Raw genomic sequence first — 72,089 nt, 5'->3', positions numbered from 1 at the left:
TATGTTGGCCATGAAACGTGTTTCCATGATCATTGTCCTGCGTTTTAGGTAAATGAAACCATTTCTAAAAACATACTGGTCCTAGAAAGGGAGAAAGTAAGACATTTCAAATGTTTTGATGCCCAAATGTCATATGGGTGTGATTCACAACTTTATGTTCTGTGAGAGAGTTACTTAATTTGTTGGCTTGATGGAGACTTTACAGAGTCTTCCTCACGTTAACACTACATTACAAGAAGTACTTATTCTGTAGTCATTTTTTTTTTTCATTAATTCTGTTTTTCTTTTCGCCCAATGTTAGACCTATCTGACCACACAATGTCTCAACTGTATAGCTGCCAATAATGGTGGATGTTATGCTATTACAGTACTGTTACACAGAATGTATGTTAATCCATGCAGCATTCATATTTGAATATGTTATTTTTGATAAATAAAATTCATACATTCATAATAATCAGTATTGTATTTTTGTAGTAATTTGCACCTAAAACCTAAAACTTTTTTCATTTGATGAGTAACACTATAAAAGAGTTAATATCAAAATTAACTCTAGTTATGAGTTACATTTTACTCTATATGGTAGTAGAAATTTTACTCCATGAGTCCATTGGTCCATTGAACTGTGGTAAGCCATCAACGGCCGCTACTAGAAAGTCAAAGTATTACATGAAATTGCTTGTTTGGCCAAAAATGGGTAAATGATGCAATTTTGTAAAAAATATATTAAAAACTACAATTTTCATGTGTCAAATTTAAAATGAAAGCATTTTTACCTAAATTGCATGATATAGTACTGTCAGTAACAAGGAATCAAAAATGTGGTTATAATGGGTTTCAATTGCACCCGCAAACCGTGACATAATTAATGGTTAAACTCTATTATTAATTGAATCCATAGCTGTAATCTGTGCCTGATGGGATATATTATTTCTTACTGATGGTTCATAGTATATGTGAGTATATATGATTACACAAAATGGATGATTTATCTATGATTACATGTCTAGTGTATACAGGTACATATGCCATAAATCCACAACAAGTTAGTGATCATAAAATTACTGATTTTGTGATTCAAATGTCTGATTTTAGTGAACACACTGGACTTGATCTCCCAAACAGAACAAACGACATGTTTCACATTAAAGTTAGAAGAAGGAAAATCTACAGTCTGACTTCAGTCACTCATCACGACATCTGATCCTGTTGATGATCCTGAGTATTACACTGACTGATCAAAACTACAAGAACTACAACCACTGCAGTGGAAGCAAGAAAAACGTGCACTTTGATTTACTCTAAAATATTTTACTTTTTAAAGTTTAAAGGTTAAAGTTGGGGCTACAGAAATGTCTGTTAGACCAGTGACCCCCTCTGTTCTCTGTCCAACCAGAATCTAACACAAAGAGTCATATCTGATGTGCCATGTGTTTTTTAATGTATTTTTTTTTTGTCTAAATTGGTAAATACACTGTAGTCAGCAGGATTACTAAAACCATTGATATTTTGAGCTGCGTTGATCTTGTGCTTCACCTGATTTGTGGTGATGGGGTGGGAGGAGTGTACACCAAGGATGACCGCACCCTGAAGATTGCCTTGAATAATGGAGATGTAGTTTATAATAGTAATAGAAGATAATGTGTATAAAGAACAGAAACCCTTTATTCTCAAACACGCACAAGGACAGAGTCATCGAAATGTTTTACAGATCATCAGAGTCAGTTTCACAGCTGAGTCCTCAAAAATTTCTGATTCCAAAGATCAGAAAAAGCAAACTATAAATCACAGCAGTTATTTTAGACGGTCTGGACACAAATGAGTGTAAAAGCGGGAACCCTGACCCTTAATGGGCTCTTGTGTATGAGTGCATTTTCTAAAATCAGTGATGGTGTCTGTTTAATTGAAGACAGGACTCATCGCAGCATCTAACAGCATCATCGAGGACTGGGCTGCTCTCATCATCCTGGAGCTGACTAACAGTAACAGAGTCATCAGCGAACTTTACAGCACTCCTGCTTTAAAACCTGCTGTCATACATATTTGTGTAATCACTGAAATAAAAGTGAAGGAAAAATATTAAAGTTTATCACAAACAGCAGATGGAAATTGTTGGGAATAAATAATCTGCAGTGCGTCAATAATGCTATGGTTTTTATTAATAAGTGTTAAAAGTTATATAGTGTAGCATTAAGTGGATACAACCCTGAAAAATAAAGGCATGAGACCATGTGTCCTTGGAGAGTAGAAAGCTGCAGACTCTCGCTCACACTTGCCTGGGAAAATGTAGATAAGAGGGGACCATCTCTAGTGGAAAGTTACTGAGACACTGTTGTTTAGAGTAGAATGAGAGAGCTTCTGTAATAACACTGTTAGGGGCACACCACCATTTTGACATCCACAGCAGCGAGTCGTGCAGGACGCGTCTCCCTTCTAGAAGTAATAAAGTGTTAAATGGTCAACTGAGCAGTGTTTTGTCTTCCATCATTTGCTTCTGAGGAATCAAAAGAACTCAGTGAAGTGTTCATATTTACAAAATCTACAACGTAACATCACAAAGACAAAGGAACTGATCATGTACTTTAGGAAGCATGCTCCTCCGCCTACCCCCGTCACCATCAGAGGGGCTGACATGGAGACCTGGGGGTACACTTGGACTGTAAACTGGACTGGACCAAGAACACCAATGCTGTCTTTAAAAAAGGGCAGAGTCAGCTTTTCCTACTGAGGCGACTCAGGTCCTTTAATGTTTGTAGGAAAATGCTGACCATGTTCTATGATGCTGTGGTGGAGAGCATCGTGTTCTTTGCAGCTGTGTGCTGGGGCAGCAGGGTGAAGACAGCCGATGCCAACAGGCTGAACAAACTGATTAACAAGGCTGGGTCTGTCCTGGGTGTCAGACTGGAGAACCTGGAGGGGGAGTTTTAGAGGAAAATGCTAAAAAAGCTTCTTTGTGTCATAGACAACCCCTCCCACCCCTTGCACACCTCCATGATGGACCGTCAGCGCACACGCAGCAAAAGACTCATCGCCCCAAAATGAGAACTGACCGTCACAGCAAATCCTTTGTGCCGGTGGCAATTAGACTGTACAACTCTTCCTCACTCTGTAGGTGATTCTCCTGAGGATTAATAACAAAGTTATTCTGTTTCCATTCAGAACGTGCAATATCACCCAACAGTTTTTCATTTAATGTTTGTTTCATCTCCCCATCATATGCTGCTACTCTCTTTATCCATTTGCACAATACTATGTCACTTTTAGAATCACCTGCACTGATAGCTAAGCTATTTACTTTTCAGGATATAGTTATATTGCTACTTGTTAGAGTTTTTTGATATTATATTTTGCACTTCCTACTGTATATTATTGTATGCTAGTATTCTATTTTACATATTGTATATCTTATTCCTCTGTCTCTCTTGCTGCGTTCAGCATGTGTATGACAAAAGAATTTCCCTCGGGATAAATAAAGTTCTTCTTATCTCATCTTAAATGTTTTAATGTAATGTTGCAGCTTTGAATGCTGATCAGAGAAAACAGTTTCTTCTGAGTTTATATATTGAAGTGTTTGATTCATTTGAAATGATGATTATACTCTCGTCCTCCCTTTGATGCACCCTGTGGAGTCACAGTATCAATACTGTTTATTAGATTATACTTGGTGTTGCTCTCATAGATCCTCTGACTCTCTGATTAACACACACACACACACAAAAACGCACAAGTACACAAAAACGCACACGTACACAAAAACGTGCGCGCGCGCGCACACACACACACACACACAAGTCAAGGTAGAAGTCAAAACTTCTATCATATAAATAAAGATTTAATTGCAATATGTTCACTTATATTAGTATAAACAGTAACATAGGGAAAAGTAGAAAAGTGCACATTGTAACTATGAGCATCCACAGTTAAAATCTCAGGACTTTGCTTTTAAAACTCAGAGTAATGAGCAGAGGTGACAGAGGTGAAGAGTCATCAACACATGAGGTCAAAGGTCACTCAGTACAGCTAGAAGAAGGAAAATCTACAGTCTGACCTCATGTGTCACTAAACATCGAACGAAATTAGCAGTCTTTGAATAGACAGATTCAGGCTTAGCAAACTCTGGGTCAGTAACTCTCAGCTCAGAAGGAGCGATTACAGAAGCAGGTGTATTTTCACAGGCCATCACAGAATAAACTGGCTGGTGGGCTGCACAGTCCAGGGGTGTAACAATACCAACAACAGTGTTAACAGGGACAGACACAAAAGCATGGTGAGCTGGTTTACATATAAATGGCTGTGAAACACAAAATTCAACCTGATTCATTATTTCTAAGGCACTAAGTCCAAGCACTTTAGCCAGTTTAACTATGGCAGGTGTCACTCTGTTACCATTTACGTTTACCAGCTGAGGCGCAGAAAAGATCACAGAGGGGAAACTGGTTTACTATGTCCAGGGCTGGCTGGGCAACACCGGACATGTCAAAAGACAAAACAGGTTGGAACACAAACCAGTCACTAGAAGGAGCATCGGCTACAGAACACAAAGTCCTAGACTGTTTGTGCTCCTCAGCACGCACTGTTTTATTTACAACTGTTGATGGTGTGTGGCTGGGCTCAGGCTGGGAAACCTCAGAATCAACAGGCTGAGGGGTAAAACAGTCCAGCGGGGATACAATGCCAGTAACAGCGTGTGAGTCTGGGGTGGAATAACAGTCCTTTGTTCAGCTCAACAGCTGAAAAATCCATATTGGCCAACTCAGAGAAAACACTGCGAGCATTACCAGAGTCTGACAGCTCAGGAACACAAAGATCACTAGCGAGGACAACCGGTGAATAACTTGACACCGAGGTGTCACTCTGAATAATGTCTTTATATCCACGGAAGACCAAACAGTGTTACTCACAGTGGTCGATCTGTCATGAAGTCCAGGATCAGAAAGCTTGAGCTGAGCGTGTGAAACACAGTCACTCTCTCCCACGGCTGCAGTCTGCTCAGCTGTACTGGAGCGACGGCGGCGTGAACGCCGTTTTCGGCCAATCTGACAATGTGTGATGTTTTGACAAACACCGGTTCAGGAAGCGCTCCTCTCCTGTTCAGGTGGAGCAGTTTAGTGGACCCGGTTTGTATAAACTGCAGTTTCCTGTTCTTTGAATTTAAATTGGTGTTCTGCTAAATGCAGTTTGTCACTCTGAAGATATTGTAGCTGCTGCTGAGGGACACCCTGCTGTTTTGTTCTCAGTTTGTTTTCCTGTTTTGTGCTTCTCGTTTGTTCTCGGTTGTGTTGCTGTAGTTCTTTTTGCAGCTGTGTGCATCAGTTTGTGTCCTCTGCATTCACTGTGGTTTTGTGCAGTTCTGTAACTTGAGCAGTGAACATGTTTGATGTCTTAAACGGAGCCTTAATAATTTAAAGTGAGTGTGTGTGTACCTGTTTGAGGTGGGGTTAATTTTGTATTGCTTTTCTTTGATGAAGCATTGTTTAATTTTGTGTGTCTTGAAAAGTTGTGAGGTTAATGTGTTGTTGTTCCACGATTTTGCTCATGTAAAGTTTGAGGTGTTTGTGGCTTGGCTGCAGGGGAGGAGTGGAGCAGCGGGGTCAGGGTTGTGGTGTCAGGCAATGCTGCTTTTGTCAGCCGGCAAACATCATCTAATCATTCTTCCCTGATTCAGTAGCAGCCCAGACTGATCCTGGACCGGATTCCCTTCACGATTCAGTGCACGTTCAAAAGTGCCTGAGTTGATCTATTTTTTTTATTTATTTATGTGTTTCATGGATCCGCCTTCCCTCTGTGTTGACCATTCTCACCTGTTGGTAAGCCTCAGTCCTGAACTCCTCTTCCCTGTATGGTTGAATGTGAAGTTTTTTGTTTTTGTTTTTAAAGTTGCTTTCTCTGTCTGGATAATAAATCTTGGAAGCACATCTCCTCCCTCTTTTTAGTGTAAAGAACCAGTGCGCCTTACTGTATTAAATATGCATTAAAGCCACTAAAGTGTCTTATAATCCCTGTTAACACATGCCTGCTGACACATGATACACAGTAATATGTGTTTGAATACAACCTGAAACCTGTTAATGTTCTGATTTAACAGCAGATTTCTCCACATGCAGGACAGGACTTTATGTTCATCCACTGTGCAGAGATAACAGATACTCTGCTGATCAGTACGACAGAAAACCTTCATCACCTCATCATGACGAGAGCAGATGTTCTCCTGGAGCTTCTTGGAGGGGGCCACCAGCTTGTGTTTCTTTAATGGAGCTGCATCATAGTGAGGTTGGAGGTGTTTCTCACAGTAAGAGGCTGGACAAGATAAACAGGACTTGATGGCTTTCAGCTTCCTCCCAGTGCAGCCATCACAGGCCACATCTTCAGGTCCAGCATAGCAGTGATCAGCTGGAGCAGCTTGGAGTCCAGTCTTCTTCAGCTGCTCCACTAAAGCTGCTAACATGATGTTTTTCTCCAGGACAGGCCTCGGTGTGAAAGTCTTCCTGCACTGAGGGCAGCTGTGGATTCCCTTCCTGTCCTCTTCATCCCAGAAACCTTGAATACAGTTCATACAGTAGCTGTGTCCACAGGCTGTAGTCACCGGATCCTTCAGTAGATCCAAACAGATGGAACAAGAGAAGGTTTCTCGGTCCAGCTGAACTCCTTTCTGTGCCATTTCTCCTCTCAGTGTCAGTGACTGTGTGAGTTCCTCTTCCTTATAACTGAAACCAGTCTGAGCTCTGATCTCAACAACATGTGTTTCTGCAGATAATGGAGCCTGTCAGCTCTTACACGTCACCAGATGTTGGTTACACCCATCTTCAAAGTGCAGATCTGAAGGGGAGGGAACGAGGAAACAGGTGGACAGAGAGGAGGTGCTGTGTTTAAGAGCAGGAAGAAGAGGGAGGGTTATCAGGCTGTGCTTCACTCCAGGAAGAGGAGCAGTTTGAGAGCGATACTGTGTGTTTAACCCTTTTTATTTACTGCTAACATCAACTTTTAAGCTTGGTAACACTTTCTTCTATATAAATAAACTTCAGTTTAGAAATGTCAGAGTTCTCACTGAAGTTAACAAACAGTCCTTCAGTTTTAGTCAATGCAGGAGGATAATGATCCTAAACATACAGATAAGGCAGCCACTGACATGATGCTTATGTTGCATTTAAGTTTATGTTCATTTCAATTGTTTCTCTCCCTCAAACACCATCAAAGGTGAGAGAGTGCAGCAGGTGCAGTAGTTGCTATATGAGACAGTAAACAAATCAAAGTGTTTTCAAACACATTCAGCTTCACAAAAATGTGATAAATGTTTGACAAGAAAAAAAAGAAACTCTGATCCTTCTTTAAAAGTATTTTTCTGTTACTATGGTCGAGTTGATCACACAAAATCATCTTGAGCAGGGACGTGGCTAAATACAGGTATGTGAGAACCAGTCAATATTAAGGTCTCCAGTAACTGACTGCAGCTTTGTGACCTGGAGATACTGGATATTAGAACTTGGTGGTCTGTATCAGCAGCCCACTAGTACAGGTTTCACAGGAGGAAGCTGGACCTGTAACCACAGAACTTCCAGTTGGATCAACAGTCACAGCAAGAATCAGCATCTGCACATTTATCATCAAGAGCAGCAGGGGGCGCTGTTACACACAGAGGCAGATTCTCTCCCAAATGTGTCCAGAACAAGAGCTGAGCAGCTTTTTCTGTGAGTCAAAGTATTTCTAACAGATTACAGCAGATCACAGAGCCTGTGTCAGCTCAGCTATCAGAATCAAACAGTGAAGCTGACCTGTGTAAGTCAGCAGGTCAGACAGTATGTTAATGAGGGGAAATCTACAAAGCAGTGATGAACTTTTCATAAACCACATTTAATACAAATCTATGATACGTCCATAAGTCTGCACAGTCTGAAACCTCCTCACATTTCAGCCCTCATTTCTCATCATACTGTAGTCTACAGTTATTTATGGTTCAATGAGTTTTGCTTGGAGTTTCCAGCTTCTGAGAGCATTATTTACATCACTGAAGTATTTATGATTCCCCTGGTATAAAAAAGTTTCACAGTAAAATCTAATTTTTCTAACATTCACACTGAAACATGTTTACTATACTGCATGATAAACACAGCTGAACACGACGTCCCCAGAAACATGTTTTATTATCAGAAACAGACAAAAAGAATCAGCTTTCCTGACCTACAGTTTGATGCTTCAAAAGCACAAAGTAAGAAATCTGTCCTCTCTGCATCCTCCCCACCACCCTCAGGGTGACCTTCATTTTCTTTGCTCTCTTTACCTTCATCATCCTCTTCATCGTCTTCTTGCTCACTGTCTGCTGCACACACACACACACACACACACACACACACACACACACACACACCTCTACATGAATGAAGGAAACAGCACAGATATGAGCCTCTTAACCTGCAAACAGTCTCGTGCTGTTTTTAACATCAGAGGTCAAACCAGGTCACCAAGGAGCGCCATGACAACTGTAACTAAAACCAGAATAGGTCAAAGGTCAGAGTTGTTAAAGTAGTTTAATATATGAAATACTCAACAGTGTGTCAGAGAGAAGGGAGCAGCTGTCAGTCTGAGTCACACACTGAGCAGTTTGGCAGCATTCATGGTTTTATTGACACAGTTATGATCAGTTTGAACTGTTGCAGCATTTTCACTCCTGCTCTGCATGTTGTGCAGTTACTGATGTGTTAAACTGTGTGTGTGCAGGCTGTGGCTCTGTTTCACTTCCACAGTTCAACTACAGAGGGCGCTAAAAAATGGTCCAGGTCATGTTAGTCTTAAATGCTTGAAAAGAAGTTCAGTTTCCTTCTTTTTAAGAAATCCAGGCTGAACTTCACGACAACAATTAAAGCGTCTACCAATGAGAGTTCAGGATACTGTGATTGATCTACGACAGGGTGGTAAATACATCAGAGGGTGACCTCAACTGTTTTTATGTCTAGTTAACAGAAAGAGTAGGATTATAAGCCATGTTTGTTCAGCAGCAGCTTTATATTAAAGGTTAAAGCTTTAGTATTTTAGCTTTTATATAAATCGCTGTTTCACCCCCTGCTATGTGCCTATTGTGAAGAGGGAAGCTGTGACCACTAGAAGTGTAGTAGTAGGTGGTCGGAGGAGGCTTTAGTGGAACTACAGGGTTGTTTTGAGGTGACAGACTGGGAGACACTCTGTGAGCCTCACGGTGAGGACACCAGTGGGCTTACTGAGTGTGTCACTCACTACATAACCTTCTGCACCAGCTCCATTGTCCCAGCACGGACATTATTTGTTACCCAACTAACAAGCCGTGGGTGACTAAGGGCATCAAAGCTCTCCTCAATAACAAGAAGAGGGCGTTCAGAGCGGGCGATAGAGGAGGCTAGAATGGTTCAGGTGTTACTGAAGGGCAAGATCAGCATGAGAGAGTTGTGGCATGAAGACAACCACTGGATTCAAGCCATCCAACAACAGAGGAGCTGGGGGCAGTGAGGACAGAGTGAGATACTTGAATGTGCTTTTCAACAGATTCGACACTGCAGTGAATGCCCCCCCCCCCCCCCCCCCCCTACTGACTTACCTGTAGCCAGCCTGCAATCCACAACCATGTCACTCTCTCTCCCTCCTTCACCACATTGCACCATTGCCGCCTCTCCTCCAACATTCACTTCCACTCGTGACCAGATTCAAAGACAAAGGAGAAGACTCCAGTCAAGCACGTCTGCTGGACCAGACCAGATGAGTCCTGTGTCCTCAAGGCCTGTCCCATCCAGCTTTGTGGAGTCTTTTATAAATCGTTCATGTTGAGTTTGCCATCTTCAGAAGTTTTATGATGAATCTGCAGTGGTTGGATGTATCAGTGTGTCATGGTCTGGGTGAGTGCAGGTTTTTCCATAGAGTCGGTGGTTCCACCTCTGGGCGGAGTCATTGCATTACAGCCTGCAGTCCACACCTGTTGACAATTAAGCTGCCAATACTTAAGACCAGCGTCACCAGATCTTCAACTAACCTCTGTTAGTGTAGGCCAACACAGCTCTTGTGATCTTGTTCACAGTGATATTATCTGCTCACCTTGTGTTTCTCTGCCTGTAGTCATCCACCTGATCCCGATGCTCAAACTCTGACAATACTCACCTTCATTTGGACGCCAGTTTTCTCTGCAGCTCTTCCTCCACAGCTCCTGCTCACTTCTCCTCCCTGCTACAGTTACAGGATACCACAGATCATCATCGGCTGGAACCATCACCGCCTCACTCGGACCACTTACCCCTCTCATGCCAGGCCTCCACCTACAATAAGTAACACAGTTCATGTCCATATTTGGTCTTTCCTGACCTGCATCAAAACACCTTCTGAACTTTACCTCCTCTCGTTACAGTGACTCAAAAGACTCCTGGTTTCGTTCCCCCAGCCTGACTTCCCTTTTCCCCATGTCACAGAATTCATATGTATATAGTTTCCTAGTACTTCATGTTTGTTGTACAGTTCACGTTTGCTACATTATTCCTTAGAATCTCACGTACATCATGGTTCACAGTTCATAGTCACATCATAGCTGTAATTCTCTGTTTGTAAATAACGTCTTGTTATCATGTTTACCAGTCACTTTGTTTGTTTCTGCAATTGAGTCTGTTTGTCTGGTTTGGCCTCTGCTGTGACACAGTGATGGTGATGAGGCTGAATATTGGGCTGTTCTGTCACATGGTGCAAGCAGAATCATCTGCAGCTCAACGTAACAAAGACCAAAGTGATGATGGGTGAGAGGCAGAAGGATTTGGGGAAAAATACATTACTTGTGTCTAACTCAGAGGAGCAAGGAACATAAAGGGAATTCCTTTTCTTAAGTGTCAGGTCATTTCTATCACCTCAACAAACATCAGCAAACACACAAACTGTTTGTCTGCAGTTTGTCGCAGTGTCCCACAGCTAAAGGTCCAGCTGCAAGGTGCCATCTCCACACACCTACTATTACTTATTTCTAATTTCAAAGTTGCACATTAGAGCTCTGAAACTTTAAACTGCACATGTTTAAATGTTACTGGTTACTCCCTGTATTCAGCTCTGACGCTCACCCACAGACTAAAAAGGAGACGAGGAAATGACTTTAGTTTGTCGACAGATCAGAGTGGAAACAGTTTTATTGGTTGAACAGAAGTCCTTGGTGATAAATAGCCTGTAAATGCTGCTCCTGCTTCTCCTGCATAAAGTTCCAGCATTGCTACATTTCAAACACCCACTCTCTGCTCCCATCTTCCCACACATATACTGGGAAACTGTGGGAACCATCTGTACATTTTCATACTTGATCCCTGATATAAACTGGGGGTGACACACAACAAATAAACACAACAAATAAATGGATCTGGCTGTATGGGTACTTAATGATCAAGCTGGCAGTAATGTTGTGGTGTTTAGTAGACAGGAGGATGGGAAGTGTGAGGGGAAATGACACACAGGACATGGTTTGAGGTAGATTCATACCCAGGCCCTGCAGTGAGGACTATAACCTTCAGTACATTGGTCATCTGCTCAGCCAGGTTAATTATAACAACACTGTAAATTCAGTCTGACAGTGAGTCAAACCCACTCCCTCCTCCAACTGTGACGTCCTAGACAGAGACTTTATGCAAGCTTCTTTGAAGTTGGCAGACAGTGAAGGTGAAGGTGAGCATAACTGAGTTCTAGCGACTCGTTCTTACTTTAATAACTGGTAAATTTCACTGAAGTTCAAAACAACTCTCAAACCTCCAGGAAGGAGACAACAGAAGTATTTATTTTTACCTTCAGTGTAATTTCTTCCATTGCCTAAGCTGGTGAAAGGTTGTTGTTGTTGTTGTTGTTGTTGCTTTCAATTTGTAAGATTCCTGCATGAAATGATTTGATCAAATTTTTTTAATTTTATATTTTTAATTTTATTTTTACATTTTATGTTGATTTCTAAACAAATTAATTATTATGCCTCTTTATTCCTAAGAAAACAGTCAGCTTTGAGATGTTGTTTATTTTTGTGTTTTAGATAGCAGAGTGCAGAAAGGAGACAGGAGGGTGATAAGAGTGTGAGGGGATATGACACAGGAAATGGTCTGAGGCAGAATCAGACCCAGGCCCTGCAGTGACGACTCTAGTTTTATCCATCTGTTAAGCTGCTGAGATGTTGTTGTTGTTGTTGCTTATAAATTTAGTTTGTAAGATTTCTGCATGGGATGATTTGATCAGATATTTTTAGTTTTATATCAACTCTACGATTTATTTTGAGTATTTAATATTAAATAATTTCAGAATGCAACATCAACAAGTGATGGTGATTCATAAATAAATAAATAAATATTCCTCTTTATTCCTTAAGCCAAACACGATATTCAGATGAGAATAAAATGCCAGAAACGTTTTATAACCTGGAGAAAAAAAAAAATCAATATGCTTCATGTGTTGCTGTCAGAGGTTGAACCAGCTGTCGTCAAGTTTTCAAAGTCAAATTTGGTCTGAAACTCTTTTCATTCACACCTACGGCATCAGGGAAACTTCACAGTACTGATCTACATCATTGTGTGATGGATGCATCTAAAAAAGTTGAAGGAAGTGATAAAAAGGAAACAACTCATTCAGTAACTTGAGTTTTCTGATGATCTGACAGAGTGAAGAGTCAGACGCTGTTCTTCTGAAGTTTCACAACTTTTCTGCATCAGGATTAAAGTCAGAATGAAAATCCTCCATTTTCTCTTCTTCTGCTTCTTGTCAGGTGAGGACTGATGATCGTAATGTTGCTCTTTAACTATAATATTAACTCAAAACATACTCAACTTTATAAAACACCTTATTAAATACATATATTTACTAGAGCTGGATGTCTCGAGACCGGTCTTGGTCTCAAGACAACTTTTACGTGGTCTTGGTCTCGCTGTCTTAGATCAACATAGTGGTCGGGAGATTTGGAGTCAACAGTGTCCATGACACACAACATAACGTTCGATAATGTGTCATGCGCAAAAGCATCAGCTCTAAGAGCCGTGCTTAGAGAGTGCTTTGTGTAGTGAATCAGAAGAGTCGACTCCCATTGAGCGAGAGCCGGCTCCTCGCTTAATTTCCTTTCACTGCTCAGCTCTCACAGAGTGGCTCAGCTGTGCTCCAATCCATCTATATTGTGGCCAATCACATGCGAGGATATAGGATAATATCATTATGTGAAAAACAGAGAGGGTGATGGATGCGACAGTCGAGAGGAGCGTGCGTCTGTCCTCTCAGTAAGTGAGTGAGACAGTAGACAGCAGTGAGGAGGGCTGTGCGAAAGCAAAAACCCGTAAACGAAGCAGCATCTGGCTGCAGTTTAAAGACTTTTTTGTCTCAGTCTGTCTTGGTCTCGATACACTCGATTTTAGTCTTGGTTTAGGCGATCTTGACTACAAGTCTAATATTTATATACACTAAATAATGTTGTGATTATCCATATTGTTTTAACTTTATTGTTTTAAATTTTAAATTATTATTTTTCATCTGACAGGTCCAGCTGGGCTCGTCAAGGCAAAACATAATATTTGGTCTGCAGCTGAAGGACTAAATGCTACACTTAACTGCAACTTACCTTTGTCTGGAACCACAAAGTTCTTCTGTAAGGAAAAATGTGAGCGAGATGAAGATATCCTCATTAAAACAGATGGAAGCACAGCTCAGAGTGGGAGATACAGTATTACATATAAAAATGGAGCTTCAGGAAGAGGAATTGTGTTTTTGACCTTCACGTACATGATCAAATCTGACTCGGGAATGTACAGGTGTGGTTTGGGAAGATCTTCTACTCCAGATTCATACTCAGACTTCGAGATGAGAGTTTCAAAGGGTGAGTTTTTACTAAAGGTCACTGAAATTGAAAATGTGGAGACCCCAAGGTCTAATTTAGTAATGTGGACAAGGGCGTAGATTTGGTTTTGGCATTGGTGGGGACGGATGATTCAACCGCCGAACCCGGTTTCTTTTTTCCCCCTTTTTGTCTTTGCTTCTTGATAAAAAGGAGAATATACTTGCCTACATATGCTATTCTACTTGCTTTTAAACCATTTAAAATTACAATTCATAGTTTTATATGCAGTGTTGGGACTAATGCGTTATTAAGTAACGCGTTACAGTAACTACATTATTATTGTGGTAACGAGCATGGTAACTAGTTATTATGCCAAAACCAGGAACGTGTTACTCGTTACTGGGATTTAGATAGGCTCGTTATTCGTTACTTTGTGTGGTGGCTATCGCGGAGCTTCCACAGATTCAGTAACACTAGCAAGTGGTGGAGGCCAGCAGGTGGATGAGGGTAAGGGGAGGCAAGAGGAGAGACCCGAAGCGGTCGCCCGTCCGAGTGTCAGGTGAACTGAACTTCAGGTAAGAAGTTATGACCTGCAGTCTATCTGAGTCAGATATAAACCAAGTTTAGGTGGAGTTTATTTTCGTTATGCTGACTTTTTCGTACTGCATGCTAGCTAGCATGACGGAGTTTCTATACAGCTGGGTGGGTGCTATGCTACTGATGTTGAACTTTATTTTGTTCATGCACAGCTGCCTCTTCTTCTCTCATTCTCTCCTCTCCTGTTTCTACTTCAATCATAAAGCTGATCGGCTTTTCTCTCTTGTTTATTTATCGCCCACTTTGCGCCAGAAAGAGGAAACCAGCGCTAAACAACAGCAGCACATTTAAGCTTGATCAGCTGTTGTTAGAATTAATTTAATATTAATTTCTAGTATCAGCTGATGTTTGCTGGAGCCACAGCTGTGAAAGCTGCTGCTCATGATATCGGTTTGGTTATCTGGTGAGAGGGAAACATGAAGATGAAACCAGGAGATGTCCTTACTGAATCATCAGAGCTGAACAGGTGATGTAGAAACAGGTTTACCTTTTAGGTGACATGAATGAGTTGAAGGGAAGTTATGAACTGTTTCTGAGAGACAAATAACACCAGGATCCTTTTCTAAGTAGCTGACAGCTGGTAACTGTGCAGGGGCGGATCTAGCAAAGTTATGCCAGGGGGCCAGGTAGGGCATTAACAGGGAAAGGGGGGCACAATGAAATACTTTTCTTTCTTATTCTCATTTAAAATGTCTAGCTTTAAAAAAAATAATTATCTGAGTCTTACAACAAACAATTGATAGATTGATACATATATACCATCAGAACAGTGTACCTCAGCGGTCCCCAACCCCCGGGCCTCGGACCGGTACCGGTCCATGAGTCGTTTGGTACCGGGCCGCGAGAGTTGAGGCTCGGGTGTGAAATGTATTGTTTTCAGGGTTTTTATCGGTTTTCAGCGCTATTTTGTTATCGTTTTTATCGTTAACTCGGTTTTCCTGGGTCTTTTCACGTGTGTTATGAATAAATCTTCTTTTTTTCGGTACCGGTACTAGTTTTATTTTGTTGTATTTATCCGCGACACCTTAAAGGCCGGTCCGTGAAAATATTGTCGGGCATAAACCGGTCCGTGGCGCAAAAAAGGTTGGGGACCGCTGGTGTACATCACTGTCACAACAGTGTTTATTTTCATTCAAAGGCTTTATGATTTTTCCTATAATGGTGTGCTGGTCTCTAGTCAAATTCCCCGGGATGATTTTTCTTGTCCCAGTCCAGCTCTGTATGCAGCTCATCTGCAGTCTGGTGTTACCTACATCTTCCTATTCAGAAGGCAGAATTTCCGAGTTCTGAGTACAATCAAAGCACCACGACTGCAGTTTTTGTGTTGGATGTAAAAAGCAGGCTAGAATCATGCGGCGGTCAACGACGGTCCAGGCGTGGGATTTCTCTCGTGGAAATATGCACATTATTTTTTCCTTTCTATTGGTAGGTGGCACAGTGCACTTGTGGCAAGTAAGCAAGCTAGAAGACTGGAACTCTCGCTGGGTATCCAGTTACGGAAGCAACACATTAACAAGAGAAGTTACTTTCCCTAGTAACTAGTTACTCTGAAAGTAACGAGTAACTTGAAGTAACTGAGTTACTTTTGGTGGAAGTAACTAGTAATGTAACTAAGTTACTAATATAAAGTAACTTATCCAACACTGTTTATATGTGAATTATATAATGCTAAATTAATATTAAACAAATGACTGAAGTATTTTAGACTTTAGTTTACTTCAGCCATATTCCATATAAATCAGGTATCATAAAAAAATAAAAATAGCTTCAAATACAGTCATGACAATTAAAGAATATGACTTTAAGGACTTAACAGCATTACTTCAGTTGTAGTACACCAACATCTCTGATACATTAGCACTAAGGGAACACTGAATGACCTGCTGGTTTTTGTCCATAAAACTACTCATCTAAGATTACCACAAAGTAAAAGATCTCTCAGCAAAATGATGCAACATTTTAGGCACTATTGCCCCGATCAAATCAGTGAGCTGGGATGTTTTATTCTAAACATGAACTACTGTTACAGCAACAGACATGGACTACTGGTGCCCCACACAACAACTCAATGTCCACTATGTGAAGGAGCCAAACACATGCCTTCTCCTCTCGTTAACTGAGATAAACTGCTGGCATATTGGTTTTACATCTGTACTGTCCAGTCTGTCCTGGTGGACATGGCATACAGCAGCATTGTTTAATCTCATTTGAGTCATTGTTGACCTGAGCCATGTTTTTAGTCTTGTGAGAGCACTGAAGCTTCTTTCAGCCTCAGTACATGCGTTTTATCCTCAGATTAAAATGATTATTCTGTGCTTGATGTGCCTCACCTTTGACCCTGGCTCTTCCCCTCTGACTGCACTAGGACATATTGCTACCTAATAAAATAACACATTGATTTGTGCCATATAAAAAGTGAGACATGTCAATTCAGATTCTTTGTCAAATATACACTAATGAATCAATTTACATCAGCAGCCTAACAATTGTCATTATAATAAATACTAGTTAATCTATAGCACCAAATCATCAGTCAGTCACCTGTGACCTCGTCTCTTCACCTCTGTCCGAGCTACAACATGGCAGAGCTGCCTCTGTCACCTGATAAATAACAGTGAGACATTCCAAATACATGCAGTCACACATGTGCTTCAAATACAGTAATGAACCATCAAGTCATCATCACATTTCACCTGTGATCTTGTATCACCGTTACTCACTGAGCTTTATGTTGGTTCTTCTGTCACCTGACAAATAGGACATACATGACAATAAGAATAAAATGTGGAGCTGCTTCAGTGTTTCTGTCACTTTGTGCAGATCTTGACTCATCACTAATGTTTGTAGGGTGAGTGCATTTTTAAAACAATTTGTGCAAACTGCACTACAAGGTGGAATATTTGCAAAATCATGACTACCTCATGATATTTTGTCTCAAAAACTAACCCTATGAATATGTCAGTGCCATTAGGATGAAATTATTGTGTCACAAACATTTTAACGTTAGACAAATAATTTTAACAGCCTCTGTAAACTAATATCCTGGCTTGCTCGAGGCTGCCGTTTTCTCGGATAGTTTCAATCAAAATTAGAAATGCTACTCTGAGACTGAGATAACTAATAGTGCTGCCTGTTGTGCAGTTAGTTTCCAAAACACGTTATTCACGGTTACATACAATTTTAGACTGATGTGGGCCAAAGCCTAGCATAGCCTGTAACGTTATTATGACGGACACATTTTATGAGTTAATTTGGCTTTAAGTGACTTACAGGTTTCTTTGAAAAATACTTTCTTATATCCAGGTTCTTCCTTTTTGCTGCCGTCCTCCTCTCCTCCTTGCAGGTCCTCGCAGCGCAGGCTTGGTGCTGCTAAAACTAAACAGAGCTCCCTGAAAGGCACAGCCAATCACATTGGCCTATTTGTCACATGAGGTAGGACTCCAGTAGAGAACGTAATTTAACTCTTTCTGCACCGCTGGGCGAATGACACGTTGACAGATCGATTTTTTTCCCTTTCTGTCGGGTTTGATTTTCTTTACTCGAAGAGATCAAATTATTGGTGGGGACATGTCCCTTCCGTCCATGCCAAATCTACGCCCTTGAATGTGGACCACTTATAGATCAACCTGTTTAATCAATACATACAAGCACATTTTACCTGTTATTCCATGTCCATGTTATATGGCATGTGACAACTGTACTAAGATAATGTTTCAGCACCTCAGTGTAAAGCCTACAACAATATTCAATGATTTATTGATTCAAATTTAGACTCTGCTAAAACTGAGTTTTACACCACCTCCAACTATCAAAGTCTAAAGCAAAATCTTGCTTTTATTCAGATTTTCTTTTCTCTATAACTGATTTTGAGCATCAGTATCATGGTTTATATCATGATTTAAATAGATAAAATCTACTAATTTAATTCCTACGATGGAGAGTAACAGAAGAAATGTTTGACCTAAAAAGGTGATGATCTTCCAAGAGTCTCATCATGCTAAAAAGGCTCATCTTCTAGCTCTGAGTTCTGAGAAATGCCTCAAAAAATAAGACAAATGAAAAAAAAACAACAAAAAAAAAACATTTGTGCTCACACCAGTGAACTTCAAGGGTCTCTAACGCCGCCCTTCAAGTTCATAGGATGAAGGTAACATTTTGCATGGCTTCATTAAATATGGTGCAACAAAAAAGTTTTGATTTTCAGAGGATCAGGTAAGAATGTGTTTTTCAGATTTTTCTGATTTATTATGAAATGATAACTGTGCTTATTTGATCCATAAAATATAAAAATAATGTAACAGTGTAAAAAATGACCCGACATACTAGTATGTTTTATGCTTGTGGGGTGCTCATTGAAGTGCCACACACATGTGGCTGTACGTTTCGGCACATAGTTCACCAACATTTCAGTAAGTCATAAGCACACAAACTCCCTCTCTCAGGTCTCCGCTTTCACTATATATATATGGTTAATCCTTGTGTCAAAAATGACCCGTAGGTGAATGGCAAACAAGTATATGGGAATCCCGAGGACAACACAAGGTTAAATCACCGCCACCAGTCCCTCCCCCTTGAGCTCACTGCCACACTCCTCCCCTGCAGCTGAGCCAGAGACCACACCTCCCCCACAAACTGGTTCAGTTCAGACTAATTAATGTTCTTCTATTTCACAGATCTGGATAAAAACGTTGGTTTTTATCGCACACAAACTGAGGGAGAAAAGATCACATTGGTATGTTCCAATACTGTGTACGGACAGAGGAAGTTCTTTTGTAAAAATAAGTGTAAGAATGAAGAGGAGATCCTCATTGACACAACTAATAACAAATCTGCGAGTGGCAGATACAGCATTGAATACAGACCAAGATCCATGTATGGACTGTATGCAACCATCACACAGCTGACCAAGTCAGACACAGGACGATACAGGTGTGGTTATGGAAACCCTCTGTCTCCAGATTTATACAGCAGTGTAAATGTTCTCGTCATTGATGGTAAGTATCTTTTCAGAATAGTAAAAACTTTTTTCATATTTCATGTACCTTAAAATACTACTAATAATAGATAATAACAACTCAGAAAGTAAGATACAAAATTAGAACAACAACAAATAAAAACATGAAACTTTTGGTGATTTGAGGTGAGATTGTTGTTACTGCCAGAGATCAGCTGATGTTTGAGACATCATTAAATATTTCTAACATCAAAAACAGGACAAATAATGTCCATACTTTTCTGGATGTCCGATCTCAGAGTATTAATTTCCTGTTGTGCTGATAAATTTATTCCTGTTTATTCACAAATATAAACCATATTTGTTATGATGCTTTTAAAAATATACAGATATTTAAATATAGTAAGTTTCACAGTCATAATGTGCACTGATGATTTTTAATCAGAGCACATATTATATATGAAACATCATTTTTTATATTATTAAAAGTTTTTTAACAATTTGAAATCTAAGGTTATGTGTGTTTAAGAAGTGTGTGCTCTACTTTGAATCATTTTTTAAAGTTGTGATTGTGGAGCTAAAATTGAGGGGAAAACATCATCATCATCATCATCTTTCACTAAAGCTGAGTGTTTCTACTCATACAGGTGAAAACATATGTAGTGTGCAGGATATGAGATTCCCCAGTCTAATGTGTAAAAGAGTATTAGCTTATCCATCAGCTGATCTGATGAGACTGAACGTGACTTTGTGGTTTATCTGAAAAAGTAATAATGATGTAAAGAACAGGAAAGCAGGCAGCTGAGTGATTACAGATCTTCCCTATTGAACTTACACATAAGCTTCATGTTAACGCTGCATTTAGTGAATGTGAGAGTGAATGAATAATGGCATTGTAAAGCGCTTTGGGTGCCTTGAAAAGCGCTATATGAAATCCAATCCATTATTATTATATTTTTGTGTTTGTTGTTCACAGATTCAAACCCACCTGCTTCCACACCACAAACAGCAACACAGAGTGAAAGTGTCACTGCAGGAGTCTCTACACATGGTCCTGACTCCTCCTGGCTTCTGGTTGTGCGTGCGTCCTTGGATGGTGTTTTGCTGATGGCTGTTTTCCTCATGCTCTTCTACATTAGTAAGACAAGGAGGAAGTTTGGACTGAACACCAGAGAAAATGACACAAACATGGAGGTGAGTTTGTGTCACTTGTTTTCTGTCTGTTGTTGCAGGTTTCAGTGAGTGTTTTGATTCATGCTGTCAGTTTGACTTTCTCAGTGAAATGTAGTGAAAAGAGGTGATGCTACCTGTTATTAAAGTTTCCTTAATACAGTTTTTCTCGATTGCTTAAACACTATAACTAATCTTTTGAACTCAAATTTCAAAACCATAATGCTATTTTTCATAAAGCACACCCATTTCTCTGAACTATAAACACTATTCTCCTGCTTTAACACATGAGTCAGATTTGGTGAACCGTTACTGCAAAACTCTACATACAAATCCCTACATTTTTTCAGTGCTTACACCATGTGGCCATTTAGAAAGCACTAGCATTCAATGAGATTAACTTAAGTCAGCACAGCTTGAGCTCAATTAGCACACAATTAACCAAGTGGAAACACTAGGAGTCAAAGTTTATCACACACCAATCAGAAACTTTGATGGATAGACAAAACAGCCAAAGTCAGCTCTTTCAGGTTTGAAACAATGAAACGCTTCTCCTTGCTTTTCTTGATGGTCTAAAACAACATATGTTCCAGCTACTAAAGGGAACCAGCACAGCCAGAGCAGCCTCACTATGTTGTTGTTTGGGATAACCTCAGCTTCCATCGCGCTGCTCTGGTTCATGACTGGTTTACCAATAACCCAAGGTTTTATAGCATCTTTCTGCCTGCATACTCTCCTTTTCTAAACTTGATAGAGGAGTTATTTTCCGCATGGCGGCGGAAAGTGAACGACAGAGAACCTTAAGTCCATGTTCACCTCCTCCAGGCCGTGGAAGAAGCCTGCCTAGACATATCAGTAATGTGGATGAGATTCTCTGGCCTGACCCAGAACACAAACAGGATGCTGAGGTGGACTAATGTTTTTGGTGTGTGTGTTGAACTGTATGGTACATCAATAAAAATGTGCCACTGTATGTACATTGGTTGCGTCTTTTGTGTTCATCATGTGGAAAGGTTTTTGAGAGGAAAAACCACAAGCAACATAACTTGCCAGTTTTGGAAATATTGTTTTTAATTTATTACACCAATGTGTAAGACTATGTTGTAGTGTGTGTGTTTTTGAGGCCTTGTGTGTGATGTCTGTGGGCAAAGTTTGGTTTTTCAGCAAGAGTGAATGGTTTTGAGTGTAGAGCTTCATTTTGACCTGAAAATACGATGTTTGGGACATTGGGTGAGACGTTATGGATTTGTGTTTACTGTTTTGAGAATACAAGCAATCGAGAAAAACTGTAATATCATCTTCACCAGCAGAGGGAAGTGAAGACAAAGTGAACAATATTTAGACCAGTCAGAAATATTTTCTATAATTATGTAGATATAAAACCATACAACATATTTTGTGGTCCTTTGAGGTTATTCCACAGCATCATAATTTCATGATGTCATATCTAAAAGTGTGAAAGCACCTTTAGTCCTGTTTCCTGACACTGCAGCACATGTAAGCTGCTCTGAAGCAAATCTGTTGAACTTCTTATGATATTTATAATGTTACATGTTTTTGTTTGTTTGTTTCTCTGGAATAAACTTTGTGCTTCTTATTTTTAAAGTTCAATTTGCATTAAACTGTGATGCTGCATGAGGTTATTGAAAATCTGTTTGCACCTAAGGTTTTAAGTGTTTGTTTGTTTTCTTCATTTTCAGTTCTCTGTAACACATGAGAACTGGGATCCAACCTCCAAACACAAAGAGTCCAAAAGCAGCAGGACCAAACCCACTCTGCATTATTAAAGACCAAAATCTAACAAGTAAAAATGAATTTTGATATTTTTGGACCTATATCTGAGATTTCATGATCACCTCCATATAATTTGCTTCACTATGCTTCATTTTGTTCCTGTTATTCAAATGCATACATGTACATTGATGTACTTCATTGCAGAGGTTGGAAGTAACAAAGTACAAATACTATACTGCACAATTTTCAGGTATCTGTACTTTATTTGTTTTTCTTTTGTACTTTTTAATTTACTCCCTACATATTTAAACAATTATCTGTACTTTCTACTTCTTACATTTTCAAAACAGGCTTTTTACTTTTGCTTTAACACATTTCAGGAGAGTTATTATTTTGTCTCTTCAAATGCAACATTTCTATAATCTCAACAAACATCAGCAAATACACAAACTGGTGAAGCTGCTGTGTTTCACAGGGAGAGAAAAGAAAGAGCTAACTTCACTCAGAGAAGGAAAAAGATAACAAAGAGGACAGGAGAGGATTTAAAGGGAAGGACTGCTAAGTGGAATTTGATAACCTGGAAATGTAAAGCTCATGTTTTGAAGTTACACATTGGTTGAGTACAGCTTACGTTTTGTGTGAAACTTGGTGCAAAACAAACTGAGCCAGACTGTGTTATTTGAAGGTTGCATGTTAGTGCAGGATAAACAGGTTAGTTTGCTGTGCTGTAAATGATTAAAGTAAAGAACAGTGTGGAACTGTTGCAGTGGCTGTGGTTTCATGCTCAGAGGTTCACATCAAGTGTGGCAGTCTTAGCTGATGATGCTGAAATCCATTGACTGAATTCCACCTTCATACCATCTAGAATTTTTTTCCTGAATGTATGTATATATATCTGTATATATATATATATATATATAGATAGGTATATAGATAGATAGATAGATAGATAGACATACATATATATAGGAGGGTGCAGCCACCCTTCGGAGGAAGCTCATTTCCGCCGCTTGTATCCGCGATCTCGTTCTTTCGGTCACGACCTACAGCTCGTGAACGTAGGTGAGGATAAGGACGTAGGTCGACCGGCCAATCCGTTGAGAGCTCAGCTTTTATGCTCAGCTCTCTCTTCAACATGAGGGACCGGTACAGCACCAATTGCTGATCGGAGCTGGCTTGGCCCTGGCTTATCGGAGAATTAAGAAAGCGGAACCGGCTGTTCAAAACTCACAGCTCTCCAACGGGGGATTGAGAGACCAGTATCAGCGTTGGAGTGTTAGAGAACAACTTGAAACTCTCATGAGCTGTTCGCATAAAAGAAAAACCACCATCTTAACTCCGCTATCCTTTTGGCGCCAGCTGTGGGCTCAAGGCTGGAGCCGAACAAAAACTCCCGGATAACGACTGTGTTTAGACTGTTGCTTCCAGTGGCGGTCCTAGCCTGTTTGGCGCCCCGGGTGAACAGTCCTACTGCCCCCCCCCCCCCCCCCCCCCCCCCCCCCCCCCCCCCCACACACACACACACACACACATAGGGTTTATTTCTGGGATTTCGCACAACCCAGGATTCAGATCATGAATACATAATGGGCTTGGATTTACAACATTATGAATGAAATGTGCTCTATTTGGCAGCAGCCGCCCCCCCTCCCCTTTCGACAGGTTGTGTGAGACTTTAAATCATCAAACTGTAAATTATAGATTTTAAATTGTTATTGATCCCTTTACCCCAGTCCTAAAGTGTATATTTATTTTCTTACTCTTCTTATATTTATTGTTTGTTTACTTGCACTGCTGTAACTGGAGCCTCGTCGTCTCGTCTCTCTATATACTGGACTGTATGTAGCGGAGATGACAATAAAGTTTACTTTGACTTCAGCAGCAAGCAGGCGCACCGAGGGCTCTTGCGCTCACTTTTCGCGTATAGAATTTTGAAAAAACATCGGTGCAAATTATAAGTCTGTATTATAATGTCTGGTGTTTTCGTGTTTGTTGTTTTTTTGGGGGGGGTTTGCGAGTTGGTTATTAGATGCTGCTACAGCCAGCCAGAGAATCCCCTGCCGCCCCGCCCTCTCCTCCCTGTGCTGCAAGCAGCAGGCGCACCTCGCAAACGGAGGGCGCCCTTACTCTCCGCAAATGGGCGATAGAAAACTGATCGGTGCCTATGACATTCCCAGTATGCGCTGGCATGATGTCGGGGCAGCATGAGTAGTAATTTTTTATTTATTTTTTTGCCGATGCCCGTGATGCCGCCCCCCACCACGATGCCGCCCCGGGCAACCGCCCGTGTTGCCCGTATCAAAAACCGCTACTGGTTTCTTCCCATTCCATACAAGGCCACCTGGCTTGGCTGGAAGACTGTTTACTTAGCCTGGCAGGGCGAAGGACACTGTCTCAGCTGAACTCTGGACACGCACACACATACATATACACTGATATGCACACACTCATCCCCCTCCCTTTCCAAACGCCTTCGATGCTTGTTTCCTGCTGGGGAACACGGCGGGTCTGAGCCTGCGCTGGAATGGTAGCGTTGGGCAGCGCGGCTGCTGTGTTCGCTTCGCATTACTCCTCACCCCCTACCCAACCCTGTGGCTTGTCACGTTTTCCATAATGTTGTGCTGAGAACATTTATGTGCTTTTTTGTGCAGAGGAGTGTTTTTTTTTTCCTGTTCTCATGCTGTCCTCCCATGGGAGCCCAGCATGGGAAGAGGTCTCTGTTTTTTCCTCTTGTACTTTCCCATTGTAGTGTACATTTCAGTGTTCTTTTTTCTGTAACGCTACCGATCTCCGACTTGTATCCCCATGTAATGTCTGTGTTGTGTGTGTAAGGTCGGGGGGGGTGGTCCCATTTCACTGCAGGGCAACCTGCATGTGGCGAATAAAGCCTTCATTGATTGATTGATTGATCCGTCTGTCGATCTCCGGCTCCCTTCTCCCGTCGCTCACGAACAACACCCCAAGATACTTAAACTCCTCCACTTGGGGCAGGAGCTCGTCCCCGACATGGAGTGGGCAGGAAAACAAGAAACAATAAAACAAACAGGAGAAATACAATCGATAGTTGCAGCAGGAGCCTGATTAAGGGATGTCTAAATGCTTTGTTGAATAAGGGGAAACATCTTGCAGTGTGGTCAGAGTCAAATACCAGCCATCTGTGATAAATGTTTTCCTTTTTGTCCCTGTCAAGTTTATGCGTCTTAGTCTCTGTCTCAGTGTCTGTCTCTTTGTGCATTTAAACGCTTATTTGGGAGTGAATGTGCTTTTACTGCGGCAAAAATGAATGTTTGACAGTACTAACATACGGACCTCCTGTGAAGTTGTCACCAGTGGTGGTCCTAGCCTGTTTGGTGCCCTGGGCAAACACTCCCTCTGCCCCCCCCCCTCCCCCCTCCCTGACAACGCACACACACACACACACACACAAAACATATTAAGGATTGTACATTAACATAAAACTGTTGTCGGAACCATACTGAATTTCACCAGAGAAACATACACACACACATATGAAGAGAGAGTATGCATAGTATGCAAACGGCTACCGGACAGCCATCATAATTCGTCATACAATGAGAACAGGACAAATCAACAACTGACACTGACTAATTAACATTAAAATCTGTAACATAATGTATTGTTTGGAGTTTAGTCTGTTACTGTTACTATTTTTACCATTTCTTCTTGGAGCAACTGTAACCCACATAATTTCCTTAGGGATTAATAAAGTATTCTGATTCTGATTGTTTCAGGATGACCTGTCATTATCCAATGACACATCTGCTTACCTATATATTTTGCTCGTTTCTCCTCCTCCTCTTTTCTCTTTTTTCTAAACTGAGGACCTGATGGCTTTGAACTTTTCTTGTCCATCTTGGTTTTAATTTTGCACTTCAGTATGAACACCCATCCCCCAACCCGAGAATCATAACCTAATAGACCTACACCTTATTTCACAGATTCGCTTTGTCTAGGGTTTATTTCTGGGATTTCGCACAACCCAGGATTCAGATCATGAATACATATTGGGCTTGGATTTACAACATTATGAATGAAATGTGCTCTATTTGGAAGCAGCAGGGGCTCCTCCCCTTTCGACGGGTTATGTGTGAGACTTTAAATCATCAAACTGTAAATTTTAAATTGTTATTGATCCCTTTACCCCAGTCCTAAAGTGTATATTTATTTTCTTACTCTTCTTATATTTATTATTTGTTTACTTGCACTGCTGTAACTGGAGCCTCGTCGTCTCGTCTCTCTATATACTGGACTGTATGTAGCGGAGATGACAATAAAGTTTACTTTGACTTCAGCAGCGCGCAGGCGCACCGAGGGCTCTCGCGCTCACTTTTTGTGTATAGAATTTCGAAAAAACATCGGTGCAAATTATAAGTCTGTATCATGATGTCTGGTGTTTTCGTGTTTGTTGGTTTGTTTTTATTTTGTTTTATTTTGCGAGTTGGTTATTAGATGCTGCTCCAGCCAGAACAGAGACTCCCCCAGCGCCCCGCCCTCTCCTCCCTGTGCTGCAAGCAGCAGGCGCACCTCGCAAACGGAGGGCACCCTTACTCCCAGCAAATGGGCGATAGAAAACCGATCGGTGCCTACGACATTCCCAAAATGCGCATGATGTCGGGGCAGCATGAGTACGAGCTGCCCCGGGCAACCACCCGTGTCGCCCGTATCAAAAACCGCTACTGGTTGTCACCATACTAGTGATGAGCAAAACGAGACTTAGTGAAACATTTGAAGTATTTGTGCTTGTATTGATGATTCCAAACAATCTGAAACCATCTCCACAGTGGCACCTGCTGGACAATTTGGCTATTGTCACATCTTGATCATATTCTGTGAAATGGTGACACAGACAAGTCCTGCACAACTTCAAACAAAACCACTTATTATACCAGACCATCAATAACTGTGATCATCACATGTTTTGGAGAAATCCTCAAACAAACAAGACGCTTTCTATTGGGTAGTGAAAGTGAGTGCGAAGAGGAAAGTGCAGAAGGGAGGGGGGGAGCATGCGGCAAAGGGCCGCAAATGACTTTTCCCATTGATGTTATTTAATTATTTCCTGTTAATGGTCTTTTTATAACTAAATATGTTGTTAAAGTATTTTTTTTAGAAGTTGGGTAATTAGTGGTACGATAGAGTACTAAGGTCGCATTAATGAAAGGAAAAAAATGAGAGTCCATTTTGAGATTAAACTTGAAATAGTATTTTGAGAAAAGTCGAAATGTGGAGATTACAGTTGTTGTTTCAAGCCAGACAAATGCCACAGCAGCTACACCCTCACAAAATGCCTCAGAGAAACAAATCAATCAGCTGTCTTATCGTGTCTTGTGATACAGCATGCATCCTCTTCATTGCACAAGGGTGTAAACATCAATATCCTTGCTTCTGTCCATTGCCAGACATTTCATTTTATACAAATCCAGCCAACAAGTTTGTGTTTTTTTTTTTTTTTCCCTTCTGACCTGATGCAGCTGTTGTCACAGAGGGTGGACGGGGAGAAAAAGTCAGACCTGGTATTTTTGGCACTGTTTCTGATCCTTCTGTTGAAGGTGCAGCTGCTACAATGCCGAGTAGACTGACACATTTTACTGATACTTTTTCTTGACTCTTTCTTCCCCACTTTCTTTTCAGCTTTTCAGCTCCACCTCTTTTCGCTTTTTCATATCTCTGTTTCATCACCACTTGTTCCTTATTAAACTCTGATGTTGCTTTAAGACATTTAAAGAAATAATGCCAAACAAAAGTGAAACTGAGTGTGAAAAAGCTTCAGTGCAGTCACTTTTGTGCTGTACATGCTGCATCCTGTAGTGCCCACATTTTTGAAAGATGTCGTTTTCAAAGTTTGCGTGATGGTGGATAAAAACAAAGCTGGAGCTGATTTCATTTTGGTGGAAATTGGGGCAAAATTGGAACAAATGTTGTCGTCAGTGCTGGAGAAGTGAAGGCACAAAAGATGTCCCAGGTATGCAGGAAAATATTAAATTCTTATTCCTGTTGTCGCCTCTTGTTTCAGCTGGTAGCTGTTTATTCTCTTCAAACATTCGCTGCATCCTTGTTGTCCATGACTCTGTCCTGCAGCTGATGGAAACACCACTCTGTGGTTTCAGGTTTAAATGTTGTGAGCGATCAGGTAGCCAGTACAACAAAGTCCAGTGTTCCCACTTTTACTTTGTTCAGATTTCCCTGCTCTGACTTGGCCTCAGGATGTCTAGGGGAAAGAATCATATTCCCAAAGGAACAGTTTCATAGGACTGAGTTGATTATATGTCTCAGTACTTTGATGCTCTGTTGGTAAGATTAATTAGCGCTAATTACATCCAGCTATATTAGGACTTAAGTTAAATGACTTGTCTATTGTTTTTACTATTAGCAAACTTTGTGATGTGATATGATGCGAATCTTTGACCGACAGTGACCCCTTGTGGACATTTTGAGATATTGCTTGTGCCAAGTAGATGATGATATTATATGAAGTATTATAGATTTGCCTGTTTCTGTTTTCAGAAGACCATACTCTTAGTCACGCGTATACTATAAAGCAATAAGTTCACTTATGGCTGCACCGAATTTAGATTAACCCTGGCAGACACTTAAACAGTTGTTCTGTGGGACTTTATTAAAGTCAATTAAGCCAGTTCCTGGACTGCTGCCATTATTGTCATGTTTGTGTTTTCTGCACAGACAAAAAGTCAAATGTTTGCAGCCACAGCAGCAAAATTGTTTCTGATCACCTGATAAACACAAAATAGATTTCATGTTTTAATCAGATTATTTTTATTGATTATGACGTGAAAATGGAAATTTGCAAAGATCTGATGACGACCTTGATGAGCTGCAGTTTCGTTTGTACCAGTGTCAGACTCTCATTCAGTTATTAAGTTTCAGAAGGTACCTTTGGATCAACTCAAACTATTAAAGGTTTTGTGGATCTAGAAGCTGAATTTGTGTTTAACTAAAGTTTGAACCTCAAATTCTCAGAAATGAAACTGAGGACATGAAGCTGTGAAGGTGAACCTTTTGATTCATTGACTTATTTCAACGAATCTTCATTAATCACACGCAGTGATGGACCGCTCAGTGAGCTCAGCAACATTATCTCATCATTGAACTTGTTACGGTTTGGAGGAGGACTCAAGCGCAGGACTCCGGTTCTGATGCTCACAAGAAGGGTTTATTTACAATGCACCAGGTGTATATACAAGAATGTGCGAGGGGGGGGGGGGGGGGGTGCTATATACAGCTGAGTGAGGGGAGAGGGGGTCTCCAGGGAAGTCCAGGGGAAAGCACGCGTTCTTCAGAATATCCACTCACACGATCACAGGCTCACACTCCGACACTGCCACACGGGAATCACACGGGGGGAAAATCCAGGGAGCTCTGTAGACAGGGAGACAGGGTTAAGTACGACGCACACAGGGAAACACTCTTAACTAACTTGCTGTAGCTTGGCTTCACTAACGCGTGGTAGACAACGATCCAGCGACGAACAGCAGTCACCTCCTGGCTTAAGTGCTGATCACCTTAACGAGACCCAGGTGTCTCATCTCCCAAGGGCGTGGGCCGAGGGCATGAACCCACAGTGAGTTCCGCCCCGGCGAGAGAGAAGAGGAGAGAGAGAGAGAAAGAGAGAGAGTGCTGATCAGCGTGCAGCTGATCCGCCTGGCTGTGACAGTACTTGATCAGAGATGTTAATACGATCAGGTGCAGCTGTCAGGATATTTGGATTCTGAATCATTGTCAGTTCTTGCTCACATTTCCTCCCTTTTAAATCAGCAGTCAGTGTCTTCAGCAGTGATGGACTCATTATTATGCACACTGATGTTCACAATGAAAAAAGGAACCACCAAAACACATCATCAGGTGTTCTTGTGAATAATTAACCGTTACTATCATGGTCCTGGGTCTGTGACCCAGTGTTCTGATTTGTTTGTTCTTTATTTGCAGGGTTATTGCTGTTTGTGTTTTGGTTTTGTATTCCTAGAGCTTTGGTTTTGGTTCAATATGTTCCCTCTGTTTTCAAGTCAGTCATGTCCCTCTGTGAAGCCTGTGTCCTTGAGTCTGTGTACTTCCTGTTTTACTTTGGTACTCTTCAATCTGTGTGCATCAGGTTCTGTTTTGCTCTCCTCCTTCTCATCTTTGCAATTAGTGTCAGCTGTGTCTCCCAGGTGTTTGCTCTTTGCCCTTTTTCCCTTTTGTATTTAGACTTTTAGACTTCCTTCACCTCTCTTCACTCATATTAAGGGTGCAAATGTCTTCCCAGAAAAACCAAAAACCAAATCAAAACTAAAGAACTTAAATGTCCCACCGACTGCTTCTGGTTTTCTGTGTTTGTGCTTCTGCATTTAATGAAGCAGAAAAGTGTTTTCTTGTAGTAAACACACAGTGGATTTGTTAAATGCACCTCAACATGACTTCAGAGTGAATACTGTGAGGACTCCTGAATCTCTCAAGCAGATTTTCCTGTTAATCAAACAGGAACACTTTCAGTCTGCACTTTAATAAAGATTAATGTCTACATGGTGGTTAACTTTGCATAATGTCTGTTTTCTTGTTCTCTGGACTCGTTCTCTACAGCAGGTTTGATGTGACTCAGAGGATCAAAGAAACATAAACACTGAATCAGTTTGATCAGCAGGAGTTATGCGTTTGATCTTTTTCTGCGAGTGGAAGCTTTAAATGTTTGAAGAGGTGATGTTAGATGAAACGATTCATTCTGATAAATGGCTTGAAATGGTGCCAGATCATGACCATCTATGGACCTGGAGTTAAGTGGCACAGTGGTTCAGAGGTAAGTACTGTATCCTGGTTCTATACTGTGTTGCGAAATCAGTTTTACCCCAGTTCTTTTATTCGTCGAGGGATCCAGAAATGGCACCGGAACTCAGTAGTTATTTTTATAAAATCTTTATTCATCTTTATTCATCTTCATTTAAGCATGCACTTCTAGAAGGGAAGACGAGGCCGGTGTCCCTCTGTAACAATCTTCACCCCTTTGTTAGTCACAGCCAGCTTTATAGGAGCGACCCCATCATAAATCCCCCATGGTGTGCTCTAAACTCTGTCTCTGTGTGTATGCACAAGCACATGAGTGCCTGTGTGTGCATACCTGGTATGTGCGTGCACGTGAGTGAGTGTGCATATAGGTGTGGGAGTATATTAGTTAAAACACTGTGGGTGTGTGTCTCTTCCTAGGGGCCATAAATACCATCTCCCCTCCAGACCACAGTTATCCAGTTACAAATCTACTTCTAAGCTCATGACACAATCAGGCCTTTATTTATATCCAGGGCAGTGTCAGTGTCTCTACCATAATTCTAGATTCTATCTTAACACATTTCTAAACTCTAAAGCAAACTAAACATTCCTACATGTCTAAACTCTAAAATAAGCTAAACATTTCTACATCTGTTAGTGTAATTGATTTTAATGAATGTGAGAAACCCAGATGTGTTTGTGTCTCTGCAGTAGAGAGACGAGGAAGGATCGGCCTCTACTGTGGACTGACAGCAGCTCTGCTTGTAAAATTGTTTGCTGCAAACAGGAAAATCAAATCAAATAATAATAAAAATATTATTACACATTTATTACGAATATTAATTATTATTACACTGTGATATTTTGATATTTATTGTTATCTCAGACCTTGAAAGTTACAGGTGTTTTAGGCTGAGCCTGTGGAGCAGGATTAGAGCTCTCGCTGGTTTTGGGTTAGTGACAGTTCAACAGGTGCCTGTGAAGTCGTTAAAATGAGATCTACTTTAATAATCTGCTTAAATTGGAACCCAAAGTGGGAACTCTTCCTGGGTTTAATGTTAAACTTAAATGTTTTCACTCAAAACCACAAAAACTAAAAAACTGCGCTTTTCCGAGATCATTTGGAGAAATTAAAAAAAAAGCCAAAAAACAAAAACAAATATTTTCTGTGTTCTGTCTCATTCCCCATGACCAGCCATACATATAAAATAAGAAGCTGAGGTGTAAACAGGAACCAAAGAAGTTTGTGCTAAGTTCAAGCATTTTAGCCAGTTTAACTATGGCAGGTGGCACTCTGCTACCATTTACGTTTACCAGCTGAGGCACAGAAAAGATCACAGAGGGGAAACTGTCGGACCAACACAGGAAGTCTCAGATGCAGAAGTTTTACTGTGTCCAGGGCTGGCTGGGCAACACCGGACATGTGAAAAGACAAAACAGGTTTGAACACAAACCAGTCACTAGAAGGAGCATCGGCTACAGAACACACAGTCTTAGACTGTTTGTGCTCCTCAGCACGCACTGTTTTATTTACAACTGTTGATGGTGTGTGGCTGGGCTCAGGCTGGGAAACCTCAGAATTAAGAGGCTGGGGAGTAAAACAGTCCAGCGGGGATACAATGCCAGTAATAGCGTGTAGGTGAGTCTGGGGTGGAATAACAGTCCTTTGTTCAGCTCAACAGCTGGAAAATCCATATTGGCTAACTAAGAGAAAACACTGCGAGCATTACCAGAGTCTGACGGCTCAGGAACACAAAGATCACTAATGAGGACAACCGGTGAATAACTTGACACCGAGGTGTCACTCTGAATAATGTCTGTAGAGTTCAAACACACAGTAGCAGAGTTATCTGATTTAGGAGATACAGAGTCCACGGAAGACCAAACAGTGTTACTCACAGTGGTAGATCTGTCATGAAGTTCAGGATCAGAAAGCTCGAGCTGAGCGTGTGAAACACAGTCACTCTCTCCCACGGTTGCAGTCTGCTCAGCCGTACTGGAGCGACGGCGGCGTGAACGCCGTTTTCGGCCAATCTGACAATGTGTGATGTTTTGACAAACACCAGTTCAGGAAGCGCTCCTCTCCTGTTCAGGTGGAGCAGTTTAGTGGACCCGGTTTGTATAAACTGCATTCTCCAGTTCTTTGAATTTAAATTGGTGTTCTGCTAAATGCAGTTTGTCACTCTGAAGATATTGTAGCTGCTGCTGAGGGATACCCTGCCCCAGCCAACATTTATATGTGGGGCCGATATGGTTTGGAAATGGGCTGAAAATGGGCCCCATATAGGATTGTCCGCGGGTTCCATAATGGCCCCATTTTATAAGCCCATCTCGGTGTTATAGTGGTAAAGTCTGGGAACTAAATGGGCCCCAACTAGGCAAAGTACACAGAAACCCACCCAGGCCCCACCTTTCAATTTTTTTGTGGGTACAACATGAGGAAAACATGAGCTAAAAAGTTAGAATGGCATTATCAGTGGGTTCTGTAGTTGCATCTTACTTCTAGTTTGAATTGGCAAATTTCTGGCACTGGGTGGGCCCCATGTAGCAAAACAGTCACAAAATCAATTTATCAGACGGCCAATACGGGTTCTGTGAAAGAAAGACACCAAATATATTGACCGCAAACAAAAACTAGTTTGTAAATAAAAAAATTAAAAAATCACAAGGGTACACAAAACAACATTTTTCACATTTATTTTGTCCAACAACTGTGATTTTACTTAACTGTATACCAAAGTGTGTAAACTTTTAAAAAACTAAAAATGTCAAACTACAGCAAAATTCCTTAGATATTTGGAACTGTAGCAACATGGGGAAAAAGTCAGATGGAAAACTCAAAAGTTTATCTTGAATCAGCAGGGTTTCTTTTTTTGTTTTGTTTACAGAGCCGTAAGTCTATTTTGTACCCTTGCAGCCCTCGGTCCTCCTCTGTCTTTTGCTCCAGTGAACCACTTGGACAGAGCCTTCTCTGCTTCTTGCAAGTTGACTTTTGATGTTAAATAATTCTTCTTCAGTGTCTCTGCAAATGAAGAAGAAAAATGGGCAAGCCAAAGTAAAGTTAATCTTAGCTTACTTCATTTGGTGATGATTTGCAAAGAACAATGTTTATTTCACTTTATTGCCTCAAAAAATGTATACAAATTGCATGATAACCAATCTCAGTTACACTTTCACACACTTTATTAAAAAAGTTTAGTTTTCTAAAGTTCAAATGTCTCAAGTGAAACTAACTTACCATACACAACATTAAAAAGACGCAAATCTCTGAACTTTTTTTTCCCATGTCGGCCAAGCATGTTGTACTCCACAGCCAGCTCAGGTGATATGAGGAATTTCATCATCCTTCATGTGGCATCGTCTACACTTGTTCTCCCTGTATCTGCTACCATGACAACCTGAGGGGAACATACAAAAAGGATAGATTAGATCCTGGCCTCTGGTTAGGATGCCTCCCTGGTGAGGTGTTTTGGGCATGTCCCACCAGGAAGAGACCCAGAACACCCAGGACATGCTGGAGGGACTATGTTTTTCAGCTGGCCTGGGAATGCCTTGGGATTCCCCCAGAGGAGCTGGACCAAGTGCCTGGAGAGAGCGAACTCTGGGCCTCTCTACTTAGTACCGGATTGGGTTGCGGGGGGCAGCAGCCTAAGCTTAAGATAATGGACCAGGCATGGAGGATAAATGGACACTTTACATATTACTTAATGTTTACTGTGTGGTGATAAAAAAAAAATGGTAGTAAACACAAGCTAAACTAAAAAAAATAATTGCGGTTCCTTAACCCTTTATCCCCAATAATGTTACACAGGATAACCGGAATTATATATTGTTTTAGCTGTAAAAGTGTCATAAAATCAGCTGTGAGTGTGTGTGCTTTTGTCCCTTTTTTTCAGTATTACTACTACTTTACACATCTGGTAGGTTTTTTCCTCTACTGTATACTATATGAATGTAATCAAGGATTAATGACAGAAAAAAAAAGAAATTGAAATTTTGCTGTTTTTCCTAAAAAAGGCAATCAAAATGTACATGAATAAAATATTTAAATTAGTCAATTCCAAAACACTGAACAAAATCAAGTATTTGACCCTGTGGTTTATTTTCGGACATCTCTTTTCTTCTAAAAGGCGTGTTGGGCCCCTGGTAGAGCTCAGGTTTGACGAGACAGGTTTGGAAAAACCTGTCGCTGGCGACTTTTTGGGAGCTAAAGCCTATTAAAATAAATAGGAATTGGCCAAAATTTGTATAAACTATCATAGCGGAACAAAAGTAAAAAAAAAAATCTTTATCTGTTATCAGAATCAAATATTTGATTAGAATAAAACATTTTACTTTCAGGAAGATTTCTCGTTACATCTATGATAAAAGTAACAACATCTCAGAAAAGAAACATGATAGTAACAGAAAAATATGATAGCAGTGTGATGTGATGGTCCCTGGCCAGATTTTTACACATATTATAAGCCCTGTGACACAAAAACCACTGAACTCGGACACACACAGACTGTTTTCCTTCATGGTAATGAAGAAAAATGCTGGTCTGGTATGTAAAAGGGAATTTATTCTTCCAGGACCTGAAGCTCCGTGAAGCAGCCCTCCAACAGCCAAACCTATCTGTTCTCTGATTGTCTTGATGCATGCTCAATCATCCAGGTAAGTAAATCTGCAAAAGTTGATTCTGTTCATCTGGACGTAGCGTTTTCAGCATTTTCTCCCACTGAAAACGCTAAGTCCAGATGAACAGAATCAACTTCTGGAGATGTTCTCTGATTGCATTGTTTAATTGGTGATTGACATGAAATTGACCAATCAGCTGAAAGGAAGAAAAATAGGGTCAAAATTTGTAAGTATAAATCCACACACAGCCAGGAAAGCCGAGCGCAGAGCTGTTTGTAGCACCAATTCAGCAAGAGTGGAGCCAGATGGATTTTCCATCCATCCACACTGTAAAGTCTATAGACCAGAAAGTGATAAATTAACAGTGTTGTTGGTATTTTCTAAAACAGTTGTATGCAATAGGAATCGCTGTTTATAGTCCTCCTGTATATCTGCATGTTGCCTCCCAATTAAAACCTGTGATAATGGAGATTCAAATTCATGTCATACCTATACCAACAGTTATCAAGTATCCGGATCGACCTTTACTGATGTGCTTAAAGGAAAATTGTTATTTCCATGTATTTTCCTGTTTTGCCTTCAATTTTGAGGAGTTCCCCCCACATTTCTAGTTGTGACAGTGCACCTACAACAACAAAAATCTGCTGTGATTTACATTTGTTGAATGAGCAATTTTGTAAAATTGTCTATTTTTGTATTCACAGTTTACAACTCTGTCCTGTACGGCATGGACTGATTGCATGCTAAAAAGTCGCTGCTTAAAAATAAAACAATACATTTCTAATTAGTAACATCAGCAGAAAGCCTTGTTATTAATTAGATGTACAATTTCTATAGAATAGGAAACAACTCAGTTCATTTTTGATCATATCAATACCAGCATATTACACGACTAGTGATGGGACTTCCGGCTCTTTTTAGAGAACTGGCTCTTTCGGCTCGGCTCACTAAAAAGAGCCGGCTCTTTCGGAGAAACTCCAAAGCATGTTAAAACTCCAAAACCCATTTCTAGCATGAACTGAACTTCCAAAACAGAGCTACCTAGATCACTTAAATTACACAATTGAAAGCATATGTGTATTTTTTGTATATTTATACACAAGCACTCATATATATTCAAATAATTTAAAATTTATGTTCATTTACCTGTTACTACCACACACCAAATCCGGTCGTTGGTACTTGCTGGCTGTGTAGCCTCTAGGTAACAAAAGCTCAACACTGCGCCGAGCATTCTGGAGCACTTCTGTTGTGTTTTGTACGTGTTTTGGGGTTTGTACGTGCTTTTTCTCTAGGAGCCACCGTAAATATACTTTTATTTATTCCACAGATATAAAATGTAATAAATAAATCATATAATACAAAAACCAACTAGTCACAGTTCAACTTTTAACTATTTATAATTTCAGCTTTTTCCTTTTAAACAAATTTAAAGTGAAACAACACAAAACACTGCAAACCACAACACAATTAAATATAAATTAAAATATGAAAACAAAAAGAAGATGCATATTCTCTGTCATATGGGCCTGCATGAATAAACTTTCTGAATCCTTTATCATCTGCAACTGAAAATAGTTGTGGATGATTACTATACCTTTGTAATGTGACGTTGTTGTCCCTGGCTCTCTTTCTCTCTCTCTCCCTCCCGCTCTGTTCCTGTGCTGCTGAGTGTAACTACCACCCCTCCCCCCTCTGCCCAGCGCAAAGCACAAGGCTCGAGTGCGGAGTGAAGCGGGAAAAAAGTGCCAGAGAGAGAGGGTGAGAGAAAGAAAAAAACCCCACGGCTTGCGTCGTTCACGTCAAAGATTCGGCTCTATGAGCCATTTCGTTCGCGACCGACACATCACTATTCTGAAGCAGTGTGTTGATCTTTTTGGCACACGCACCGGAGCGTCAGCTTCAAGCGGACCATCACTACCTCTCACGTCTAAAGGTAAGTGCCAAGGTAACTTTGAACTGAGTTCAGTCAATCTTGAGTTTTTCGAAGTTTTCTGAGTGAGGTTTTCTGTTGCTCTCTGTGAGAGAAGACCGTTAAAGGCGAGGCTCTCCAGAGTGTAGCGAAACAGGAAACCACAGCCGAGTGTGTGTAAGTGTGCAAACGAATAGATTAGAAGTGCAAGTGAGCCACGAGTATAGAAAGGTCAAGTTTCGTGAGTTGTTTTTGCGCTCAACACTCTACACATACTTGCATCACACGCGCGCTCTCAAGCATCAGTATTGTACAATTCTGGGCGTCACGTGAGGTGCAGGTGTTACCATATAACGGGAATCTCCATTGTTCTGTAGCAGTGGTTCTCAAACGTTTCACAATGAGTTTCACCCTTAAAAGCGACATCAAAGCACAGTAGTAAAGGCAGAAACGGTTTTTGATACGAGCGACACGGGCGGTTGCCCGGAGCGGCATCGTGGTGGGGGGCGGCGGAAAAAAAAAAAAAAATTGCTCGTATTCATGCTGCCCCGACATCATGCCAGCGCACATTGGGAATGTTGTAGGCACCGATCGGTTCTCTATCGTCCATTTGCTGGGAGTAAGGGCGCCCTCCGTTTGCGAGGTGCGCCTGCTCGCTGCTGAAGTCAAAGTAAACTTTATTGTCATCTCCGCTACATACAGTCCAGTATATAGAGAGACGAGACGACGAGGCTCCAGTTACAGCAGTGCAAGTAAACAAACAATAAATATAAGAAGAGTAAGAAAATAAATATTCATTTTAGGACCAGGGGTAAAGGGATCAATTTACAACTTGTAATTTACAGTTTGATGATTTAAAGTCTCACACACAACCCCTGGAAAGGAGAGGGGGACATGCTGCTTCCAAATAGAGCACATTTCATTCATAATGTTGTAAATCCAAGGCCATTATGTATTCATGATCTGAATACTGGGTTGTGTGAAATCCCAGAAATAAACCCTAGACAAAGTGAATCTGTGAACCAAGGTGTAGGTCTGTTAGGTTAATTGTGGTAATCCTTTGAGTAGAGTCTGAGTGGCTGCTGTCATGTAATTAATATCCTTAGTATCCTTATTTTCTTATTATATTGTTTTATGAACTTTAATAATGAAGGTTTGTAAAGCAAGGCCACTTTTGACTCACAAACTAAGTGCTCACCCAGACTGAAAACAGGAAGTGTAGAGCTGTACAGCATATTAATAGATAGAGGAAGCCAGACAGAAAAGAGGAACTTTGCCATATAAGCAATGTTTGTGTCAAAACTGTGACGTGTAAAGTACCAAAATAATAATTATATGAGACACAGTTTATGATTCTAATGTTAGAGATCCTGCAACCGGCGTTTGGGCTGTGCAGGGGTCTCTCTCTTCCAGAAGATGATTGAATAAAAAGAAATATAAATGTTTTAACACACTATGAGTCGGTTTTCTCTGTTCTATCATGGGGACAAAAGAATCTGGGTTAATACTGCACTTACACTGGTGCATTCAAATCCACCCACAAACACATTGAAAGATGCAATGCCAGCAATGTGGATTGTCAAGACTCAAACCAATCATTAAGCAAAGATAGCAGGGTTTTAGTCTTGACCATCCACATTGCTGGCATTGCATCTTTCAATGCCAGCAATGCCAGGTATCAGTGCTCAAACCTTTTGTGTTTGTTTCCAATAAGTTGCCCACCTCGGGAAACAAAAATGTGTTCCTTGTCTTGTCAGATGAACATATGAGACACTTTGACTCTTCAGTGCAGTGTGGAGCCTAACAAAGATCTGTTTTGTGTCCCAGCTGATCAGCAGGAGGAGAAGAGTCTGACGGAGCAGCAGAGGAACATTTTCAGCTACTTGGACTCAGCTCAGCCACTACAGAGAAAACAATGAGCTCAACACAGAAGGTGACAGAGCAGGGCGATATAAGTATTTATCACGATATACATTTGAAATTTGTGTTAACGATGTAGCTGACGATATAATTGACACTAGACAAAATACTTTACAACTCCACAAAAACCACAGTAATAACGACGGCCTGCTAGCATGCTCTACCACAAATAGTGCTTTGTTGTGTATCTGACGGACGAAAGCTAAACCAGTTCCACACCACTGAAGTTGCTGCATTTTTACAAACCAATTCTGGTTCATCTGTTTCATTCAACGATCCGCTTTCACCCTTCTCATTCTCCGTCGCCGCCATGTTTTTTCCTCCATGTGATTGTATTTGACAGAAGACGAGCAACATCTGTTGTGGAAGCTAATGGGGTTCCTTATGAATAAACAAATACACAAACATAGGATTTATTATCACTGAATAGTTATGTATAAATCTATACAAATTATAGAAATATGTAATAGGAAACAACAATATAATATAAATTATAAAATAATATAAAAATGTGTGTGTGTGTGTGTGTGTGTGTGTACATCAGTGTTGGGACTAATGCGTTATTAAGTAACGCGTTACAGTAACTACGTTATTATTGTGGTAACGAGCACGGTAACTAGGTATTATGCCAAAACCAGGAACGTGTTACTCGTTACTGGGATTTAGATAGGCTCGTTATGCGTTACTTCGTGTGGTGGATATCGCGGAGCTTCCACAGATTCAGTAACACTAGCAAGTGGTGGAGGCCAGCAGGTGGATGAGGGAAAGGGGAGGCAAGAGGAGAGACCCGAAGCGGCCGCCGGTCCGCGTGTCAGGTGAACTGAACTTCAGGTAAGAAGTTATGACCTGCAGTCTATCTGGGTCAGATATAAACCAAGTTTAGGTGGAGTTTATTTTCGTTATGCTGACTTTTTTGTGCTGCGTGCTAGCTAGCATGACAGGGTTTCTATACAGCTGGGTGGGTGCTATGTTACTGATGTTGAACTTTATTTTGTTCATAAGGTTAGTTAGTAGAGTTGCCAACCGTCCCCTAAAAAACGGAATCGTCTCATATTCAGAGAAAATATTACGTGTTTCGTATTGATGTGAAAAGGAACACAGTTTGTCTCGGACTTCAGCTAGAATGAAAAAGACACAAAGCTAAAATTATTCTGTGTCTTTGCTGTCAGCTGCCTCTTCCTCTCTCATTCTCTCCCCCTCCCATTTCTACTTCAATCATGAAACTGATCAATGATCAGCTGATCGGCTATTCTCTCTTTGTTTATCGCTCACTTTGCGCCAGAAAGAAGAAACCAGTGGATGTTGCATTAAACAACAGCACCACGTTTGATCAGCTGTTGTTAGAATTTATTTAATATTAATTTCTAGTATCAGCTGATGTTTGCTGGAGCCAGAGCTGTAAAAGCTGCTGGTCATGATATCGGTTTGGATATGAGGTGAGAGGGAAACATGCAGATGAAACCAGGAGATGTCCTTACTGAATCATCAGAGCAGAACAGGTGATGTAGAAACAGGTTTACCTTTTAGGTTGCATGGATGAGTTGAAGGGAAGTTATGAACTGTTTCTGAGAGACAAATAACACCAGGATCCTTTTTCTACGTAGCTGACAGCTGGTAACTGTGCAGGGGCGGGTCTAGCAAAGTGTTGCCAGGGGGCCAGGTACACTGTAAGAAAAGATTCCGTAGAAAAACAGAAAATGTCCTGGTAATTTTCTGCCAGTACATTTTCCTTTTTTTTACGGAAGTTTGACGGACTTTTCTGTAAATGATAAAACGGAAAATTCTGTAGATTTACAGTATATTTTCTGTATCATTAACTGATATTTTCCGTTAATAGAAAAATTGATATTTCTGTTTATATTACTATTTCCAAGCATTTCTTTTCACTGTAACTCATTAAATATAGTTCTTTATATCCTTAAACGTACATTTCTATGCAATTACAACCTAGTTATTCTCCTTAACTCAAACACTATACTTAAATATAACAACAGCATCCATCTTGTCATAAAACGACTAAACAGCTGATACATGAACAAAATAACTCACAAGCTTTCAAATTTAAGCATTTTTATATGAACGATATGTTCACATTTATTAATATCCAGAGTACCTTTTAGTTAGAATCACTGCCTTGTGGTAGGTTTGACTCAGCCAAATGGTTAAGGTGTGGTTTACATCCATGTCTTTCCACTTATGGTACAGTATCCACATGTAGTCCGTTATAGCCAAACACATTTGATTACTGAATTGCATTCACTTCATTAATGAAGTGAATGCAATTCATATTTGTGTGAACATTTGTCCGAGATTAACTCTTTGGGGTCTTTACCTTACAATATAACATACTTGACTGTTTAAGTCGTGCCACATGAATAAAACTGAACAGATCTAAAGAAGATGTTCCTGAACTTTGGGTTTATGCAAACAGGACGGATAGATAACCACAGAACTTTTCCACATATGATAACTAAAGCACAAAATAAATTAAGAAAGATTACTGTCACAAACTTGAAGATAAAAGTGCATTTACTGGACTTGTTTTGTCAGTGAGGAGCAAAGTACAACTAGAAGTGCTTGTTCTGATGAAAAGTTAAATTGTAAACAGCAGCGTAGTGAATAAGGATCTGTGTCCACGAATCCTCAGCAGTGACAACACTTAAACATCATAGTTCAAAATCCTTAACGCACACCTTTTTCTCCACTGTGTTCAAATGCTCTTAGCTGTTTAAGTAGAGGAAAAAGTCTGACATATTTCACGACCATTAAATGTTAGACAAGGCTCTGAAAATGAGGTTACGGTTACAAACAAAAACCTCTGCTTGTGTGCACATACCCTAAATCACAACACATAAGACAATAGTAAGACTAATTACTACAAAGTGACACCAGAGGCTGGAGAAGAGCAAGCATAAAGTGACACATTGTGTGTGCACAATTTCTCTTGTTACCACTCTTCATATACCAGTGACAAAGTCCTGAATGCAGCCTGCATGTTAGTCCATCAAGGTCCATCTGAGCTTCAAATAAAATACACTCAGCTTTTCCTTGGATTTTTAGAGTTGCTCAGTTCATACGGGAACTTCAGCAGTCGGGTTAACGTGTCACTGTGTTGCTCCTCCATCTCAGCCATTGAAACTAGTCGTAATTTATTCTGAGGAAAAAAAGAGAAACAACAAGACATTTTTAAAAAGTTTGTATTTTTATAATTTTTTTTACCTTGAACATAAACAACAGAAACAAAAAAAGGATTAGGGCTGTGTGATATGACGATATATATCAGATGACGATATAAAAATGTATCGTTTCATATTATACGCTATCATTTGTTTACGGCAATATTTTTTTCCTGGTTTTGATGGTCACTGTAGTGTCTATATTATTTCTTAAAGTTCTCTCCTTCTCTTATACTTACAATAACCACACTATGGACGGACAAGCGATTGTTTTTACGTGTACTTTCGTTACCAACAGTGACGGTAAAACCATCGTGTGGCTCTGCCATCCGCTTGTTTATTTTCCACATAAACCTTTCACAATAAAGCTCAAGTTTCTGTTGAGACTTTTCAAAATGAACTGAAATGATATACATTATTCTTAAACATAAAATTTCAGAATATGCATCAAACAAATGACCTCAAATAAAAACATCAAGTAACTATAAATGGCGCTTACAGTCACCACGCAGATGAAGGCACAGAGAATACCAGCATGGCTAGCAAGGATGAGGCAGAACCAGCTAGCTCCAAGCAGATGGACCAGTCAAAACAAATCAAGGACCTTATTGTTAAACGAGGGGCTACCTCTGTAGCATGGACATGGTTTGGTTATAAAAAATCTGACATGGACCAGAAAACTGTACTATGCAAATTATGCCACAAACTGGTCCCCACCACCACTCAAACACGACAAACCTCTTTAACCACCCACACAAGAATCACATGAAAGAGTTCCGAGAGAGTTTACGAATGAAAAGCAAAAAAGAGCCATCAGGTGCTCAAAATAATCCTTAGACTCAAACGTTAGAACAGGCTTTTCCTTGCAGCACGCCGTGTAACAAATACTCAGAAAGAAAATGGCGGCCGTTTAAACTCATGTCTAAAAATGTATAGTTTCATGCATCGGTCAAAACACTCGACTCCAGGTACACGACGCCCAACTGAAAACACTTCACATAAGTCGAGTTGCCCGAGAATCACAGAATTTACAGAAAATGCACTATTTTGTGACATATATCGTTATCAGGAGAGATATGTCTTATATTGGGATGCGAGATTTTGGTCATATCACACAGCCCTACAAAGGATTATAATTCACGTAGAGTTGCATACACATAACAACATTCTGTTGCAACAAAAGCAGTTTATAATTGAAGTAACATACAGTACATACCTTGAAAAACTAAATCAACCACAACATTAAACTCACATTGTTTCTGTGGAAAAGGTGATCAGGGTTTTTCTTCATTTCCTGAGACCAGCTGCTCTGGATCATCACCAGCTTGTATCTTCATCTTCTTTTTCACTCAGGGAAGTGAAGGATCTGAATTTTTAAGAAAGATACAAATATCTCTGCTTATATTTGGCTAAAAGCTTGATATAGACATAACAGTATGTCAGCATCCCCCACAAGGCATATAAAGCTCCTGCACACCAGCACTGCGCTTACAATATAATTCAATCAAGATATAGTTATTATTGATTAATTATTGAATTTTTTAGTAATAATTAATAGTATTTAATCACATTAGCACAGTGCGGTGACAAAAATATTCCACATACTAGAAATGCTGCTCAGCATTTCATAAATTACATTTTCAACAAACGTTGGAGTAAAAACACAGTTACAGGGAAAATGTGTCTGTCTGCAAATATTAACTAAACATTTCTATGTGCTACAAAATAGACATAATTGTAAATGTAATGAGCTGAAACTATACTTTCAATAATATTACCACTACAGTTTGTTAACCACCAAAATAATCTATGCTGGTCAGTTAGCCAAAAGTCTTTACTTTAGGAGCCCAAATCAGAGGCTAACATTAGCTTTTGCTAGCGTCAGCCAGGAAGGTCTGAGGCTTAATCTAGGGTTGGTGTAACTTTGCCTGAAACCCTTTAAAGTGTACAGTAGAGCCAACTGTAAAACACAGGTATTGATATAGCACTTATTAGAGTCCTAAAATAATTTCTTCCTCTCTATACATAACATGAAGTTCTCACTTTTCCCAGTTATCTACATCGCTGACTTTCGCTAATTAGCTAGTTAGCAGTCACAGCTGTGTAATACCCAGAGAGACACAGACAGCTAACTATAATATTTGTGAAAACTGGTTCAGCCACTGAAGGGCAAAACTGGTGGTATCACTGTAAAAATTATTTTTAACATTAACTAAATTGAAAAGCTTAAGTCATGTTAAACCTAAATAATGATTATTTAAAAAATGAGTCAGCAAAATATTCCTGACTTGTCTGGAGACATCCGAAACCAGTTAACAAATAAATTAACAATTCTTTCTAAATAAAAATGCGGAGTCTTTTGAAAAACGTTATTTTAATAAAAGAAAACATGAGTTTTAATACTTACCACAGAAATTTGAAGGCAGTTTCTCCAACTCCAGAGTCCAAAATCGAGATGAAGCCTGAAAGAAGTCTAACGGCTGCTCTTGCTCTGACTTTTCCCTCCTTTTTGGGTTCTTTTTCCCACAATGCATTGCAGTAGTTGAGAAATACAGAAAAATACCTGTAAATGACTAATACGGAAAATTCCTTCACATTTATACAGTAGATTGTACTGTATTTTTACGGATTTTTTTTACAGTGTAGGACATTAACAGGGAAAGGGGGACACAAAGAAATACTTTCTTATTCTCATTTAAAATGTCTCGCTTTTAAAAAATAATTATCTGAATCTTACAACAAACGATTGATAGATTGATGCATATATACCATCAGAATAGTGTATATCACTGTCACAACAGTGTTTGTTTTCATTCAAAGGCTTTAATGATTTTTCCTATAATGGCGTCACAATACGGCTGTGTGCAGGCAAGAGTAGGACCCAAACGCAAACTCACAGAGACAAAAAGTAAACTAAAAAAACACAGCTTTATTGCTGGCGTGGAGTGGGACACAAAAAACAATACAAAACTAAACTAAACTGGGAAAACTAAAGCACAAGGAGCCACAGGGGAAAATCACACAGCTATGAGGGAGGACGCAACACTGACAAAGAGAAACATGGGGCTTAAATACACTGTGGGATAACGAGGGGGAATGAGCCACCGGAGGAGAGCACAGCTGGGAGTAATTACACAGGACGAGACAAGGGAAGCAAAACTAGAAACATTAACATAGGACATAGACTGTGAAAGTAAAACAGGAAACACACAGACTGATTCAAGACATGTAAACTTAACAGACTGGGGAGACAGAACATAGGGACCTGAAACATGGGACAGAAAGTCACAGTAGACACAACATGAACATAACAACGTCACAGGGGAAGAGTAAAACAAAATGCAGGAACACAGGACCTCTTTCAAAATAAAATGGGAAGTATAATGAAACGCAAACATGAGAACATAAGAAACACAGACATGAAACACATGAAGGACAAGGGAGACTTAACAGGGGTTGGATACACAAGGGGAATCTAATAAACAAATGAACTTAGATAACCTAATGAACAAAATAAACTCAAACTTACAACAAAAGACCCAGGATCATGACAGCCGGTCTCTAGTCAAAATGCCCGGGCCGATTTTTTGTCCCAGTCCAGCTCTGTATGCAGCTCATCTGCAGTCTGGTGTTACCTACATCTTCCTATTCAGAAGGCAGAATTTCCAAGTTCTGAGTACAATCAAAGCACCACGACTGCAGTTTTTGTGTTGGATGTAAAAAGCGCACATGACGCTGTGACGTAGGCTAGAATCATGGCCGCGGTCAACGACGGTCCAGGCGTGGGATTTCTCTCGTGGAAATATGCACATTATCTTTTCCTTTCTATTGGTAGGTGGCACAGTGCACTTGTGGCAAGTAAGCAAGCTAGAAGACTGGAACTCTCGCTGGGTATCCAGTTACTGAATCAACACATTAACAAGAGAATTCTGAGTAAAACCAAAGTTACTTTCCTTAGTAACTAGTTACTTTGAAAGTAACGAGTAACTTGAACTGAGTTACTTTTGATAGAAGTAACTAGTAATGTAACTAAGTTACTAATTTAAAGTAACTTACCCAACACTGGTGTACATACAATCAGGAGGGATGGGCATGATTTTAGTGTTTGAACAGTCATGAATTATTTTTAGCACCAGGTTGGATGTAATGTGTTACTATTACCAGCAGGTGGGGATACCTTTAAGGTGTTTGGTGCCACACTCCACCTTCAGGTTTAAAACTAGTGTTAATGGAGGGAGTTTGAAGGTTGAGGTTGTTCCACGACTGCATTTCACTCACTGCCTCTGTTTGTATCTCTGTCACTGCAGGACCAACATGGACCAAGAAGTCAGCGCTCTCAGGAGGCCGACAAACCTCACAGAAGAAAGAGAGAGAAAACATACAGCTGTGACGAGTGTGGGAAGGATTTTACTGTGAAGGCTAAACTAAAACAGCATCAGGTCATCCACACTGTAGAGAGACCGTTCAGCTGTGACTTGTGTGGAAAGTCTTTTTCCAGGAAGGATTCCCTAAAACAACACCAACTCATCCACAGTGGAGTTAAAGCGTACAGCTGTGACGAGTGTGGCAGAGCTTTTACTCACAGTAGCAGCTTACAGAGTCATCTAGTTACCCACTCTGGAATTAAGGCATACAGCTGTGACGAGTGTGGAAAGTCTTTTTCCAGGAAGGGTCACCTAAAACAACACCAACTCATCCACAGTGGAGTTAAACCATACAGCTGTGATGAGTGTGGCAGAGCTTTTACTTGCAGTAGCAGCTTACAGAGTCATCTAGTTACCCACTCTGGAATTAAGGCATACAGCTGTGACGAGTGTGGAAAGTCTTTTTCCAGGAAGGGTCACCTAAAACAACACCAACTCATCCACAGTGGAGTTAAAGCGTACAGCTGTGATCAGTGTGGCAGAGCTTTTACTCACAGTAGCAGCTTACAGAGGCATCTAGTTACCCACTCTGGAATTAAGGCATACAGCTGTGACGAGTGTGGGAAGGAGTTTACTGAGAAGGCTAACCTAAAACTTCATCAGGTCATCCACACTGGAGAGAGACCGTTCAGCTGTGACTTGTGTGGAAAGTCTTTTTCCTTGAAGAGTTACCTAAAAAAACACCAACTCATCCACAGTGGAGTTAAAGCGTACAGCTGTGATCAGTGTGGCAGAGCTTTTACTCACAGTAGCAACTTAAAGAATCATTTACTTACCCACTCTGGAATTAAGGCATACAGCTGTGACGAGTGTGGGAAGGAGTTTACTGAGAAGGCTAAACTAAAACTTCATCAGGTCATCCACACTGGAGAGAGACCGTTCAGCTGTGATCAGTGTGGAAAGTCTTTTTCCAGGAAGGATTCCCTAAAACAACACCAACTCATCCACAGTGGAGTTAAAGCGTACAGCTGTGATCAGTGTGGCAAAGCTTTTACTCACAGTGGCAGCTTACAGAGTCATCTAGTTACCCACTCTGGAATTAAGGCATACAGCTGTGACGAGTGTGGGAAGGATTTTGCTATGAAGGCTAAACTAAAACTTCATCAGGTCATCCACACTGGAAAGAGACCGTTCAGCTGTGACTTGTGTGGAAAGTCTTTTTCCTGGAAGGATTCCCTAAAACTACACCAACTCATCCACAGTGGAGTTAAACCGTACAGCTGTGATCAGTGTGGCAGAGCTTTTACTCACAGTAGCAGCTTACAGAGTCATTTACTTACCCACTCTGGAATTAAGGCATACAGCTGTGACGAGTGTGGGAAGGAGTTTACTGAGAAGGCTAAACTAAAACTTCATCAGGTCGTCCACACTGGAGAGAGACCGTTCAGCTGTGACTTGTGTGGAAAGTCTTTTTCCTGGAAGGATTCCCTAAAAAAACACCAACTCATCCACAGTGGAGTTAAAGCGTACAGCTGTGATCAGTGTGGAAAAACTTTCAGCCAGAGAGGGCACCGAAATACACACCTACGCATTCACACCAGACATGATGTGTACTGCTGTGAACAATGTAGCAAAGAGTTTGCAACAGACGAAAAGTTACAACGACACATGTTTACCCACACTGAGGGACGACCTTATAAATGTGACCTGTGTGAGAAGACTTTTAAATCTCCACATTACCTGAGACGACACCAACAGATCCACACCAGAAAGAGACTCTACAAGTGCAGTTACTGTGAGGTATGTATTTATATTGTTATCATTTTAGCCTGACTGTTTACAACAACTCTGCTCATTAAACTGTGTTAGCATGTTAGCAATTCTACTGCATGGAAAAGCAGCTCTGAGTGATAATTCGGATTTTCATTTCAGTTATAATTTTATTATTACTGTAGTGTTGTAGTATTGTAGTTATTGCAGCCCAGTAAACTGAGTGTGTTAACTGAAACAGTAAAATGTGATTGGACGTCTGCAGAGATGCTCTTTATTTCAGGCGACGTTCAGGATAAAAGTGTTGAAGGCCTGACTTACACTGTCTTTGTGTCTTTGTTTAGAAGCAGAGCGACACAGAAGGATCCAGTTCTCAACCCTGTCATCACTGTGGTGGTGGGAAAGACTTTCGTTGTGACCTCTGTGGAAAAACTTTCAGTTGCCAAGCTGACCTAAAAACACATCAACATAGACACACTGGAGACAAACTGAAATACTGCAAAGAATGTGGGAGAAGCTTCACCACATCACGTGACTTAAAACGACATGAACTGATTCACAGTGGGGTTAAAAAGCACCTCTGTGATCAGTGTGGGTCATCCTTCACCACTGCAGGTGACCTTAAAACACACAAACGAGTCCACACAGGAGAGAAACCACACAAGCACACACAAGCACACAAACATCAGCGTGATCACTCAGGGCTGAAATCACTCCCATCACTGGATCACGGTGAATCTGAAGAGACAGAAAGATCCTCTGGTTTCAGAGTCAGACTCAAAAAGCTTGAGATCAGGCTCCACAGAGTTCAGATAGAATCATTTAAACTTGTGTTGAACTGAACTGGTTGCTGGGCTGAACTTCTACATAATACAGATGCACATGGGATCTTATTTTCTGTCATTTTACTGAGTCAGTTTTGTCCTTTTTTCTCTCTCCTGGTTTTGCTCGTCTGTAAATAATTGAAACTCAGTCAAATAGTTCATTGTTCTCCAGCAAAACGTTTTGGAAACTCATGTTTAACCTTTAAACCTCTGACATGTTTTAGCACACAAGGCTTCATCGGGGAGTTCACTCATGATTGGACCATGAAAATAAAGGTTTTTAGTTCTTTCAAAGAGAGTCTTGGAGGTGTTTGATGTTTTTGTTTTTTCTGAAACCACCTGAAAGAAAAACTATTTTTCTTGCTTTATGTAGTGTGGAAGTTGTTGATGTTTCTTTCATCTGTGATGTTCTTGAATGTGTTCACATGAAGCTGGTACAAATAAACTGTTCTTTTAGCTTTAGCTCCTAATTTATTCATTATTTATGGATGTAGCACAGCAGCAGTTTCTTGATTAACACATGGAGGGCTCGGGATCTGATGGTAAATAATGTTTTGTGTCCTTGTACACATCATACAGCTCAGCTCTTCCACAGATGTCAGGTTTACACAGTGGGATGGTTTGTAAGAACGCAGCTCTCCTGTGGATAAATCTTTACTCTTAGCCTCAGGACCTCACACAGTCCCAGCAGGTTTGGTCAGAAGATTTATCCCTTATACCAAAACGTCACAGAGTCTCCTTTGCTGTGCTGTTTTCACAAAGAAACGTAAACTGAAGACCTGCACTTACAATGTTTTATTTAGTTTAGCAGATTCAGTGTCTCCATGATCGAATCTGCTGTTTTTGTCCTGCTGTTGGTAGCAAGCTGGTTAATGCTGAAATGAACTGGCTGCATGCGTCTCTGAATGTAAATTGGTGCACTATTAATAGATCACTCTGGAACGGTGTCATCACCCTAATTTGCCCACTTAGTAAATCTCACTCATGGCCAAGAAATTGAAATAAATCTTGTTTCCCTGCTGGATAGTGATCCACTGTAAGTCTGCTCCTCCTTCCTGTTTAGGATTTCTGTGACTGAAGTAAAATTCCCTCCATCCATCACTTATCCCAGCTAACCCAAAGTGAAATAAAGTTTTGCCCATCTTAAAAAAGCATTACAATAATGGGCATTACCAATGCAAACTGAATAATACAGAAGATGAAAGAATAGACTTTGATCAGTTAATAAAGCTCATGATGTTGATTCATTGTGGCTGCTACACAGATACTTCTGGATCACTTCTCTCAGTTAGGAACCTTCCTCACCAAAACTGACTGTTGGACCACACCCCTGGTTTCATGAGAAATTGTTTCAGCCACGATTTCTCTTCCTGTATTTCAGAGTAAAGACTGAAGTGACAAACGCAATGTGAGAGAGACGTTGAGGTCCTTAGAAGTTACGCTGGGTTTTTCTGTCACCCTGCTAGATGTTACACACCTTGTTATTGGACTGATTTCTACTGCTGGACTACTCCTGGGGAGAATAACAATACTCTTACTAATTAGTTACCTTTCACACCTGTGGGGGTATTTATTTTTGTGCTTGCAGCGCTGTGAGCCAGAACATTGAGAGAAAAATCTGCAACAGCAACAAGCCGAATGCTTAAGTGAATCTCAGCAGCTGCACATGTGCTACGCTGATTTAGAGGATATCTTTGCTCTGGATTTATATTTACACTTTTTCATTTCTATATGATTCTTCTTGCATCTACACAAAGATGATTCAATTTGATAAATTTTGATGGCTCTTCGTGCTCGGGTGTAAATCATATTTGCTCTTGGTTTGGTTCTCCTGTACAGAACCTTGCAGTACAACAAAAACCTAAAAACATTATTTGTAGTTGTTATTCTTAGTTGTTCTGCTGCCTAAATACCACAGGGTGTAATTATGAAGTTACTGAGCTGCACATACTTTACGACCTGCTTAAGTTCGAGGTCACAGCGTCTGTAGAGCAGCTGGAACATAATGAAGTCTACAAGGTTAAAGTTTTCTCTTCGCTTGTTGTTCTTCCTGCTGCTTGTTTTGATGGATCTGAGAGTTTTTCTTTTTATTATTGTTATTATAATTATCATTATTATTTTACTCTCTAGAAGCTTTAAAATACTGTTTGTGTTTTGAAAAAAGTGATTTATGAATTGAACAGAAACATATGTGCTTCTGAAAATCGCACAAAGGCACAGAGACAAACTCAAAGGATGCAACCTGTAACTTTGTCTTCCTTCATGTCAGTACCATCATCGATTATTTATATAAAATGCATATAGCAACAGTAACACTTTAGTTTGGATTTTATGATTTCTGTAACTAGAAAATATTATTTTGTTTAAAGACAAAAGTGACCGCATAGTTGCAACATTAAAGTGAATTATTAATTAATTAGCATTAAGTATATTTGTTGCTTAAGATTTTTCACTATAACTTAAGTAGGATTATAACTTTTAAGGAAGGAAAGATTTCAGATATTTAGTTCACTGTTTTAGTTATTTTATATGAAATGAGATAATCAGACCAAAATTTACATTTGTCAAATATGATGCTCTAAATCAAGTAAAAGTTTGAAAAAATATTTTTTTTTAAATCCTTTTTGAAAATAAATGATGTAGTTTTAAATCTCACAACAAATCTTCACAAAATGTAACTAATAATTAAAACCAGTTTTAAAAAAAAATAAAACGATTTAAAAATCAAATGTTTTTGAATCATGCTTAACCAAATGCCAGGCTGGAGAGCTGAACCTAAAGTATACGTATAAAAATTTCAACATTTGAGCAGATTTTCCAGTTTTAATGTTTTTATCACATATAAATGTCACAGTAGTGGGTCCTGGCCCAATGCTTTGTGTTTTTGGCTTAATATTCTTTGACTATTGTTGTTCTTGGTTTTTATTATTCTTATTTATCACGCTCTCAGTAATCTTAGTTCTCCCTCCCTCAGTGTTCATCTTAGCCTGTGTTTAGTTTCTGTTCCCGTGTCCCACGTTTCATCGTTTCATGTCTAGTCAACCCTCAATTCAATTCAATTCAATTCAATTTTATTTATATAGCGCCAAATTACAACAAAAGTCACCTCAAGGCGCTTTATATTGTACAGTAGATACAGAGAAAAGCCCAGCAGTCATATGACCCCCTATGGGCAAGCACTTTTAACAGGAAGAAACCTCCGGCAGAACCAGGCTCAGGGAGGGGCGGGGCCATCTGCTGTGACCGGTTGGGGTGAGAGAAGGAAAACAGGATAAAGACATGCTGTGGAAGAGAGACAGAGATTAATAACAGATATGATTCAATGCAGAGAGGTCTATTAACACATAGTGAGTGAGAAAGGTGACTGGAAGGGAAAAACTCAATGCATCATGGGAATCCCCGGCAGCCTACGTCTATTGCAGCATAACTAAGGGAGGATTCAGGGTCACCTGGTCCAGCCCTAACTATATGCTTTAGCAAAAAGGAAAGTTTTAAGCCTAATCTTGAAAGTAGAGATAGTGTCTGTCTCCCGAATCCAAACTGAAAGCTGGTTCCACAGAAGAGGGGCCTGAAAACTGAAGGCTCTGCCTCCCATTCTACTTTTAAATACTCTAGGACAGGGGTCGGCAACCCTAGGCACTAGTGATGGGATTTCCGGCTCTTTTTAGAGAACCTGCTCTTTCGGCTCGGCTCAAAGAGCCGGCTCTTTCGTCTCCGAACAGGCTTCTCAGGCTGTTTTGTTGTTTTAATTAATTTATTATTAACAATAATATAAAATTATGCACAAAAGGAATTCCTAATGTAAAAAAAAAAGAAAAAGCGTGGTTTTATTTATATATGTTTATATATAAATATATGCGGCAGCCCCTAGAGACAAAGCACAAACAAACTCCAAAACACATTTCTAGCATTAACTGAACTTCCCAAACAGAGCTACCTAGATCACTTAAATTACACAATTGAAAGCATACACTGTAAAATGTAATATTGTGTTTAATTAAAAATATTAAATAGGCTGAACTCAATTTTTTATCAATTTGTTATTAGAACTCAATTTAAATAAGTTACCAGTACTTTTTATGCAAAAACGCTGATAAACTCGATTAATTTGAGTTGTCCTAACTTAGAAAAACTAAGTAAGCTGGAAGTTTTGCTTTTCAGGGCGGAAAGATGAAAGATGTGTTTTGAAAATGCCACGTGACTACCGTCCTCCTCCCTAGCACGGATCAGTCCGCATGTTCATGGTGCATTCTTTATGGAATATGTTGAGCAAACCTGGAGAAGCTTCAGCTCAAGATATTATTGTTGTCATTGCTGTGGATCTTTACCTGATACACTGACTTGGTGAGTAAATGTTTACTCTTATTCAAACTGATTTGTGGCTTCTCTTAGTTTAGCACCAGGTTTCTAATCTTGCTAGCTAGTTAGTGTTAGCCTAGCGTTGCTGCTGCCGCTGGGCTCATGTTACTTAAAAATTACCACCACAGCCTTAAAAACCTTACATAAAACTATGTCGGTGAAATTTTCTGTTGATTGTTTGAAATAAATAAGTGAGATAAGAGCCCAGACAAAATTCTTTGGGAGGTGCAGCCGTTAGGGGTGGGATAGGTGTGGGGGGTGGATAACAGAGCTCTCCGAAAACATGGAAGCACTTTTGCAAATATGTGATATTTTGATAAATTAAGTAGATATTTGAGCATTACACAGCTACATTCTCGCCTGAAAATATCTTAAAAGGTTATTTTGTGACCCAGAAAGGGTAGTCTGGGGAAAAGGAGGATCGCATTTGTCGGCCGGTTGTCGGAGCCTGTGCGTACTTGTAAGCGCGGCAATGGCGGAGGAGTGCGGCTAAAAAACTTATTACTTTTTCTGGGTCACAAAATAAACTTTTAAGATATTTTCAGGCGAGAATGTCGCTGTCTAAATTTCAAATATCTGCTCGATTTATCAAGACATCACATATTTGCAAAAATGCTCCGACGTTTTCGGAGACGTCTATTTTTTCATGCTTTGTGGCAGCTTTTGAACATCTGTTGCATCTATTAATGTCAAATCTAGCCTTTATACAACATAAGCAAACTCTATGTTAAAATGATTGCACAGCCATTAAGGATCAAATCAGTTTCTGAAATATGTTCTGTTTTTTCTCCCTCTGCTTGCTTCTTACTGTCTTTGAGGCTCGGGACCAGCACTCCTGTTGTTGGACAGAAAGACATCAACTCAGTGGTAAGTATTTTGGTTTTCCAATATATTAGCAACTGTCAGTGACATTTATATTAATCAGGCTGAACTTTAATCATAGTTTAGATCAGCCTGTTTTACTTATTGTTTTATTTGTGCTTTGGTTTGGGGAAGTTGTTTCTTTACTGATCTTTTCCTGTCTTCTGTTATTAGACTTGAGATATGACTGCACTATGCTGTTGCTGTGACTCCAGTTAATTCTACAAGACATGCTGTGTAAGTAAACAAACAACAACAGTTTGGTCTGCATTTCTTGAAAGATCACATCCCCCAAACTTAGTTTAGAGGGTCTACACTGTATGTAGTGAAGTCTGCAAGTTTTCTAACAGCAAAATTTGTTTTGTGCCCAAATCATTTTGCACATCATTAGAATGAAAGTTATTGGCCATGTTTGCATAGCCCTTTTTAAAATGATGCTTTCATGACATTATTGTATGTTGGGTGGTGGTCACGGCTATCCCGACTGACAATTGGGACATTGAATGTCACCTCTCCGGTGGGGAGGGAGCCTGAGATTGTCTAAATTGGAGTCTGTTCTATACCAAATGCAGAAAAAAATGTTTTAAGAAAGCAATTAAGTTCATGTTCCAAAAATATGATTGTTTGCTTGCAGGACAACAGGAGAGATGAGTCCTCCGTCACAGATGGTGTGGTCAGTGAAGATGGTCGCCTGCAGGTTCAAGCTCATTGCATCTCCAACCCACATCCACTGCCACTGTACTTAAGGGAAGTTAAAGACTTTCTTCTGCACCTACATTTGGATCACCTCGTTCCGTGATAGTCATTCAGGCAGTAATGCCTCGACTGGAAACAAGCCATCCTTAAAATATTACAACATTCCAGCTCATGTGTTGGAATGAAAAACAAATGTGTTGTTTGAATTAGAGACTGCACTTGTGACAGAACAACAAATATTTTATTTTGATTATATAAGTAATGTAAGTACAAAACAAACTTGTGGTAGGCCTAAACTTATTTTCAGAATAATTACATCTGAGACTTTGTTTCATTGTAAGATTATAACAGTGATGGCAATATAATTGTTTGTTGTTCAGCAGAACAGTGTCCAGTATGTTGGCTGTTGTACTTTGTTGTGTTTGAAAATAAAAGTTGGGCTGATTTTAACATCATTACAAAAAGTGTTGTTAATTATTTTTAATCATATTCAGGTTACCACAAATTGTTTTTTCATTTAGTTGAACTTGAAATGTTTGTCAGTAGGTAAACAATTAGTATTGTACAGGCAGAAATATCAAGTTATTCTTAATACTGCAGACTTGCAATGTATAAGTTGTCCTAACAGTCATCCTAAGTAAGCTTTACTTAGTTTTTTTGAGGCAACGAGTTTCCATAATTTTTTTGAGTTCTGGGAACTAACAAGGCTGTACAGTGTACTCAAAATGAGTAAGTTGCCCTAACTTGGTCATCTTACGTAAACTTGATCCAATTTTTTTGAGTTCTGGGAACAAATGAGCTTGTACAGAGTACTCAAAATAAATAAGTTGTCCTAACTTAGTCATTTTTAGCTAAGCTTTACTCAATTTTTTTGAGGCAACGAGTTTCCATAATTTTTTTGAGTTCTGGGAACTAATTAGATTTTACAGTGTATGTGTATTGTTTGTGTATTTATACACAAGCACTCATATATATTCAAATAATTTAAAAAAATGTTCATTTACCTGTTACTACCACACACCAAATCCGGTCGTTGGTACTTCCTGGCTTGTGTAGCCACTACACTGCGCCTAGCATTCTGGAGCACTTCTGTTGTCTTTTGTACGTGTTTTGGAGTTTTTACCTGCTTTGTCTCTAGGGTACCGTAAATATACTTTTATTTATTCCACAGATATAAAATGTAATAAATAAATCATATAATACAAAAACCAACTAGTCACAGTTCAACTTTTAACTATTTATAATTTCAGCTTTTTCCTTTTAAACAATTTTAAAGTGAAACAACACAAAACACTGCAAACCACAACACAATTAAATATAAATTAAAATATGAAAACAAAAAGAAGATGCATATTCTCTGTCATATGGGCCTGCATGAATAAACTTTCTGAATCCTTTATCATCTGCAACTGAAAATAGTTGTGGATGATCACTATACCTTTCTAATGTGACGTTGTTGTCCCTGGCTCTCTCTCTCTGTCTCTCCCTCCCGCTCTGTTCCTGTGCTACTGCGACTGTAACTACCGCCCCTCTATGGTGTTATTTTTGTGCCACTATTCTGAGCGCACGTAAAAAAAAATTTGAGCGCACGTAAAAAAAGTTTGCAGGTGCAAGTGTTGTATTTTGAGGAGAAATTTATTTTGAGCGAAGAAAAGCTGAATTTGAGTGAACAAAATTCATTCATTGCTGCGTGCAAAAAATGTATTTCCATGTTTGCTGTTATCCATACACACACACAATAGCAGCCCCTCTCGCTCAGTTTTTGCATTTGCAATGTGTTGCTCGCCCTCTCAACATTTCTGCCCGTGCGCGCTCAACTCTTTCTGTACACCGTTATATTTGTGCCACAAAACCAGCCAATCACAGACTTGGATGCAAAAAAATCTGATTGGCTGTTCTGGTCTCCAATCAGCTTGAAATGACGAAATGCAATATCCCAGAATCCATTTCGTCCAAAACACGAATGAGGCAGTGGCGGAGGAACACAGAGTGGCGGAGTTTGAAATATTACTCTTTCTGGGTCACAAAATAAACTTTTAAGATATTTTCATGCGTGAATGGTGCTGTGTAAACTTCAAATATCTGCTCGATTCATCAAGACATCACATATTTGCATAAGTGCTCTACCGTTTTCGGAGATGCCTGTTACCCACCAGCTGACTGGGTGGGAACTCGGGTTAAACATAATATATCAGGCTGAACTGACAAAAAATCACCGACTACACCACCAGGTATTATAGGAAAAACCATAAAGCCTTTGAACTAAAACAAACGCTGTTGTGACAGTGATGTACACTGTCATAATAACTCCAGCTTTGTGTCTTTTTTTGATTCTAGCTGAAGTTCGGGACGAATCGCGTTCCTTTTCCCCTCAATACAGATCTATTGTAATTGGTCCAGCCCAGAGTTGATCATGACCAATTGGCTAATCCACCACCTTTCATTGTTTATACCGTTACAAAACAAACAAACTCAAAACAAAATCATCATCGGCCCACCGGGCAAATGCCCGGTATGCCCAATGGCCAGTCCAGCTATGCGGTGGGTAACAGGCATGTTTATTTAAATACTGTCTTGAAAAAGCGAGCAAATGTAGGTCAGCTGCTCTTTGTAACTTCCAGATAACCTGTTAATGTCAGCTACTACTGCAGTCATCCTGTTGCTTCTACTCAGACTGTGTTATCTTGTAATACTGTATATACGTCAAAGGTTAAACTGGCTTTGGGACTGACTTGTTTTTAGAACCGGCCTTAAGTGGCCTTTAGAGGCATCACAGTTTTTTTGACACTTGGTTGTTGGTTTAATTTTTTCCAATTCTTAATATTCAATCAAATTTGACCCTCGGAAACTAATTTCAGATTAAAAAGAACAAAACAAAACACAATACTGTTTAGTTGTGGTGAACAGTAACCACTTACCTCAACTTTGATGGGTTTTTTTCTCAGCTATTTATTCTTAAAAGAAATAATCATTTTACAAGGACAGATATGGACAGTTTCAACACGATGCACAATGCAGAGTACATGAATGAGAAGTAGGAATTTCTCCTCTCTATACTTATACTCAATGAGCTCATCACAAACGAATGTCAAGTTATCATCTCCATACTGTTTGTATGTGTGTGTGTGTGTGGATTTATCCAACTTTCCAAGTTTGTAATTTCATTCGCTAAAGAACTCAGGTGTACAAGATGGAAAACAAATTTATTCTGACAAAATCCAGACCAAGAGTTGACCAACTTCGGAATCAGATCCAGGATCACAAAAAAACAGTAACACTTGGCTCCAAACAGACACTGTTAGCAGAGAAGAAAACTGTTCACAGCCTTTAAAACAAACAGTACTAGAATCCACCTGCTGGAGGCGCTGTGAGCTCACTGGACCAAATCAAACTGAACGCACAGATTAAAATACTCCTTTACTTACTTATGTACTTTCCTCTTTCTTCAATCCTCGGCATATCAGATTATTATTTTCATCCTATTCTCATTTTCAAACATGCATTTTTCATTTATTTACTGATTTTTAATTATTTAGGTTAAATGAATCCAAACAGTCACTTTTAAATATTCGTCACCATTTTCAGTGCAGTGTGCTGGTTCAGTCAGTATCTCTGCACTTTCAGTGATTTATAACATTTTCACTTCAAAGCTGTGTTTTAAATAAATTGGTTTGTATCGTCCAGTTAATCATTTCACTGTTTTTGAACATGTCTGATCATTTGCTTGAGTCTGTTGAGCAGGTGCTTTTGCAAAGCAGCTTTTTCAGTGGATGAAGACAGTGTGTTCATGTTTAGCCTCCATCACCAGCTTACTCCAACGAGCTCTGGCAAATGCAGCAGCTGCAAAGTAACCACACATGGGCCTATAGTAGCTGTTAATCAATTTCTCCCTCGTCCACCAGCAGCAGCTGCCACAGCCATGTGCCTTTAAACATACTTTTTAACTCTAGCAAATGTCTACAGGACGCCATTATTAACTTTAACCTTCTTCTGACAGTGGAAGCTTCCAGTGTGGCCTTAAATCTGCATCATCAAAGTACACAGCAAACATGGCTGAAATATTCTCTGGAATGCTGTAAGTCAGGGCTTCTGCCCTCAGGTGTGTGAGGAGTTATCTCAGATCAAGGAGTGCCCTGATGTCACTAACCTGAGGAAATCCCCGGGTATTCCCCAGAGAACCTCTGTCAGGTATGCAGAGTATCTGCCAGCAGCAGTCAGGGCTTGTTTGCAAACTGAGTCTATTTGAGTTTTGTGGAGGTGGAAAGATTTACTTGTTCAGCTCTTCGCTGAACAATGAAAGCAGTCAAACAAGTAAAGACACAGTATGAGTTTACATATTCAAAATCATTCTTTCTTGGGTTTAAATCTTTATAATCCTTCAAAAGTCAGCCTCCCATTATTAATATTTATACTAAAAATATATCCTGCATCATAGTACATGTTCAGGTACAAGGAGAGTGGCAGAAATGACGGTTTGCTAAAAGTGTTCACATCAAGTTAATGTCCTCAAATGTGTCTCTAACAGTGATGGGAATAACGGTGTTACAAGTAACGGCCATACTAACGCCCCTTGAAAAAGGGGCAAAAGGTAAATGGCTGCAAATAACTTTGTGGTTTGTAAACTTGTGCATATGATTTTAAAATTGACAATTTATATTCGCATTTAAAGTTATGAAATATGATTCATTAAACATGTTTGTGGTTGTTACAGTAAAAATATAACTTTTTCTACTTGGATTTTATGTTTTTTGTCTGATTTTAGATCAATACAGTATGTCAAAATGAAAACATAACTGTAACAGACCCCAGAGGGTTAAACTTTTTTTTTTTAAAGTAACGCAAAAGTTACTTTATAAGTAATTAATTACTTTTAGAATCTTGTAACTCAGTTACTAACACAGTTACTTTTTTTTGAAGAAGTAACTAGTAACTATAATTAATTACTTTTTCAAAGTAACTTGCCCGACACTGGTCTCTAACCTGTGGACACACTATGTCACACAAACATATCACAGAGCTGAAGAAGGACACTACAAACACCGGATATGAAAGGTTTCGCTGCAGACATGAGACGAGATAAAAGAGGAGAAGCCAGGGGCAGGCAGCGCTGCTACTCCTCTTTGCTGTTCCTCCTCCTCTCTTGTTATATAAGGTGCGTTCAGTCATGCTAGAAAAGCTGGTGTGTTGGAGCAAACAATGATGGATCCACTGTTTGGACAACATGAGCAACGAGCAGCTGAAAGCAGAGATACCTGGAGTAAGTATTTTATTTTCTACTATCTTGTTTTTTTTTTCCTGGTTATCTGTTTAAAGGATTATTTAAGTGCAGTTCATTAAAACAGTCCTGTGATTATCATCACATATACTGATAGGCGGATGCAGATAAAGTAAGAGTTTTCTAATTGTGTAAGCTGCTGTAAACAAACATCTGTTTGCAGCTTCAGGTTGTTTCTGTCTTTAAGCAGCGCTGAACTCAGAGCACCTTTATGAGGCTTCAAGTTCAGAGAAATTCATTTTGTTGTTGCTCAGCACAGAAACACAGGTGTCGTTTCTGACCTGTGATTGGATGAACAGTCTTCAGCTCACATCTGAAGTCTTGCGCTGTCCGCCCTCACAATGACATCACCGAGTAACTTAGAAGCAGAGTGTGTTTTGGAGCTGCAGGTACATTTCTGTTTACTTCCACTTTGACTAATTTCACACATTGAATGTGATGATGAATCATAACTGATGTGTTTTGGTCAATAAAAATTTTCACACCCATCGGAGTTTTTCCTCGAGATCAGAAGCTCCCACTGTGAGCGAGAATGAACTTTTTAATCAGTTGGATTTCACTTTGGCCTTAAAGGCGCATTCTGGTATTTAACTGTTTATAAACTGTCCTCTTTCATGGAAGGAACAAATTCGGCGAGCAACCCAGTGAGCATCTACTTTTTCCTCTGAAGAAATGAAGACATCTTATTTTTATGCAACTGGAAGCATTCATTATAACAGTAATGAGCAGTGCTGGGAAACTTTTCTCTCTGTTCGTCGGCCTCTCTCCTGTTTATGGAGAGGCTAGAAACCAGAAACCTGCCTGTTATAGCTCACTGCTCTAACCTCTGAGCTTTGTCCCACCCTGGTTTTCCAGTATTTGTTTTTCTTCCTGCACAAACAGCATCATGGTTTGAGATTTACTGCCAGATAAGAGCAGATCTTTCTGGTCTGTCTGTGCAACGTGTCGAGGCAAAGTTTACAGCTGCACTTCACCTGAGTTATGTGTTATGTGAGTCCACATACTAACCATCAAACTGAAACCATCAAACCAACCATCAAACTGAAAGGAGAAACAAACAAACAAAAACAAATGTACATATTTTTTTTAAAATACAGAACAGAGCCTCTGATCTTTTTTGATCATGTTTTAATGCTGAGGATTAAGATGGATAAAAAAATCCATTTTAAGAGTTGGTTTGTTTTTATGCATGTTGGAATGACACACATCATAGAAAACAAGCTATAGAAACAGAAAAAAATGTACAAATAAAAGTAAAAATATTTTAAAATGTTGTCTTACTGCCCAATGCTATTCAAAACAACATGTGGCGCCACCTTGTGACAGAAAATAAAATCGGCAGCTTTGAAGACTATAAAAATATTTTCAGAGTAAATGAAAGTGCAGGTTTTTCTTCTGGTTTTACTTCATGTAGTTTTGGTCAGTCAGTGTAATAATCAGGATCACGAACAGGATTACATTCATCAGACTGTAGATTTTCCTTCTTGTAGCTGTACTGACTGACCTTTGACCTCATGTGTTGATGACTCTTCACCTCTGTCTCCTCTCACAGGGAGAAGATGATCTGCAGGATCCTGCTGCTCATCATCCTCACCTCATGTGTCTCTGGTTAGTTTACAGCTTCACTTTATGAACTCCAAATAAAGCTCAACAACAGATTTGTTCCAGTTCTCAGTGTGTCTGCTCCTCTCTTTCCCTCTCTGTCTCCTCAACAGGATCATTTGTAGTCAATGTGACACAGACCTCCTATCAGGCAGAGGAGAAGCACAACATCACACTGGAGTGGACGTTCACCACCAAACCTGACAGATCCTCAGAAACACTTTTTATACTCTGTGAACTCTTCATCAGTGATAAATCCTCAGTCCTGTATCATGTTCATGAAGGTGTTGAGGTGTCAGAGTCTCAGGATGCAAAGTTTTCAGGACGAGTCCAGAGTGACAAAGACGCCCTCAGAGAAGGACGAATCAGACTTCAACTGTCCAGACTCAGGACTGATGACTCGGGTCGGTATCTGTGTGAGATGAACACTGATTATGGCTTCAGTGTTGGAAGATGTCGACTCAATGTCACTGGTGAGATGATTAAGTAGAACTAAAAGTGAGTGTCATATTTTAGTCATTAAATATTAATTAAACATTTAGAGCTTATTTTTCAACATGAAATTTGTCATTCATACAGATCACCAGTGAAAGACAGCTGGCCAAGAGCCTGTGGAGGAGAGCAACACTGGCACTGTGTTAGGCCTACGTCACCGATGAGGTGGAGAAAAGGAGTCAGCTGGATGATGGCATCTAATGGGCAGCACAGATAAAAGCCCAGGAACTCCAGAGAGGGGCGTCCAAGGGAAGATCCACAAATCATGAAACTGAGATAGAGGCTTCTCTTTCTCCTTGAGTCTAACGAAAGACTGTATCTGCAGAGGGCTGGAAAAGTGTATCAAAACACACCTTTAGTCAGCTGACATATTCATCAACCTGCTGAGGAGCGACAATCTGTGGCCTGTAAGAGCCAACATCGTCTGCATCTGAGATGTTCCCTGTGTGGATGTTCCTGGAGGACTCCGAGAGGAATGTGGGCAGCACCATAACAACAAGGCCAGGAGAAATCTTCAGTACATGGACTGTGATGGATACCAGATTACCTAACTATCCATGATATCTGCAGTGCACAACATGAAGCAGCTGCATCAGTAATGTTCCCAACAAACAAGTTTAAAGCCCTGGGCTCCATCCCTTGTGTTACTCTCCCGGTAGAGTAAAAGAATACAAATAATACGAATGAGGCCACATGAAAGCATTAGACATATCACTAAAAACATATTCATTAGTAACACTCTTACAGTAGACTATTATTTAAGGTTTAGAAAGAGTTTAATAGATAAAGGGTGCAGACATGACTCTTATTGACACTAGAACAAGAGAGGATTAGAACCCCTTGTTAGACATGGGACAGATAAATGAGTATAGCTGTATAAACTAAAGTTAAGGAAGTTATTAATCCTGCATTTTTGAAGGAATGAGACCTACACATGTGGATTTATTAAAAGCTAAGGTAATAATGAAACTCTGGATCCGCGGTAACATTCTACTGTTCAAAGAAACAAGAAGTTTAAATGTCTGCTGTGTCTGACCCTGGTACACTGCTCGTGGGTATCACCCTGACATGTATGTAACTGTGTGGTTGCAGATGTTTGCAGATGTGTGAATCTGTATACAGATATGACAAATAATCCGTCTTTTGTCTTTTTCAGTGCGGTTACATTTAGATCAGTGGCAGCTACCTCTGCTCATGTGTTGAAGCTAATAGCGTGGATTAGTTGAGAGGATGATAGCTCTACACAACTTGTAGCACTAAACTATCCACGGTGCTGTAATTAAGTGTGTGAGCAATTTTTAGTTCCTTTCAGAAGGAAGAAAAAAGAAGAATGAACGCAGTGTGGAAGAGGAAAAAGCAGAGAAGGATTATTTCATTATCTTAACTGCATTAGCAAAGGGGGGGAAACATATAGCTTAGCAGAGCTAAATTATTAACTCTCCCAAAGAATGAACCAAAAAAATTATTTAGGATAAAATCTAACTTATCGGATAAATTTAGAGGGAAAGAGATTAAAAGCCTCATAAAAACTGAGCAAACCCCAAATTAGAAAAATGGGGTATAGGTTTTCTTTCCTGTGTGTGGCAGGATCCAGTCGTGTGTGGATTGACACATTTAAATGCAAAATGCATACTTAGCAAAAACTGCAGGACTAAATAACTCTATTCGAGTTTCAGTGTGCAGAGCTAGAGTTTCAAGCACTGAGGTGGGGCATGCAGTCTGACCGGACACTTGGCAGTCAAGAGAAAAGGAAGAACAAGAACAAGATCACAGTAAGGCAGTGATGATGCAGCATGATTAAATCTCTATAGGAAAGCAACTCTTGACCTATTACAATACAAAGCTAGAAACTGCTGAAATCGATCTTTTACTGTGCTATTAGTATTATTGGTTTTTCAGGAGGCCTCAATGTTTATCATGACCATCATGGTATATTATACAACCTAATACCAATTACATGTATTATTTGCAGCCCGAAATTTACTATCACTGAAACTGAGGAAAATGGGGTGTGAAGTAATTGTCTGCCTCAGAGTCCACCACAAGAGGCTGGAGACAAGGCCCAGCCACCAGACGCTCACCCTCGGGTACCCTCCCAGGCCTAGCTCCAGGGCAGGGTCCTGGTAAACCTGTCCCAGGCAGGGTGAACTGTTCCCTTCACGGTCTTCTCATAGGGGTCTTATGAATCGCTCTTTGTCTGGTCCCTCACCCAGGACCAGGGAGACCCTACCAGGAAGCAAAAGCCCCCAGACAACATAGCCCCTGGGATTCCTGGGACAGACAAACCCCTCCACCACGATAAGGTAGCGATTTGGGGAATCATTGTTATTTTTTGTCCCTTCAGAATCCAGATGATAACAACAGAGAAAAGCTGAGCAAACAGTGCTTCAACAATTTTTGGGATCTTCCTCACCTTGTTTGTCTTGTTGCTGTGTCTCTCTTTCTTTGCCAGCCTCACTGTTCAATCAGCCTGCATGTCTGAGATTCACCTATTCATCAGCATCCTGCAGGATTTAAACATCTTGCTGTGACAGATTTGCTATTAACATGGTATTATCAAAACAGCATTTACTGTGAAGCAGGATTTCTCTTTAACCCTTTGAATTTCTGTGCTACAAAATTATTTCATCTTTCACCAGCCTATATCATAACTTATCCAGCAAAACTAGCCCACTCTGGACCACTAAACACAAAAAAAACTAAACGGTCTGATCTTCACACTAAACACAAACACAGGAATGAAGACAAACTAAAAATGGCTCCTACAAGTTTGGTGAAGAAGCTTTGATGTGTGTGGCTCCCTGAACATGTGATGTGATGTAAACAAAGTTCATGTTCCTGCTGCTTCTCCTGCTCTGATAAAAAAAAAAAAAATTAAAATGAAACATAGACCCACCCCAGCACATGCTGGTCCTATACAAGTCCCTTTATTTATAGAAAATGACCCTACAATTCTTCCTGGCTGGCTTAAGATAAATAACAAAACAAACAAAAAAATGAAGGAAATATTAACCTACAAATAACATTTATAAATACCCCCAATATATAGGTAAACCAACAACAATCTTTAACAAATTTTAAAACAATAAAAATAAAAAGTAAATAGCTCCAACAGTCAGTGTGTTTGAGAGGAATTTTTCAAAGGCTTTGTGAAGATTTGAACACATTTAAACTCTGTACTTTATATTTTGGCTTTTATGAGCTCTGTCTGTATTGTTCACTTTTCATGTTCTCCACACTTCACATTGATCTCTGTCTTGGTTCCTGCAATTTGGAGGTTTTTAATCTCAGGTTCTTCGGTGATGTTAATCCTGCAAAGCCTGAATGCTGAAACCAGAGATCAGGTGGACACTGTGCTACTTTACATCAGCACATAATCCACCATTGTTGGCTCACAGTCCACCAAAAACTTCTTTTGGTGCTCTAAAACCCTTTAACTGATTCTGCTACAACAACTGGCCTCACTAAGTGGAATTATGTTTTGGCAAAAGCTTTGTACACTTTGTACACGAGATACACTGTAGCTTAAATGCTACTTATTGAATAAAATGTGCAGTTGATTTATCTTAAATGATTCACTGACTGTTGACCATTTGCAAGTTATCAAATCAATCAAATATAAAATGAAAGGTGAAAGGTGGGCTCTTGTATCTCCATTAAACATCTACAAGACAACATCAAAAACAGGCCTGTGTATGATAACATTAGCTGTCCTCTTACATGAACCGTCAATTGCCAGATTATTTAGTTTACTTACTGAATATTTTAATATAGTTAGAAAAATTAAAAATCACATTTGATTTCAATGGAAATGGAATATTAATGAATATGTCAATGTAAATATGATAGAGTCAGCCATAAGGTTACTTTCATCTGTTGTCTTATAATGTTTGCTATACCTAACGTTTTGTGCACTTTGTTGCTTATAAATGTATTGTTTTTAGGTTTTTCAGGAAAACAAATATCAATGAAGCACTCTCAAAAGCTCATGTATAAAATACAAACAGCTGTAAAATCACTGTGTGCTGAGCTGGAGCAACAATAATGTAGAAAATGTTTAAACTGAAGAAACTGCAGAAAACACAGGAAACATTTATGGCACATTTAATGATATTTGAACATGATTACAAGGGTCAGTGCTGGATTTCATTTCTCACAAACTCTGCAGGATCTGCAGGTTTTCATGTCTCTGCATAATGACTCATTAAATCCATCATATACACAGTATATATTGTACAAATACACTTTTAATGTTTAACATTAATACCTATCAGACACACAAGGTCTGTGAGGTCGACATGATTCTCATCAGTAAAGTGAACATGGAGCAAATTTCATCTTCTGACTGAAAAGTGACAGTTTGATAAAGTTTCCTTTTGAATGAACAGACTTCCATGAAGTTCATGATTTTGTGGATCATGTCTCATTATTCTGTCCATCATGTTATTAAAGTGAACTCCAGTCTCATTTACATTGTTGATCAAAGTGTTTCCACTGATTGATCTGATGAAGTTTTCTGACATCCATTATTAGAAGAGTAGAAATCCTGTTTTCTATTCAGACAGTCAATAGTAGTTTTTGATATGGGTGACATGGGTGGTTGCCCAGGGCACATTGTGGTGGAGGGCGGCATCATGGGCATCAGCAAAAAAAAGCTGCTCGCACCCATACTGCCCCAACATCATGCCACCTCATTTTGGGGAATGGCATAGGCACCGATCGGTTTTCTATCGCCCATTTGCTGGGAGTAAGGGCGCCCTCCATTTGCGAGGTGCGCCTGCTGCTTGTGGCACAGGGAGGAGAGGATGGGGCGGCGGGGGATTCTCTGGCTGACTGGAGCAGCACCTTGCAAAATAAAAACAAACCAACAAACATGAAAACAGCAGACATTATGATAAAGACTTATAATTTGCACCGATGTTTTTTCGAAATTCTATACGCGAAAAGTGAGCGCGAGAGCCCTCGGTGCGCCTGCTGCTGAAGTCAAAGTAAACTTTGTCATCTCCACTACATACAGTCCAGTATATAGAGAGATGAGACAACGAGGCTCCAGTTACAGCAGTGCAAGTAAACAAACAATAAATATAAGAAGAGTAAGAAAATAAATATACACTTTAGGACTAGGGGTAAAGGGATCAATAACAATTTAAAATTTATAATTTAGAGTCGAAAGGGGACGGGGGCGGCTGCTTCCAAATATTTCCCATTTCATGCATAATGTTGTAAATCTAAGCCCATTATGTATTCATGATTTGAATCCTGGGTTGTGTGAAATCCCAGAAATAAACCCTAAACAAAGTAAATCTGTGAACTAAGGTGTAGGTTTATTAGGTTATGTTGCGGTGATCCTCGGGTTGGGGGATGGGTGTTCACTGGCGTGCAAAATTAAAACCAATGAAAGATGGACAAGAAAAGTTCAAAACCATCAGGTGCTCAGTTTAGAAAAAAGAGAAGAAGAGCAGAAACGATCAAAGCGGGAGTGTTCCCCCATGTGTTTACTAGTTCTTTGACCTACAACCCTGCAACTCTCCACAACTTCACACCAAACAATTTATATTATTGTTATCAACAAGGCTTTGAATTATACTGGACGAAATCTGAAGACCTACAAAAGTGTGGACGGTTCTCAGTATTTTGTGTTCCGATGAGAAATGCTGCAGTCGCGGTCTCTGTCACTGCTCAGGTATTTATGTGATGAGAGGAGAAACTGATAGAATGAAAGTTGGAACTGTCATGGTTCTGGGTCGGTGACCCAGTGTTTTTGATTTTGTACTCTTATTTTTGATATTATGAATTATGACAGTTTGTTTTGGTTTCCCAAGTGTTCATTCTGTGCTCCCTGTTTTCCGTCGTCCCTGCCTGTGTATCCCCTCTAGTGTGGTCAGGTCCCTGTGTTAAGCCCGTGTCTCGGAGTCTGTGTGTGTGTGTGTGTGTGTGTGTGTGTGTTTCCTGTTTTATATTGAAGGTCCGTGTCTTATGTGAATGTGTCCTGCTTTGCTTCCTTGTCTCGTCAGTCCTGATTTCTCCCAGCTGTGCCCTCCTTCTGTGTCTCATTCCCCTCGTTACTTCCAGTGTATTTAAACCCTGTGTTTCCCTGAGTCAGTGTCGCGTCGTCCCTCAAGCTGTGCGTTTCCTTGTGTGCCTCCCCGTCAAATGTAAGTTTATATTTCCCAGTTTAGTTTTGTATGCTTTCCCCTGCCAGCAAATAAAGCTGAGTTTTGAGTTCATCCTTCGAGTCTGAGTGTCTGCACCTTGGGTCCTACTCCTGCCTGCCACACAGCGTTTCATGACAGGAACGAGTCTTTCTGCTTCTCGCTTTTTTCTCCTCATATACTGTACAGAAAATATACACTTGTTGTATAAATGTTTACAAAGATGCTTTAAAAACATCTTCCTGTCTGTTTTTCTTCTGTTTTTGTTTTTGACTCTCTGGAAACAGTGTACAGTTTAAACTAGAGATGGCACGATACGACTTTTTTATGTCCGATACCGATATCATAAATTTGGATATCTGCCGATAGCGATATGAATCCGATATAGTGTGTTTTAATAAATAAAAATGTTTTTTTTTTTAAATATCTTGCTGCTTTTTGTATAAGTTCATACTCAAGTTACAAAAAAACAAACACTAAAGCTATTCTGTTATACCTGTATGCAAAAAATATACTGCACCCAAAATATTTCATAGTTCAGCAATACTGATCAATCTAATAAACTTAAACCTACTCCATCCTTCCTATTCTGGTATTTTAAAGAGTAAGCAACCTCACTAATAGGGTTCTAAAACTCCAAGCAAAAAAAAAAAAAAAATAGGGAATCCTCCACCTCATGATGCTTAATCGACGTAATTAATTAATATTAATTTGATGCAGTGTGGGGAAAAAATGCACAGAACTCAATTATTTTTCAAGAATAATTACATAGATTCAGCATCTTTCTTCAACAGAATTGCAGACTGCACAGATGGAAAAAGTACTATAGCTTACCTAGGTTATATTAGACTTAACAGTTACTATATACAGTAATGGACTTCTATACATTTTTCATCAGATTAAAACTTTGGGTGTAAGATTCAGATAATTATTTAAAAGCTACACATTTTAAATGAGAATAAGAAAGAAAAGTATGTCTTTGTGCCCCCCTTTTCCCTGCTCATGCCCTATCGCCCCCCCCCCCTGGCTAAACTTTGCTAGATCCGCCCCTGCACAGTTACCAGCCGTCAGCTACGTAGAAAAGGATCCTGGTGTAGAAAGTAATATTAAACAAATTCTAACAACAGCTTATCAAGCTTAAAAGTGCTGCTGTTGTTCAGCCGCTGGTTTCATCTTTCTGGCGCGAAGTGGGCGATAAACAAAAAACAGAGACAGACTCGCGACAGAAAAGCCGATCAGCTGATCATTGATCAGTTTAATGATTGAAGTAGCAGCAGGAGAGGGAGGGAGAGAGAGGCAGTCGCTCCATATATCGGTTGTTAAGCTTCAATTCAATTCAATTTTATTTATATAGCGCCAAATCACAACAAAAGTCGCCTCAAGGCGCTTTATATTGTACAGTAGATCGCACAATAATAAATACAGAGAAAAACCCAACAATCATATGACCCCCTTTGAGCAAGCACTTTGGCGACAGTGGGAAGGAAAAACTCCCTTTTAACAGGAAGAAACCTCCGGCAGAACCAGGCTCAGGGAGGGGCGGCCATCTGCTGCGACCGGTTGGGGTGAAAGAAGGAAAACAGGATAAAGACATGCTGTGGAAGAGAGACAGAGATTAATAACAGACATGATTCGATGCAGAGAGGTCTATTAACACATAGTGAGTGAGAAAGGTGACTGGAAAGGAAAACTCAATGCATCATGGGAATCCCCGGCAGCCTACGTCTATTGCAGCATAACTAAGGGAGGATTCAGGGTCACCTGGTCCAGCCCTAACTATATGCTTTAGCAAATAGGAAAGTTTTAAGCCTAATCTTGAAAGTAGAGATATTGTCTGTCTCCCGAATCCAAACTGGAAGCTGGTTCCACAGAAGAGGGGCCTGAAAACTGAAGGCTCTGCCTCCCATTCTACTTTTAAATACTCTAGGAACAGCAAGTAGGCCTGCAGAGCGAGAGCGAAGTGCTCTAATAGGGTGATATGGCACTACAAGGTCATTAAGATAAGATGGGGCCTGATTATTTAAGACCTTGTATGTGAGGAGCAGGATTTTGAATTCAATTCTGGATTTAACAGGAAGCCAATGAAGGGAAGCCAAAACAGGAGAAATATGTTCTCTCTTTCTAGTCCCTGTCAGTACTCTTGCTGCAGCATTTTGGATTAGCTGAAGACTTTTCAGTGAGTTTTTAGGACATCCTGATAATAATGAATTACAGTAGTCCAGCCTGGAAGTAATGAAGGCATGAACTAGTTTTTCAGCATCACTCTGAGACAGGATATTTCTAATTTTAGAGATGTTGCGCAAATGGAAGAAAGCAGTCTTACATATTTGTTTAATATGTGCGTTGAAGGACATGTCCTGGTCAAAAATGACTCCAAGGTTCCTCACAGCATTACTGGAGGCCAAGGTAATGCCATCCAGAGTAAGAATCTGGTTAGATACCATATTTCTAAGATTTTCAGGGCCGAGTACAATAACCTCAGTTTTATCTGAATTAAGAAGCAGAAAGTTAGCGGCCATCCAGGTCTTTATGTCTTTAAGACATTCCTGCAGTTTAACTAATTGGTGTGTGTTACCTGGCTTCATGGACAGATAGAGCTGCGTGTCATCTGCATAGCAGTGAAAATTTATGCTATGTCTTCTAATGATGCTACCTAGGGGAAGCATGTATAATGTAAATAGAATTGGTCCTAGCACTGAACCCTGTGGAACACCATAATTGACCTTAGTGGGTGAAGAGGACTCTTCATTTACATGTACAAATTGGAGTCTATTAGATAGATATGATACAAACCACTGCAGTACAGTACCTGTAATACCTACAGCATGTTCTAATCGCTCTAATAGGATATTATGGTCAACAGTATCAAACGCTGCACTAAGGTCTAGCAGGACAAGCACAGAGATGAGTCCACTGTCAGAGGCCATAAGAAGATCATTTGTAACCTTCACTAAAGCTGTTTCTGTGCTGTGATGAGCTCTGAAACCTGACTGAAACTCTTCAAATAAGCCATTCCTCTGCAGATGATCTGTTAGCTGTTTGACAACTACTCTTTC

The 72,089-nt window shown here is 39.9% G+C and overlaps 1 protein-coding gene and 1 long non-coding RNA gene across 2 annotated transcripts; both read left to right on the top strand.

Annotated features, from left to right (window-relative positions):
- Positions 1–37,422: 37,422 nt before the first annotated feature.
- Positions 37,423–48,562, top strand: LOC134623401 (zinc finger protein 883-like; the record flags this gene model as incomplete). The annotated part of the gene is made up of 3 exons (XM_063468561.1): positions 37,423–37,563; positions 39,375–39,472; positions 46,943–48,562. Coding segments are annotated over exons 1-3 (1,836 nt in total), but the record flags the coding sequence as incomplete, so codon positions are not given.
- Positions 48,563–53,836: 5,274 nt separating this feature from the next.
- On the top strand, positions 53,837–55,000 carry LOC134624592 (uncharacterized). Its single transcript, XR_010093592.1, has 3 exons — positions 53,837–53,937; positions 54,771–54,819; positions 54,988–55,000. It is a non-coding gene; the product is annotated as an uncharacterized LOC134624592 (long non-coding RNA).
- Positions 55,001–72,089: the final 17,089 nt, after the last annotated feature.

Source organism: Pelmatolapia mariae, linkage group LG3_W, assembly GCF_036321145.2.
Source record: "Pelmatolapia mariae isolate MD_Pm_ZW linkage group LG3_W, Pm_UMD_F_2, whole genome shotgun sequence".
Lineage (NCBI taxonomy): Eukaryota > Metazoa > Chordata > Actinopteri > Cichliformes > Cichlidae > Pelmatolapia > Pelmatolapia mariae.
The sequence above is the reverse complement of the archived record's forward strand: the minus strand, read 5'-3'. Positions and strand labels throughout refer to the sequence as shown.